Source organism: Schistocerca serialis, chromosome 11 (genome assembly GCF_023864345.2).
Source record: "Schistocerca serialis cubense isolate TAMUIC-IGC-003099 chromosome 11, iqSchSeri2.2, whole genome shotgun sequence".
Lineage (NCBI taxonomy): Eukaryota > Metazoa > Arthropoda > Insecta > Orthoptera > Acrididae > Schistocerca > Schistocerca serialis.
The window spans coordinates 144,049,526-144,112,121 of NC_064648.1; the positions used below are offsets into that span (position 1 = coordinate 144,049,526).

The following is a 62,596-nucleotide window of genomic DNA, read 5'->3' on the forward strand; positions in this document are numbered from 1 at the left end:
ACGGCGCTGCATCGGTTGTAATAAACACGTCACGAGTTGCGCGGATTCTGGGAGCAATGGCCGCCCAACGTCGATCTGTCGCCAAAGGACGAAAAACCAGATGCAGCTCTTAATAGACCAGTAGTCCAAAGATATTTCTCGCGCCGTCCCTGAGGACTAGAGTCCTCCGTTCCGAAATCATTGATACCTGGGAACCATGTCAATAGAAACGGCAGAATTTCAGCTCCGTTCTCGGTTGGTTCCTCAGTTACAGTAAGCCTAGCGTGAGAATGAACCTTGTCCACTACAGTTGTGAAGCAGCTTTTAGGAAAAGGAGGACAATGCAATTTCATATCTCAATACAGTGCAGCAGAACTGTACAAAAATTAAATTTTGATCGGAAGTATGTGAAGGATGCGCTCGGCACTTCTAATCGTAATGGGAACTGATACTTTGAGCTAAAACATGAGAAAGCTGTTAATTCTTGTGGGTGTAAAGCAAACTTTTTGATGAGACTACAACACATTCGCAACTGGAACAGGACAAGGCTGGAACACCTGTAGTACTCACAAGGGAACCTCCCCATCGCACCCCCCTCAAATTTAGTTATAAGTTGGCACAGTGGACAGGCCTTGAAAAACTGAACACAGATCAATCGAGAAAACAGGAAGAAGTTGTGTGGAACTATGAAAAAATACGCAAAATATACAAACTCAGTAGTCCATGCAAAAGATAGGCAACATAAAGGATAATGTGAGCTCGAGAGCGCCGTGGTCCCGTGGTTAGCATGAGGGGCTGCGGAACAAGAGGTCCTTGGTTCAAGTCTTCCACGGAGTGAAAAGTTTACTTTCTTTATTTTCGCAAAGTCATGATCTGTCCGTTCGTTCACTGACGTCTCTGTTCACTGTAATAAGTTTAGTGTCTGTGTTTTGAGACCGCACCGCAAAACCGTGCGATTAGAAGACGAGAGGACGTGCCTCTCCAATGGGAACCGAAAACATTTGATCGCAAGGTCATAGGTCAACCGATTCCTCCACAGGAAAACACGTCTGATATATTCTATACGACACTGGTGACGGCATGTGCGTCACATGACAGGAATATGTTGTCGACCCACCTAACTTACACACTTGGCGAATGGGTAAAAAGATTCTTCTACCTTGCCCGATTTAGGTTTTCTTGTGGATGTGATAATCACTCCCAAAAAAGTGATGAAAACATAAGAGTTTGTCACATAAACTGCAACAAATGAATGCATCAGTTTCACAGTCGCACAGTTTTCCTTGTGCTCTGTCAAAACATATGTTTTTTAACGTTTTCAAATTTTTCCGTGTGTAGACCGTCAAATCCTGCATATGTCCAAGCAAATCTGAATATGTCCTGGAATTTTGGAGAGCGAAGTTGATTGTGTGTGAGTGCCTGATCTTTGATAATTGACACAGGATCACGAAAACAATACTCCTCTGTGTACCAGTGCAGCTTCGCAAAATCATAGAATCTTTTCACGAAGTATTTCACTTGCCGAAAACCAAACACATCTAACGGTTGCACAAGAGGTGTACAACCTGGAGGAATGGTAATCACGTCTACTCCCACACTAAAATTGTACAATGCCTGATCCTTCTGTCCTGTATAGCTGTCAAGGAGCAAGGCAAAATCTTTGTCCGCGTAAGGAGCAATCACACGTTCATTAAAGTCTTTCACTAGTCTTTTCTCCATGTTTCCTGACGCTCTGCAATTCACAGTGACATTTGTTGTTTGCGCAAGAACCCTATTCACCTGTTGCTGAACTTGCGGTCCAAATACACCATTTCTTTCCTGCAAACGTAAATAAAATGTAGGTAAAAGAAATCCTGCTTTGTTCAGAGCATATTGTGTGGTATGACTATGCGAAGCGGCATGCAGCTGGTCTGCAGTACATTCCGTGTCGCCTTGTCCAACTAACAATAACGTGCGGGTCGGTTTCATTTCATAGATAAAACCGGACTGGTGTGTGTTGATAATATATGCGTCTTGGAATGTGACGTTAGTTTCTGTAACAAACGTCTTGGAACACTCTAAAAGTTCTTCCAGTTTATTCGCGTAGTTCTTGCTTACATATTTCGTAATCTTCCTGCTCATAATTTTGTATTTTCTTTTGAATGTGACAAGCCAATGAGATGAAGCCTTGAAGTCCAGGCCGATTTGTTTAGCGTAATGCAATCCCCAAATCTGTAGGTCCGTATCATGCACTGCACTTAATTCATTTCTGGCTTTAATAAATTGTCGGTATACATGGTTTTCTAGTTCACTGAACTTCTGTCTTCGGGAACCACCTCGTTCCACGACTTCTTTGCAATATTTAACTGTGCTTTTTTCCTCCATCCCTTTCAATTTCTTAAATTTATTTGTTACTTCACTCTATAATCTATATTTGCGTCTTTTAATTGGTTTGGACAGTAACCTGTATTGGAGCATTTCCATGTAACACAAAGAAATACGATCAGATTGAAGTCGCAGTATTTCCTCTTCGTGTCCTTCATACGGATCGTCAACAATCTCAATCATCAGGTACATACAGCCCCGCAGCAGTCAGTAAGCTATCGTCATCACAACACGTAGTGTTTATCAACAAATGTAGGAAATAATCATACAAATGTTCGACAATCGTTCGATCCATTAAGGAACTTTCCGATTCCTTACAGTTCGGAAAATATTCATTGACCTTGTTACTGAAGTCGCGAGCTATATTTGCTGGATTCATATTGCCCACGGAATACGTCTCACGTATTTAATGCACTCTCGTCCAAAGCAGCGAACAGTCAACTGTCAGCCCGGAGCCTCGTTAGCAGGAATACTCTCTCTTCCGTGCTCTGTAGTCGACTGACGTCGTGTGTTTCGATGTTTGTTTTGGTGTAGCGTCCCCATACTACGGCGCAGCTACCTCGCATCGGACGGACAGATAATAATTGTCTAAAAATAAAAAAAATTAAACTTTTCACTCGAGGGAAGACTTGTACCAAGGACCTCTCGTTTCACAGCTGTTCACACTAACCACGGGACCACAGCACTCCTGACCTCAGATTATCCTTGATGTTGCCTATTTTGCAAATTTTTTTCATAGTTCCACACAACTACTTCATGTTTTCTCGATTGATCTGTGTTCAGTTTTTCAAGACCTATCCACTGTACCAACTTCTAACTAAATCTGAGGGGGGTGCGATGGGGAGGTTCCCTTGTCAGAGTATCCTCCGTCACACACCAGAATGAATCTGTGAAGATATCATATCATTTCAGAAGTTTCAGATTGGTAAATTGTTCAGAAAGATGTTATCTTGTGAATTTTCAAACAGTTTTGACACAGACTCAGATGCGTTAAATTTTATGTTGATTTGCACTATAAATACAAAAGCAGTTCCGGTACAGTCATTGCTTGCAAGTGTTAAGATAGAGACTGACAGTATTCAGAGCCAACATTTTAATCTGAGTCATTTGTTTTGTAGACAAGTAGTGTATACAAATTATAGCCCGCATCTCGTGGTCGTGCGGTAGCGTTCTCGTTTCCCACGCCCGAGTTCCCGGGTTCGATTCCCGGCGGGGTCAGGGATTTTCTCTGCCTCGTGAAGGCTGGGTGTTGTGTGCTGTCCTTAGGTTAGTTAGGTTTAAGTAGTTCTAAGTTCAGGGGACTGATGACCATAGATGTTAAGTCCCATAGTGCTCCGAGCCATTTGAACCATTTTTGAACAAATTATATTGTAAAATAATTGCTTTCTCGCAGGCGAATTGTTTCACGTACTGGCTAGACAGGATTTCGCATCATGTAGCGTGTCCTTCACATACTTCGTTCAAAATATTATTTTTATACAGTTCTGCTGCACTGTATTGAGATTTACGTATTTCCATATCAAAACAAATTTCAACCATTTCTCAGGTACCAGCCATACACTTAAAACCAAGAGTTTAAATAAACACGGTTTCAAAAGATATGACGTTACTTTCGTCACCAGATGAATGCGGTGAATGCCGTTGTGTTTGGTGATTGGAAGAACGCAAGCCGGCAGCGGTGGCCGTGCGGTTCTGGGGCTGCACTCCGGAACCGCTGGACTGCTACGGTCGCAGGTTCGAATCCTGCCTCGGGCATGGGTGTGTGTGATGTCCTTAGGTTAGTTAGGATTAAGTAGTTCTAAGTTCTAGGGGACTTATGACCTAAGATGTTGAGTCCCATAGTGCTCAGAGCCATTTGAACCATTTTTTGGAAGAACGCAGATGGAGTTCTGGGCTGTTTTCCCTCTGCTGAAGCGTGCCGTACCGTTGCAGTGTGCCGGAATAGCAGAGAACAACAGACGAAGACTATTAAAGGAGCGTTCCGAATTTTCGGCAGGTCGCCGTTCTTCAGCGCTCTCTAGCGCCGTCACCGCTCGCTGTCAGAAAATCAGACCTGATTGGTGCGTTTTGTAGGAGAGTTTGGCTACTGTAATTTTGTGCTGGGTTTTCAACTCCGAGAAACGCATAGTCTTCGTGAAACGAACGAAAATCTGAGAAAAGGGTGAAAATTTGTGAAGCCGATCTCCTACAATGCACCAAACACGAAATTTGGATTTAGCATCACAAAACAATTATAGAATCGCTGAGAAATTGTGTTCCGCATTTTCGTTATGGGACAACCTCCAGTTGACTGGGCTACATTCAGCTGCAGAGGAGAAAACAGACATACACACAACGTTGTATTTTAAGAATCTGCCAAAGGAAAGAGGTCTAAAACTAAACTCTGGAACATTTGTAGTTATTTAGCTCCATTATTTTGTAGATTTTTCCATTTTCTTCGATGGCGGTGCGCTCAACACCGATTATGTTAATTATTTTTCCACTTCAGCTCTAAGACATTTTTTGCACAATTAGATATCCGTTGCGTCATTTGAATTACATTACAGTTACGAAATTACGGTTCAACCTTTCTTCACCTGATTGTTCTGTAGCCTCCTAGAGACTGTCGCAACCTGTAATAACTGTTCTATAACTGGCAATGGGAGAAAAACAGAATACTTTTCCGAATATCAGCCTTTACTGTGCAGCTGTCAGTAAACATATACAGGGCTGATAATATTTCGTAATTATTTTCTCATGTAGGGTGTGGGTCGTCCAGCACTGCATTCAGACTCAATTCTGGAGACATATTGTGCTGGAACAGCTGGAGTCTGTCAACCACAGACGTATCAGTAAAAACACCAAATGTAGAAATCACCCCGAAACTAATAACATACCACAAAATATTTCAAATATGAAACGATGTAACAATCATGGTGCCAAGGTGGACAATGTGTTTTGCATTATAGCACAGCACTGTAGCTACCAACGCAGCGCGCGAAATCACAATAAATTCTCCAGTTCCTGCATGGTGAGTCGTTTTAAGTATTTTACTTGTAGTATGTAAGCGCGTCGCACCAGGGAGTGTGCTGACATGTGTGGTTGTGAGTAATTCATGAAAGGGTGTATTGCTGCTGTGGCTTAGTGAAGCATAGTTATACTTGGAACCTTTTTCTCATTTGTCAGTCGTTAACTTCAGTTCCTCTTTTTTTGGTTTTTGACAGTTCTATCAATATGTTAATAATGAATAGGTTGCAGAACAAACGACCCTTCCGTTCGCAGAGGTAGGCCAACATATTTAATTACCATTGCCCATAGTCAGATAGTGTAATTGTCGGGATATATCTGTTAAAGTACATCATTTCAGAGGTTTCAAATCGGTAGATGATCTGAGACAGGTGTTACCTTGTGAAATTTGGAACAGTTTTAACACAAAGTTGGATGCGTAAAATTTTGTGTTCATTTGCTCTGTAATTACCGTAAAACTGCTGGTACAGTGATTCTTTGCGAGGTTGAAGATAAACATTAACAACATTCAGGGCCAACATTTTAACCTGAGTCATTTGTTTGCAATCAAATAGCACTTGTAAGTTTCACTGAAAACGCCATGCTCTCTCGCAGGCGAATTGTTTGACGTGGTGACTCGACTGGATTTCGCATCGTGTAGCGTGTGCTGCACATACTTCCGATCAAAATTTAATTTTAAAAGTTTTGCTGCCCTGCTCTGAGATTAACCTATTTACATATCAACATAAATTTTACCAGTTTCTCAGATACCAACCAGACATTTACATACACGAGTTTAAACAGGAACACGTTTCAGACTATTTGGCGTCCGGTTGTTGAGCGATATGAGCAGTGAATTGCGGCGTGTTTGACGATGCGAGGAAAGGGGATGGAGTTCTGGGCTGTTTCCCCTCTGCTGTAGCGTGCTGTGCCGTTCCAGTGAGCCGCAGTAGCAGGCAACACCAGGTGGAGGGCGTCAGGCGCGTCGCGAACTTTCGGCGAGATGCATAACATGGCTCTCTGTTACCTCCATAAAGAGCGTTTAATATCGCGGCGGAGGCGTGTAAGATTTTGTCTGATATGGAAGTTATAGTTGCACACAGAGCAACGAAACGTCAGTTTACATGTGCCACATGTGGGGAAGACGCGGCAAAAAGAAGCACTCGAGTTAACTGCGATACTTCCCCATGACATTTCTCCTCTGTCTCCAGTACAACTGCTGTTTCTAAGAAACTCATTTAAAATGAAAGTGGCAGCTACGGACAGTTTTAAAAGAACATATCGGCAACGAGAGGGTCTGTGTGGGTAGGTGCCATGCGTCCATTTGTCGAGAATTTGCCAGGATTACAATGGGCGGTTGAACTTGCTAATAACTTGGACTGCGGGAGCAACACATTGAACTAAGGAGCATTCAGAAGTATTTGAAATTATTGGCTGCAATAAACATACGTAAAGTTGTACTTCAAACCGGAGAAACATATGTTTGAAGTAGTATTAATAAGAGTCACGCTGAAGAATTAAATCAGCTGAGAAATGTTGGGATACTATTTACGCAGGAAGTTGCAAAGTAGCAGCAAATATTGGAATATCACATGAAGTGAATGTAATGATTGATGACGGAGAGAAACGGCAAGGCAGAAGGAAACGCTTTGTTGATGAAGCAGCAGGGGATGATTTAAACCATAGCTCGAGGAACAGTTTTCAGCTAAATGTTTGCCACGTTATTACACAGCTGTAGGGAACTTGACTGTACCGTGTGCAGCCACACGCAACACGGACACATTCCGTTTCCCGTGGAACTATGTAAGCGAACACGATTCTCCGGTCCAAGAGCTTGTGGGAAACGACGACTCTTGCTACAGTGTAGACGTTAATATCGAGGGTCTCGGAGGAGAAATTTTACTGTTGAAAAGATTCGTGAAGGCAATGTTGTGTCTGCGCCTTGTCAGTACTCTATGTGAGTGAAGTGTGAGTGACGGCCTCACGGACTGTTCTGCCGTTTTCCTGCTGGCGCCTCACAAGCAGAGAGGCCGCTGACAGTTGTGGCAGGAGCCACGGACTGGCAGGGAGCGGCGAGCTGCGTCAGCTGCGGCCGCAGGGAGTGAAGTGAGGTGACAGCAGCTGAGTTGACAGGCGTGCACTCTCCACTACACTTATTTACTCGATGTACGAGTCAAAGTAAGTGTAATTTTATTACCTGTAGCTCCACGACTTGCGTTACCGTCTCAGCTGTGCCGTTGTGACCGATGAGTGTGGAGACTCGTGTGCGTCGTTGCGAAATTGCTTTCGTCTTCTGAAACTCGGGCCTCGGTGTTCTGTCTCCAATACAACTAGAATTACTTTGCTTGTTGCAATCTTTTACGTCAAGTAGAGACAACAATACCAGATAGAGAGGATTTCCTTCACATTTTGTATGCGTGTGATGTTGTGGTCTGATTGTGTTTAGTTAAATGTAGACTGAAAGTATGGTTGCAGATGATGGTCGCATTATGTAGTGTGAATACTGCTACTAATATCTCATTGTTATTAAACACAACAGGTACGGTAGAGTAGAATGTTTGCTGAATATGGAGAAGTAAATTGAGTCTGATATCAGGAGCGAAAATTCTGGTGATAGAAGTGATATAGCGTTAATCTCGGTATGTTGCAAATTAGAATAGTCTGATGTAGCACCTTGCTGACTGCTGTGAAATACTTTTCAGCGATCCGATATTATAGAGCAGTTGTGTTTGTTCACAGTGAACTGTTGACTTTTGCCAAGTATAGTCTGGACGTATTACTCGAGACATTTTTCTTGAGAGAAGGATTGTCCATTGTTACCTGAATTATTTTGCTGTTATCTGGCGTTGTCTGGGTTTTGCTACAACGTTCCTTAGAGTATTTGTGTGCTGTATGTTACTTGAGGAGGCCTGCAATTAGTGAGTCACAATGGGATTGAGTTTTTTGGATCTTTATTAAAAAATTATGAATATTGCTCTCCTACAAATTCTTTCAGTTCCTGTTTTTTTGCACAGAGTTCGCTGGACTGTCTGCCTCATGACAGCATCTCCACCAGCCGCCTGTGGTTGCACCACCCGACGAAGTCCAGCGCTGTCCGCCCACCACGAGTTGTGGCCCCCCTGTCGGCCCCCGCGACGAGCAGCGCAGCCGCCACTTCTGCGTGGCCATGGGCTGCCGCGTGATGCAGCGGCGTCCACCCAAAGTCATCCCTGGCGTCCACCGCCGCCCCCGCCCCCACCAGCAGCCTCGCCGCCTCGACGTCTCCCCTGCTCGCTGCCCAGTGCAGGGCGGTCCACCCACCTTCGCCCCTCGCCCCCACGTCGGCCCCTGCGGCGATCAGCGCCCTCAGCTGCCCCACTGACCCCACCTCAGCCGCCTGGACCAGCCTCCTGCCCCTCTCCTTAGCAGAGAGGCTCCTGCACAAAACACACAAACTGCCACTCTCTGCTACAAACACACAACACACAGAATGGGGAAAACAGCCACACGAGGAAACAACTGTTGCGAATACAAATCTGTCCTGAAACAAACCTACCGTATTCCCCCTCCCACAGTACAAAACAGTGCGCAATTGTGTGGATGTATTAAATTGCAGTACATCTGTTCTACCCCCCTCATAAGAAAATCTTCATTCATCGTCCATTACAAATAGCATTATACAACCTCTGAAAGAATTTCATTACCACGTTTTGTCACACTCATTCCTGCAAGTCACTTCCTTCGCTCTCGGCACGCAACACCTAACCAGTCGCTCACCTCCACTACAGAACACGCTTCTTGCAGCTAATACTGGTCTCTGTCTGCAGCTTCACTGCCACATGTCACACACAAGAAGAATCCCATCTCCTGGTTTTCAAACAGACACTTTCCTGGAACGCAGGCAAAATAATTTCACTGCAGTTACCAGCAGTTTTCTTCATTCAGCCTTACCAAACACTGAAACTTTCTGACACACAGACAACAATTTATTCAAAACATGTGAGAGATAGCAAACACCAAATCGGCAACACCACCCCCATAAAAAAACTGTGTGTGTGTGTGTGTGTGTGTGTGTGTGTGTGTGTGTGTGTGTGTGTGTGACATTTTATGGCCTCATAGCATACGCACATGTATTTAACATGTGCTATCATGCTCAAAATCATCTGAACGATCTCAGTTGTCGTCCATCTTAATGTTCTTGCGGCGTAAGGACTGTTCCATAAAGTTTCTGCCGTGCAGCCGCATAAATTCAGTGGTTCGGTCCTCGGGTTTAAAAGGACGGACCAAGTGCGGCAGCGTCACTCACCTCGGCTCACTCTGGAGATGGCTGGACGGTGTTCGGCCGAAATATTAGGAGAAGAGGCTGAATTTATGCGGCTGCACGCCAGAAACTTTATGGAACGATTTGAATTGTGTTTCGCCTGATTTGTAATCAGTCCTCGTAACATTGTTCCTCTGCTCTGTTTTCGGTACAGTCTTTGCCTGTACAAAATGTTCACTGCAAGGGGGCACAAGAGAAAATTGCTCTGTGTGGTTATCGGTTTACATGCAAACTGACACTTTGGTAATGCAAATACCAGTAAAAGTGTTATTGGACATTACACCGCCATTATGCTTGCATATTCAAACTTATTGTAATAAATGAAACCTCAGAAAGCAGCATCCTCCTTTAAATGACACGACGAAAGTTTTCTTACTGCGCTACTATCCGGGAATGCAATCCAGCAAGTAAAGAAGAAATATCTCAAGTACGGTTACAGTCACAAGTAACAAAGAGTGTGCAACTTGAAACTCGAAATGATCTGCCATAAAGTTTTGTGTTTCGCGGAGATTCGAACGCAGCACTTAATCGGATGTTTAACTAAGCGCAATCAAACGTTAGAAACCGTCATTTTTAACAAGCAATGAGATGACAAACTGAAACCAGGAGACGAAGGTGTTTTGTGTAATGGGCATTCGAAACCAACACCTATCCACACTGACTTCTAGTCACGCGTAGACGTTGAGCAGCGAAATGTGGACATGTCATAATTTTAAATACATTGATGAAAATTTTCTGCCGACTAGGAATGGAACCCTAGACACATCCTTGTTGACTACATACAAAGATACGTTGACTGTACTATTCTGTTTCACCAGTAGCTAGGAGTGGCATGTTTGAAACTGACACGACAGTACGAAAAGCTGCCCGTCTGACTTGGGACTCGAAACCAGTACCACCATTATTGTTAACAAAGCCCAGAGAATCAGTAAAATCAGAATAATTTCTCACATATATTTTGCTGAGCTCATGCTGCAACTTAAAGTGACATGCCAGGATTCGAACCCAGGGATGTGTCTTTTGTGAACGTCTTTACGACTTTGCAGACAACCAGAGACAATGAAGCACTGGAAATGCATCATCTGAAAGTGATCAAACGTGGCGAAAAGGGAGATCTGAGTTCGAATTCCAGTCCATCGTCAATATTTTCCACGTCTCAGGCTCGAATACAGTAAGAGTCAAGTGCGCTGTGGCCTTGTACAGCAATTGGCTCAATGATTTAAAAAAATATCGCTTAAGAAAGGTGACTGGTGACAGAGCTTCGACCCGGCGTGACTTCCGCCTCTATCAGGACCCAACCTGTAGCGACTCTCCTCCAGGCTACCAGAGGTGAGAGAGATGCTGCTTATGCTTGTTAAAAATGATTGCCGGATGTGAGAAACGAACCCAGACCTTCAGCATTCGTATCAAGAATCATTTCAACTTTTTCTTAACTAGCAACTATTACCACGAATTAAAATTCATGCGAGTTGCGGTACTCGAATCGACTACATGCAGACCAGAAACTCCGCCCTTAACCCCTTTTCTTTCATTTAATTTTTTAACCATTCCGAGGTCTGGCCACGACGCCTCCCCCCATACCTGTCAGAGTCGCTGCGCTATTTTCGCGCATTATTTTTTTATTTTTTTTTATTTCTATTTTTTTTTTATTTTTAACACTTCATCTGAGAGACCATGTCTGCACACAAACTAACTCAGCTAAGAGCGACGCCTTCCAACTTCTGTGTTCACGATGGTTTGCTTTCCGATTTATTTCTCAACATCTTGTAACTCGGCCAATGCCTCGGTTCCCGAGGTTCGTTTGGCAAGTTGGTCTTGTGCCATCCCTGAGTACTGCACGCGCTGGAAGCTCCGTGCTGCGATTCCTGATACAGCGGGTGGCGATGAGTGTAACGCAGAACAGCAGAAATCAGTGCAGTCGCTTCTGGCTAAAAGGATTTTTGACATACGGAACGAAGTGAAATAAAGTGTACTAAAAAGTAGCATGTGTTCTGTCGTGAGGACCAGCTTTTCCTCCGAGATTCCTTTCACAAAATAGAGTGCTTCTGACCTATGTATTTCAAATTAGATTTCTGTTTCCTTAAAAATAAATAAGGCAGTAAGAAACACCGTTTAACACAAAAGAGCTTAAGGACGATACATTATGATGTTCTTGCGTTCACGCCTTCTTCTATTCACTTTGCACACTGCTCCACGTAACTGTATGCACTGAAACATGTTACGAGGTTCCTCTCGCAGTTTCCCGCCTGAGCGACGCACGCGCCGCCCCGTGGTCCGCTTGTGCCCGGCGTGCGTGCCGCGACCCACCCAGCGCCCGCCCGTCTCGCTTCCCTCTGCTGGCAGGTGGTGCGTTGTCTGTCCTCTTAGCCAGTTTACAGCATTCCTTTATTCACGCGGCACGTCGCTACGATTCAAAAAAATTGGAAGGCAAGGTATTGGGAGTAGAGTTCGTGTTATTGTGGCTAACAATTGTCTGATAACTCACCAGATGTCCTTCACTTGAGCGCGTACGAACCTCGCCCGCTATCAAGTGGTAATTCTCTCACGTGCTGCCGACCACCCAGGTGGACTGCCTCAAGTTTCGCTTTGGTTGCTACTTTCCTGTTTACTGCCCTCTACCGAGTAGTTTTCACACTCGTTGGTAGGTGAGGGGTGCCGACGTTTGTCCAGATGGCCCTCCAGCCGTAGTGCGGCTACTTTTGTACAGTCACATTTCCGCTTTTGCTTCTCATTAATTCCACGTACATGCTCTTGACTTTTACCATATTCGACGGTCAACTCTGGTTTGAGTATAACTGAGTTGGAATCAAAATTGTTCAAAATGATAAAAGCCATTGGCGACGTGCCGTACATCTGTGGGTAGATCCCAGACAGTGGGAGTAATTTCGTCTGGTAAGTGCGCCGTGAGGATCGTCTGTGTCTTCTTCCGCATGTCGTGTGTGGAACACACGAATATAGTTTCTCACTTTCTCCCAAAGTCGGTGAGATTTAATCCCCCCCCCCGTTTCCGCCTGAGATGGTCAACGTATCAAACTTTATCTTAAAAATATTACCACGAGTTAGAAAATCACTCAAAGGTGACAGAAATCTTGCTGCTGTTTCACGTGGTATGGGTTAAAATTGTGCTACGCAGTTCACTTTACAGATCATGTACATATCTGCAAAGTGTGGCCTTTGGGTGTCGTCAAGTCTTCTCCCGCTATGTTCTTTGACTCCAGCTGGCTCGCTGGCAAGCACTTTCTTAGAGTTTGCAGCTGCAGTACGATTTACGTTAGACCTGTAGTCCAGAGCCAGAACTTGGACTGAGGTCTCGCGTGTTTCGCATATCGACACCCTGCATTGAGGCAGGACGAAAAGCAACATAAGATCACGCATCTTATGTTGCTCGGCTTCGCAGCTGATGCAAGTTCGTATTTGCTGGTGACCTGAAATGCCTTCTGCGACTCGCTCTCGCCGCTGATCACGAGACCCAGATCACCTGTGTATGCCCTACACACGATATTCTGTCGATATGTGTGTGTCTGCATGTGTGCAGCCCTCGTAGCTGTTTCTGCAGAGTGTCTATAGTTCAAGTCTTGGCGGTTCGCGCATGCCCGCCCAGTATAGTATAGTTTACAAACTTACGTTTAGGGGGGAGCGCGAACTTCATGAAGTAAAGCCACCACGGTTGCATTAAGCCTTTCGCTGCTACAGAGACGTACTCCCCGCATTCCGCGCTGTGCGCCATTTTGTCATCACAGCATTGCCCGCCTGTGCTGACACATGGTGTTCCCACTGCTTTGACACACTTATCATTAGATTTCACAAAAACTATTGGGCCCAAAAATCTGATTTTTACACATCTTCTTGACTGATACCTTCCCCCCATAAATGACTTAATTTTGTTTCGAAGTTCAACGCAGTTATTGTGCAGCGTTAAATGGAGTAAACCATTGCACGAAATTTTGAAGAGTTTGCAGAGGTAAAAGTCCATAGCGTATACTTTCCGTATGGTCGATTTTAGTTGCCACAATGTTGAGAATGAAATGTGGACAATATACATAAATTTCATATAAAATTTACTGTATAACAATATCTCATTTAATTTAAGCACCAGATAGGTGCCGTATGTAATATTGAGAAATATTCCGTCTTTTGCGACTGTAATAAAAGTTTTATTTATACCAGACTCATTTCGCTTTTTTCTAAAAAGTTCTGATTAAAACAAAATTGGCGAAGTACACAAAACTGAATTGTGGGCGTAATGAAACATAGAAACTAAAATATTGTGAGGCGCAATGTGCAAACAATTTGTTATTGTCACAAGGGACAGCAAATACTTGCCAAAACATAGATCAGTCGATGAAAACATTGTATATGATGATGTTGCCAAAGCAGCGAAGCAAAGAATTGCGTCAGACAATCAAGTAGCTCGGGAACGTACGAGCCGAAATTCTGCTCTAAATAATACTTTTTATACTCTCGCAAAAGAATATATCTCAATATGAATAGTAAAAAAGTGACTGTGGAAGAGAAGGTATACAAACAAAACAGATAACATGAATGCTGTATGTGTGCCTTTTCATTGTTTTTAATTGCTGTGAAAAGAAATATTGGAGACAGAATTAGAATACCCGAAAACTTATTATGATTATAATGAAGAGACAAAGCACTAGAAATTTCAAAAAATTACATTCAAACGAATAAAATTCATGAAGTAACACACTTAGATATTGTTTTTAAATAAAGAAAATATAAGCATCGAAGAAGGTTTTAACTCAGAACCTTTTGCTTAGCAGCTAAACATCTTAACCATTATGCTAACACAGCCTATCTTTGAACAGAACTACTGGAGGACTCTATAATAACATGCAAAATATCGCCACACACTGTTGGTATGACTATGAATTACGTTTTGTCGAAGTACAATAGGAAATAAACAATTACCGCTGTTCTTTATTGCGAAAAAGCGGTTCGTGAGAATGATACAAACACCTTTCCTTGCTATCGCCTGAATTAGGAGGCTTACTGCTTGTTTGGTTTAATTAATTAATAGAGTATAAAGCAATTGGTAGAAAGAATGCTTTTTCCAAACTTGCTATGAAATAAAGTCTTCTATCAAGGCATTGCTTCTGTTCAATTACTTTATTAATGACTGAACGTTTCTAAAACTGAAGACACTCGTCCGTGCTCTGCACTGCAGTCGAGCTCTGGGAACGTCGTTCTCTGTTCATTGGCTGACTGTGTTTTGTGACGTCAGATGTGAAGAACGAACCTAAACTCGGCCGCCGTCGTAAATGACACGCACTGTAGTAGTTGTTTACTTTGTTTTGTACCTGCAATGTCTTCTCATAGTCGCTTTCGTCGGTGACCACGAGACCCATGTCACCTGCGTGTCCCCTACACACGATGTTCTGGCCGTGTGTGTGTGTGTGTGTGTGTGTGTGTGTGTGTGTGTGTGCGCGGCCCTCGTAGCTGTTTCTGCAGAGCGGCTAGCAGGGGCTCAGTGGCAGTGGCGAATGAGGCCGTCCACACAGGACCATGTTGTCACACCGAACCCGTGAACGCAAGTTGCCTGGTTAGCTGACCATTGATCATGATTTTCGAAGGGCAGTTCTTCGAAATTTTACCTGTGATGTCAGCAAAACACTGGGGAAAATCCATTGTTTTCAGAAGGCACTGGTGGCTCACTCTGTAGAAAGTCTTCTCGAAATCGAGCTGCATTACAGCCAGCTGAAGCCTGGGAACACGTGCCATGCATATTCACAGACAGTTTGGATCATTGATGTCTCTTTACACACACTAGTTTGATATGAGCCAGTTACTTCATGCCTTACCATTTTTACTCTGTGGGCAAGAACAAGCGCCATAAATGGAGAAAGAAATACAGCTAAGGAATTACTCACTGCCACACGTAATCAATGGAACTGTGTATTCAAAAAAATTGAGATGTGTGTGGTATAAGGAGGAAAACATAATTTCTAAAAGGGTACACATTCACAATTTCTTGAATTATTGACCTTTGGATCAACTGGGTAGTAAACTGAAATTGTGATGAGGCTTAAGGTGGTGGCGGTACGACGTGCTCGATGGTTTTCGATCTGGAAGCCTGTAACCCTGTAAGAAAAGGTGTAGGAAGGAGACAGAATGGCTACTTGGCTCCTAGCGTGACTAGAACCTACGGCTAATCCAGTACTGGGCTCCTAGCGCAACTAGAACCTATGGCTAATGCAGTACTGGGCTGACAGCGCGACTAGAACCTACGGCTAAGACAGTGCTGGGCTCCTAGCGTGATTAGAACCTACGGCTAGTGCAGTACTGGGGTGTTAGCGCGACTGGAACCTATGGCTAATGCAGCGCTCCCCGCACAGGGCAACCGAGCACCATTTTGCTGGCGAGTCGCAGCCACTACTAGTGCGTTCCCACTGCGGTATATTTTGTCAATAGAGAGGCTCAGTATCGTTAAAATATGAGATTAGTTACATGTTCTGTGTGGAAAGGTCTTTCTGGAATCAAGGAACCAATTTGACACCTCTATGTTCAACCTGAAGTGAGAATCAGTCATGTTATTTATCGGAAGTGACAACAAAATATCAACTGAATTGACCAAATCTCAACCACACCAAGAAGTAAATCAATGATCACGTGGTTGCCAAATGAATGCTGTGACGTTGCCAATTCTGGGTTAGATTAGCGAGACGGAGAATACGTTGGCTCAGCTGATGCTATGATCACTGGTGATTTTGCCTCGTGAAGACGCGAAGACACTGTCTGCTGCAGTACTGACCAGGGGCCGCAATGCATTAAGTTTTGCCAGAGTTTCATTTGCATTTCTCTAACATATTTTGATCCAAAGCACTGTTACGAATAATATCCAGACTCACCGACTGCAAATCTAACGTCTTAAATAGAGAGCAGAGGTAATTATTCAGATAGTTGTACTCTTCAGTAGCTATTGTATCTATTTCTTATTGTATCTATGTCTTACATGTGCTGTAGAGAAGAAGCTCATCCACGAGTAGTGATTCGCTTTTTTAGCACCACCTGACACTATTTACATTATGACTCAATAACTTTATTTTTAATATTATTCGCTTAAAGCGCTTTTCCTTACAGATACGTTCATTGGCATCACCAAAAGACAGCGTAACACCGATTAGAAAAGATGAACACCCACAAAGATTTTTCATAAGTCGCGAATAACACACTGCTTCCAACCAGAAAAGCAAACAGTACAAGAAAATCTTATCAACGACCAAAGAAAACGCATTCAAAAAGGTGTTAAGAAAATGAAATAATCGAATCAATACTATGCAAGTTCGAAAGCGTTAGATAATATGGGAGACTACATATCGAATGATATTCCTTACGTTTAGCTGTCGTGTTCAATCAACCAACAACAAAAAAAAAAAAAAAAAAAAAAAAAAACAATGACGCATACGCCGTACTAACACAAATGAATTGCAGCTTACCATGTTAACCTTACAAGAAAAACATTCTACAATAAAACAAAGTTTCCATAACACAAACGCCCATAAATCATCATGAGTTGGCGAGATATTGTGCCCTTCCTGCGTAAAAACAGGCTGTGATTAAGTGCAGCCCGCAGTCATAATGAAGATGCGTTGGAGAACTACCACGAAAGTATGTATGGAAAACTAGCAGTGTGTGCAGATACATAACGAAATCAAGTTAACAAGTTATTCAGTGCCCCAACTAAATCTCTACACTTTTTTCTGCATAAAAGAATAAAAATTATCTCTGTACAAGACGAAACAGCAGCAACTACGTTTTCAAATCCTTAAGTTTTTCACTTTTAGACCTACAGTGCACTGAATCAAGACAGGAAAAAAGCTTACGCGGGAGAAGTTTTCTAAGGACTTTTTAACTGCTTGTGGATCTACCTGAGGGTAACTCTGCCACAGAAGAAATAAAAAAATCTTTCCAGCGAGACTTCAGCCTACATCTACCACAGTCATACCTTTGGTGGGTTAACGCTTCACCCCCGAGCTATCAGACAACCGCTCTCATATAGCTCTCTCCTTGACCCTGTCATGGCCAAGTTGGATAATTTGCGATGTAATAAGTTAAAGTGGTTGTAGTTTAAGCTTGAACGAGCTTTCTGGACTCGTAAACATAAATCTTCTAATCTATACTATCCCTTATTTAACAACTATTCAGAATGTTTGATGAAAATGATAGGAAAATATGAAGTGGATCTGTCAGGACGAGTCCCTGGCACTCCAGGAACCAAGTCAGAGTTCACAGTGGTGAAATGAAATCAGTCGGAAATTTGAGGGATGTAGAAGTATGATGACTGCAGGAAGAACTAGAACAAATCGAAAAGGAAAGGATCATAGGAGGGATGCATTCAGCACGTAGATAAGTGGCAACAATCTAAAGTGAAATTAAATGCAAGTATGACTACACAAAGAGTTCGAAACGAATCCTTGTGTTAAACACGCAGGAGAGGGCAGACATAAGAACACAGTACGTTAAAGACCTCTATGTCTGGGAAGGACTATCAGATGACGTGGCAGGAGAAGAGATGGAAGCAGAATTGGGGAACGTGGGGACTGGCAATTAAACTCATAATTTCACAAAGCTCTGAAAAACTTGCATACAAAGAAGGTGGAATGGTTAGTTAACATTCCTTCAGAACTTACATGATTGTTAGGGAAGTTGAAATTCAAATGGCTCAAATGGTTCAAATGGCTCTGAGAACTATGCGACTTAATTTCTGAGGTCATCAGTCGCCTAGAACTTGGAACTAATTAAACCTAACTAACTTAAGGACGTCACACACATCCATCCCCGAGGCAGGACTCGAACCGGCGACCGTAGCGGTCACTAGGTTCCAGACTGTAGCGCCTAGAACCGCATGGCCACTCCGGCTGGCTTATTCAAATGACAATTCAAATCTGTCTGTAGAATCCATGAAACAGGAGTCATAACAACACACTGCGAGAAACACACCACCCAGACACTACAGAGGCGAGCAAGGGTCGATATTGCGACAGCTTTCTCACAGAGAGCTAAACAGGTCATGAGTACAAATTACTAACAAGAATAATTATAACATGCAGAAGAATGGAAGACAACTGAGGATATGTTCGAGGACGCTAAATTTGGAGTAAAGGATCCACAGAGACCGATCAGACCTTCGATCTGATAGTGGAAGGAATGTATAAGAAAAATCGAGATCTTTATTGGATTTGTATATCTCTAAATGATGTTTGACAACGTGTAACAGTGGAAATGAGCGAAACTTTAAAAAAATAGGTATAAGACACAGGGAACAGCAGATAAAACATAATACATACAGTAATCAGGAAGGATTGGTGCTCTCATTAAAGATGGTAAAAGACAGGGATGCAAGTAGTCTCCACAAATTTTCAGACTGCACACGAAGGAATCGCTGGTGGTACTGAAGAAACGTCTAGGATTTTATTAAAACTAAGGGTAAAAAGCATTTCATTGATAAGTTTTCCTGGCGATATTTCTGTGTTCACTGAAAGTGAGAAAGAATCACTGGAGTTGGTGAACGTAATAAACAGTCGAATGAGCACTGAAATAGGATTAATGAACAGAAGAAAGAGGAAAGTATTGGGAAGTGGCAGAAACAACATTGATGGCAGAGTTTACATCAGAATTAAGGACCACGAAGTAAACGAATTGCAGGGATTCTGCTACCTGCGAAGCCAATTTACACTGAGGGACAAAACGAGCTTATAAAAAGTTATCTAGCACACGAAAACAGGACATTCCTCACAAAACAAGGCTACCGGTACAAAAGATAGGCCTTAATTGGGGAAGAAACACCTGAATGCACGTTTGTAACTCAGTACTGTATGAAAATGAATGGTGGATTACGGGAAAAAAAAGAAGGAACAACCTAAATGCGGAGCTATAGGAGGATGTCGAAATTAGGTGAACTCATAACAGAGGAACCCTGAAACGTCCCTCCAGAATAGCTGAGGATAGCGATATGTGGAAAACCGTGACATGTACAAGGGTCAGCGTAACAGGTTGCATGTGAAGTCATCAGAGGTCAACTGCAATGGTACTAGAGGTAGCTGTAGAGGGTAAAAACTTTAGCGCAAGACAGAGATAGGAATGCATGACACAAGTGATTGTGGATTCTGGGCGGTCACAGCACTCTAAACTCTTTGGTCAGACAGACAGAAACATCGTCAACCGCAGGCAGAGTGTCTGCTTTGCATATATGCTGTTTCTGGGACTGGCTGTTGCACCATACTGCGGTGGGGCGACCAAAGAGGTCCACACCGTGAGAAGCTGAAGCTCTGCCGACATTTGCTTCTCTTCGGTGCTTGACGAGCATATTTGTTGTTATTAGCGGAAATTTTATGGCAAATTATTGGGTTTTTAGTCCTCTCTCATTCCTGCCAACCGCCCCAGATGGTCTCACAAACATGTCTTTATCTGACCGCTGCTAGACCATTCCAATATGCCAAGAGTACTGGACGTTTATCTCTTTTGACATAGAGAGATACACATTCAGTGCAGTCACAGTCGCTCCCTGCCACTAGATTTTCTGTGTGTGACGTTGGCGTATGTTCCTGAATTATCGCTGACATTCGTTGCATGAGAATAAATCACTGAACTGTTGACAATAACTCACTATTTTCCCTACCAACCTATTCTTAATTAACCTCTCTCTCATGATACAACCTCCTAAACCTGTGGATACATCCCCGTTATTCATCTGACTGTATTGTTCTGATTTCATTCCCAGTTCACTTTGCTGAGCCTCATTAAATCCATACTGAGCATTTACATTTCGCGTTTTGGTATTTATATCTTACCTACAATATAATAGTCATGTGTGTGTGTGTGTGTGTGTGTATATGTGTGTGTGTGAATGTGTGTGTGTGTGTTGAGGGAACTCACCGCAAGTGAGAGACAGTGGCGTGATCAGGCGCAGGAGTCGTGGGCGGTGCAGCAGCAGCAGTAGGAGTCTGGCGGGTTGTGCCGGCAGTGGTGGTGGTGGCAGCTGTGGCGGTGTTGGTGTTGGTGGTGGTGGAGGTGGTGGCGGCAGTGGCGACGGCGGTGGTGGTGGTGGTGGTGGGCCTCAGCCGTGTAGCGGCTGGTGGGCTGCACATACAGAGAGAGAGGCACAGTGTGAGCAGGCATGTCCTCGTGGTGTCCTGGGGACGGCTCACTGCAGCGTACACACACACTCAACACACACGCGGAACACACACCGACAACAGGAGTAGTGGTCCAGTAAATACAAATGAATTACCAGTGTGGTAATCACGTTCATTTGCACCACCTGAGTTCCCCACAGCACTTGCTCACCATACCACACAACAGATGGCTCAAAATCAAGCATGAAGAAAATGTACATACAGTGCCTGACACTTACACGAAACTTAATTACAGAGCCACTGTACAGGCCAGCTCTGGTACTATCGTTCTCAAAAGTACCCGAATGATCTGAACTGGATTGTGCCTCTTTGTACATGACCCAAATAACTTAACTGCCTCGCATTTCATGTGCACCCTTTTAGATATTGTCGTTTTACTATACATAATAAACGTCCTAGGACTGGTTGGGTACCAATCCATGATGTGTGGCATCTGAGATCAGTACAGACCAAAGTATGTGCTTCAGGTAGAGGCATTTGTACGTCTGTCTGTCTTTATAGCTGTTATATTGGTAACAGACAGTCAAATGTTAAGGACAAGTGGCCCTTCCAAACTTTGACAAATATCATGATTAACACTTTGAGCTACTTCTAAATTTCCTTATTTAACAACCACTTTTGAAATATGTATGACCTGTAGGACAGCAGCTCCAGAAAAAATTTCAAGACATTTGGCTTACCATGTGCAGTCATTACTGAACAGTCCTCTGTGGGACTTGCTCATCAGTTTGCAGCTGGTTCTGTCCACACTGCTCCCTGTGTGAGAGACCCCCTGCTCTGTGTGGCGGGATTACTGCAAGTCTACACTCTCTGTTCTGTGATTTTTGTATGATTGCTTCAGCGCCTCAGCGTCTCTGGCTATCAAGAAGGTTAAGGAGGAAGGTGGTGGTGTACACTTGGTGTATAAGACAGACCTGGAAGTATTGGAAGGTTCCAGATGTATTATATCATTACCAGACAGAAAATCCGATGAATTGTAAGATGTACCCAGGAGCAGACGTAGGGTCAGTTAGTTATGGTGGTGAACAGACTGAAACCTAAAAGAACTGTTAGGAGCAATCAATGTGTAGATAAATGGGATACTAAAGAGCTGGCGAATGGAATGGGTTTTTCAACTTCTGTGAGACTGTAGATAACACGATAATGAATGTCTCAGCTGGAATTTCAGGTGAACAGCAGCTGATGTGTCTGACAACGCGAAACACGAAAATTGAACAGACAAATGTTGGAGCAAGGAAGGCAACTCTGAAGAAATCTTAGCAAATGGAAAAAATACATAAAATGATTGATGAAAGGAAGAAGTACTACAATAGTCAGTGAAAGCCAGGAATAAAGTATTACAGGCCGCTAAGAAATGTAACTCTAATTTCGAGGGACGATGAAGTAGAATCACAGCAGTAAGTTTCAGGATAAATAAATAAAAATTGATCGTAGGATGCACACATTCAGCACATAGAAAAGCCTAAAGATCCTTCAGTGTAATTAAATGCAGGGATGACAACACTAACACCCACCCTTCCAGATGTCAGACTCTCAGATCGGTGCCAAAAGCTGTTATTTCGATGGAGTATGAACGAAAACAGGACGTGTAAAGGGTAGTTAAAAGTATCACGCGAGCTGCTGAGCACGGGAAGAGCGTATCAGTGAGTAATGCATCCTACATCTCGCGTGGATGAGAAGGTATAACGTTCAAATACCACTAGTGACAACTGTGTTGGCATGAAGCTGTTACATGGGACAACGTTTTCCTGACATGTACAAAGACTTTTTGGAATTTGTAGCAATGTTCTTTTGACAGTCTGCTTCTTTTGCTTCATTAGTTGAACATCGTGTACTTATCATTGATCTTGTTATGTTGTGTATTATTGATTATTGTTATTGTTGTTATTTCCACATGTGCGATGCAATTGTTTCTTTATTTTTCTGTTCTGGTTGTATATTCTGTGAAACTACTAAAGCACTCTACAGCTTTACTGCTTTCAGTGAAACGAACCGAAAGCGGACAACTCCAAACTGCCATTTTACATGTCATGAGCACGTCCAGTATTAGAATCAGAATATAAGAGAGCTTTGGAAGGCTTAAGATCTAATAAGGTAGAACATATAGATAAAATTCCATCATAACTTCTAAAATCATTGGGAGAAATGGCAACAAAACGACTATTCACGTCGGTGTGTAGAATGTATGTGTCTTAGGACTTCGGAAAAATACCATCAACCCAATACAAAGACTGTTAGAGCTGACAAGTGCGAGAATTACCGCAGAATCAGCTCAGCCGCTCATGCATCCAAGTTACTGACAAGAATAATATACAGAAGAATGGAAATAAAATTGAGGATGTGCTAGATGACAATTAGTTTGGCTTTAGAAAAGGTAGAGGCACTAGAGAGGCAATTTTGACATTGTGGTTGATAATGGAATAAAGACTAAAGAAAAATCAAGACACGTTCATAGGATTTGATTACCTGGACAAAGTGTTCGACAATGTAAAGTGGTGCAAGGTGTTCGAAATTCTGAGAAAAATAGGGCTAAGCTATAGTTAGAGATGTGTGGTATACAATATGTACAAGAGCCAAGAAGGAATAATAACAGTGAACGACCAAGAACGAAGTGCTTGGATTAAAAAGAGTGTAAGGTGGGGATGTAGTCTTCCACCCTACTGTTCAATCTGTACAAAGAAGAAGCAATGAAATAAAGGAAAGGATCAGGAGTGGAATTAAAATTCAAGATCAAAGGATATCAAGGATATGATATGCTGCTGACATTCCTATCCTGAGTGAAACTGAATTAGCATCAGGATTGATGGTCATGAAGTAGATGAAGTTAAAGAATTCTGCTACCTGGGCAGCAAAATACCCAAAGACGGATGGACGGAGGAGGACATCAAAAGCAGACTAGCTCTGACCAAGAGAATTCTACTGATATAAAACATAGGCCGTAATTAGCGAAAGAAATTTCTAAGAATATACATATGGAGTACAGGACTGTATGGTAGTGACACATGGACTGTGGGAAAACTGGAATAGAGAATCTAAGCATTTGAGCTGTGGTGCTACTGGCGAATGTTGAAAATTATGTGGACTGACGAGGTAAGGAATGAAGTCATTCTGTGTAGAATCGGAGAGGAAAGGAATATATGGAAAACACTGACAACGTGAAGGGGCAGAATGATAGCACATCTGCTAAGGAATCGGCGAATGACTTCCATGATAGCAGAGGGAATTACAGAGGCCAACGACTGCAAATAAAGACAGAGATTGGGATACATACAACGAATAATTGAGGACATAGGTTGCAAGTGCTACTCTGCCATGAAGAGGTTGTTGGCACAAGAGAGGAATTAGTGATGGATCGCATCAAACCAGTTAGAAGACTGATGACCCAAAAACAAAGCACGTCGTCCCATATAGCACTTTCGCACATAATACGGTAAAAAAATTAGGGTCGTTGGGTTGTGAATCCATGATCTTGGATACAGGAATCTTAGGCTCTATCAACTTCCACATGAAAGCAACATACGTTACCTACTCACAGTTACACTTGTGAAGTGCTCTGTAGTCCTGGTGTTACTTTTAATTAACGTTTATGTACTCTCTGCTGGCAAACAGCAGACAGCACGAACTAAATCGCAGTTTTTGTTGATAAGCTATCGACCTGCAACTTTTGGTACTGATCTGAGTGTCTGACATCTGCAGGTTTGGGTGTACGAGGTTAGAAAAGAATTCCGCTGCAAGGTGCAGGGGGGGAGGGGGGTTGAGAAAGAGATGGCTGACAAAAATACAGTGAGCACCTCCATGAGGGGAGGGACTATTGAATGACATGATGGAAGGAAAACTGAAAGTCGAGCTGGAAAACATAGCGGATTGGTCGTTAGACACAGAGTTTAACAAAGCTCTGGATGACTTGTGCAAAAACAAAGCGAATGGTTACATCACATTCCCTTGCAGTTTATATGATGCTTGCAGAAGGCTGCAATGAAACAACTATTCAACTTCATCTGTAGAATCTATGGGACTATAGACATAGCAACAAATTTCCAGAAAAATATCATCTACACAATCCACATGCGAGTAAGGGCCACCAAATACGAACGATTTCGCACAATGAGCCAAATAGCTTATGAATCCTAATTGCCGACAAGATTAATATGTACAAGAAAGTGAGTTTGGATTTAACAAAGGTAAAAGCTCCAGAGAGGCAGATCTAATCTTACACTTCAAAAGGGAAGCAAAGTTTAAAGAAAATCACGTAGCCTTCATTGCATTAGGCCACCTTTAAAAAGATTGACAATGTAAAGTAGTGCGACACGTGTGAAATCTCAAAAAATACGAGTGAGATGTACAATACAGGCAGATTATATAAAGTACTGTATGTACAATAATCAACATGGAACAGCAAAAACTGAAGCAAGAAATACTGTCATTAAAAAGGTGCAAAACAGGGACCGAGTTAGTATCGCCAATGGTTCAGTTTAACATTAAGGAATCGTTCGCAGAATTGAATAAACTTCCAGGAATTTAATTAAAATTGAGGGTGAAGGTACTTAATTGATAAAATTCACTGGTGTTATTACCATGTTCACTGAAAGTGAGAAAGAAGTACCCGAGTGGTTGAATGCAATAAACAGTTGGATGAGCACAGAATTATGATTTAAACTAAAGAAAGACGGAAGTATTGGGGAGTAACAGAAATGAGATCAGTGTCAAACATAGTGTAAACATTAGGGACTACAAAGTAAATGAATTTAAGTGATTCTGCTACCTGGGAAGCCAATTTACACTGAGGGGCAGAGCCAGATTGTTATATGAAGTAATGTAACAGAGGAAAACAGATCATTCCAGGCAAAACAAGGCTACTGCTGCCAAAGATAGGCCTCAATTTTGTGATGGAATTTCTGAAAATGTACATTTGGAGCACAGTATTGTATGAAAATGAATAATGGATTATGGGAGATACAGGAAGAGAAGTGACTTGGAGCATTCAAATTGGGATGCAATAAAAAGATGCTGAGAATCAGGTGAATTGATAAGAAAGGAACTGTGCAAAGTGGGGTACATCTGAAGACATCAGGGAATAACTGCCATGGTACTGGTGGAAGGAGCAGAGTAAAAACTGTAGACAAAGACAAAGATTGTACTACATCCAACAAATAACTGAAGACTTTGAATACTAATGCTGCTCTGTGGTGAAGAGGCCGACCCTGCACCCCCCTCTTCTCAGAAATAAATGATGGGATCTCAGCCCTCTAAGTGTGTTGACAGACAGAAATATGTTCTACAGTTGGCAGAGTTTCTGCTTTGCATGTCTGTTGTTACTTTGGCTACCTGTTATAGCAAAATAAAGTGGTACAATCATGTTGGTCCAAACCCTGAGGAGCTTAGGCTTAAGAGACCACCTCTGCCAACTACTGCTTTTGTTTTGACTCTTGAACAGAGTAATTCTTGTTACTTGCACAAGTTTAATCCAGCGGTCTAGGATCCTTTCTCCTCTTTTGTTTGTACCAACGACCCTAAATTGTCTCATAAATAAATCTGTCTTTACTCGTCCCCTGCTACAGCATTCCAATACACCATGTTTTTTAGATCTTTATGTCTCTTTAAATACAGTGTTACGCATCAAGTGCTCTCATAATCCCTCTCTGTGACTGGATTTTCCGTGTGTGACGTCGCCTTACATGCCAGAGTTATTGTTGGATTGGTTTACTGGTTCTGATGGGAATGTATCACTGAAATCTTCACAACAGATCACTGCTTTCCCTACCAAACCATTTTTAATTGACCTTTCTCTCATAATACATCTTCCTCATTCTGTGGATACTGCCCCATTATTCATCTGACCATATGTTATGATTTTCTTTTCATTTCATTTTGCTGACCCTCACTGTATGTAGACTGATCCTTTACATTTCCTTTCTCAGTTTTTCTACCTTCTGTACAATGTAGTGCTAATAAGTGCGTGCATGTGTGTGTATAGTGAGGGAACTCACCGCATGCGAGAGACAGTGGCTTCTCCAGGTGGAGGAGATGTGGGAAGTGCAGCTGCAGCAGGTGTCTGGCGGGGTGCGTTGGCAGTGGTGGTGGTGGCGGTGGTGGTGGTGGCGTCAGTGGTGGTGGTGGCAGTGGCAGTAGTGGCGGTGACGGCTGGTGTGCTGCACATACAGAGAGAGCAGAGTGTGAGCTGGCTGGCGTATCCATGTGAGGATGTGGGGGTGGCTCACTACAGCCAGCCCTGCTGAGGGGCCGTGCACACACTGACAACTGGCAGACGACAGGTGCCGAATGCTGCAATAGCGGTCCAGTTAATACAAATTAATTGCTGTTGAGTTAATGACATTCAGATGCACGCCTGGGCTCCCTACACCAGTTGATGACAACACCATACAACAGGTAGTTCAAAATCAAGTGCAGGATTAAGATACATACAGAATTACTGGACAGGTCAGCTCAGGTACTATCACCCTCCAAATTATCCAAACGGCCTGAATTCCACTCCACCAGACTTGTATTCACCCACTTAGTGTTACTGTCTTGCCGTCCCTCTGCTCTCTTTTCTGGTATGGGCGTTTCACTGTTCAAAATTGTTACTGCAAGAGACCACTTGAGAAAACTGATCTGTAAGGCTGTCAGTCCACAATCAGACTAATATCTCAATAATGTCAATACCAGAAAAAGTGTTATTATTAGATGACAGTCTTTAGCACCTGTAAACTCAAGTTTACTGCAGTAAATGACATTTTAGAAACTAACTTTCACCTTGAAATTACGTGACGAAAACGTTTGTTCACACTGACATCCAGGACTCAAATCGAACAACCGTTGTCTCTGTTAACTAAATACCAAAGGTCTTAGATATCGTTTCAGTCACAGGTAAGCTAGCGTTCACGTATCTAAACGCTGAAATCTTGAAGTTTCACTAAGTTTTGGGTTGGATGTCAATTTGAACCCAGCACTTAATACGATTGTTAACTAGGCACAATAACACGTTATATATCCAAATTTTTCGTTGTTAGCGAGATGAAAACCTGAAACGGTGAAGCAAATAATTTTGTTCCTTTACTGGGATTTGAATCAAGTACGTATCATTTTTTTCTAGCCACAAACACACGTTAAACATCTGCTCAGTTGACCTGTAGCGACATGTGCACATCTCTGAACTGGAAATAACGCGACGAAAAGTTCCGTGAGGGGCGGGAATGTAAGCCTGCTCGCAGCATCGTTGCTTACTGCAAACAAGGAGACGTTGGTTGTCGAATTCTGTTTCGACAGTTGCTAGGAGTGACATGTTTTAACCTGAAATGATGCCTTGAAAACTTTCGTATGTGGTCAAGTCGAAACCAACACCAACCATCTTTGATGACAAGATATACGCAGAGGATAAAATCACAATTACTTTTCTCTTTTGGTTTGATGTGCACGTACTAGCAGTTGAAATGACTCGATGAAAATCTTTGCAGCCAGCCACGATTACGAAAGATGCTAATTACTATGGGCATACTGCTTGGAAGGATTTCTTACTACAGAACACTTTCGTCACACCAGATGCGTGATGTTACATTCCGAGGACACACATTAACCTTTGATCGTACATTTTTTCTCAGGGCCACAAAATTTCCTTTTATGAAGTTAAAGCCCAGTGGTTGAAATGTCCACCTGACCATCCTGATTTCCGTTCTGCTTTATTTCCTTAAATCCATGAACGCAAATGCTGAGATCTTTCCTTTGAAAGGGAACTGTAGATTTCCTTCCCCACATTTGGGAGCTGTAGATTCTGCTTTGACTCTAATGGTCTTGCAGTCGATGTGACGTTTGACCCTAAGTTAATCCTTTTTTTCTTCCTCAACATTTCCTATTGAATTCAAGTATTGCACGAACGTTAAACGGTCGTATTTCAATACATTTGCCAGTAATCGATTCGGCCGTACTGGTAAACTGTCACATCAAAGGAATACCATTCGAAATGAGAAAACTGTTTTCTGATGTGAATTCTTCGCTGCACTTACCACATACACTCACAAAATGTTTAATGCACCGTTTTTGAATGTTGAAACAATCATCCTTGTAACCTTCAAATGTAAAACATTCAATACATCACCGCAAAAACGATTTGTAACTTTAAATAAGAAATGATGACTGATAAATGTACTTATAGCGGCCTGTATGACAACACATCAAACAAAATCTCTATGACCTTATACATGAACCTACTTGTTTCAGTTAATTATGACCTTTCAGGCTATGTGCATCAATGTCGAATGCAACACGAGGAAAAAGTATGCACTTCCCTTATGCAGTTGCGTGATATTTTTTTTAGGCCTCCTGCCACTTAACTACAGGCTTTGGTAAATTTTTCCACACGGAATTTATCCAGGGGGATCCCCTGTGCTGCATTTACTGAAGACATGCCTCGTCTTTTCCAAGATCAATGGTGTGAATAATAACAGAATAATAACGAATGACCTCCTCAAAAAACTATTGTATTGGATAAACAAAGCTGCTTTGTAGCTTAATACCACCTCATGGTAAAAATACATTACTTTTGAAATTGCAGTAAAAGAACGATACTTCCAGCATAAAAATGGGCCCAGTGTCTGAACATAATAATGACTGTCTATGAATGACTGTTTATGAATGACAGCAAAGGACTTGGAAGAGCATTTGAACGGAATGGACAGTGTCTTGAAAGGAGGGTATGAGATGAACACCGACAAAAGCAAAACGAGGATAATGGAACGTAGTCGATTTAAGTCGGGTGATGCTGAGGGAATTAGATTAGAAAATGAGACACTTAAAGTAGTAGAGGAGTTTTGCTATTTGGGTAGCAAAATAACTGATGATGGTCGAAGTAGAGAGGATATAAAATGCAGACTGGCAATGGCAAGGAAAGCGTTTCTGAAGAAGAGAAATTTGTTAACATCGAGTATAGATTTAAGTGTCAGGAAGTCATTTCTGAAAGTAATTGTACGGAGTGTAGCCATGTATGGAAGTGAAACATGGACGATAAATAGTTTGGACAAGAAGAGAATAGAAGCTTTCGAAATGTGGTGCTACAGAAGAATGCTGAAGATTAGATGGGTAGATCACATAACTAATGAGGAGGTGTTGAATAGAATTGGAGAGAAAAGGAGCTTGTGGCACAACTTGAGTAGAAGAAGGGAACGGTTGGTGGGAGATGTTCTGAGACATCGAGGGATCACCAATTTAGTATTGGAGGGCAGCGTGGAGGGTAAAAATCGTAGAGGGAGACCAAGAGATGAATACACCAAGCAGATTCAGAAGGATGTAGGCTGCAATAGGTACTGACAGATGAAGAAGCTTGCACAGGATAGAGTAGCATGGAGAGCTGCATCAAGCCAGTCTCAGGACTGAAGACCACAACAAACAACATGAATGACATCCTTATAAACCAAATAATCTCTTCTTTTAGTAAAAATATAAACATCTAGCACAAAAATTAAGCAGTACAAAATAATTAACTGGTCTTGACACAATGACACACTACTGCAGCAATAAATGCGACAACACTATCCGGAGAAGTTTCTGGAAATGTGCTTGATACCTGTCGCCGAGTTTGTTTATTTTGTATGATCCAGTGTTAGTGTAACCATAGACTCGCACAAAGTCACAGCTGCTCAGCTAGGGTCCAACACTTCCTGCAGAAATTTCTGCATCATTCCATAATGTCAATAGTGTAGCTGACTGTTATGTGATTTCATTTCAGCGATTACAAAATCAAGTCGAAAGTACGCATTCCACTACTGGACCAATCGCCATGTAACGTCACAGCGTACGTATTTCAGCTTGAGATGTTGGAGAGTGTTGGTGATGAGCAGGGAGTTCAACTCAGGTATCCCTTTCCGCTGTTTTTCACCCTTTCCGGACTATACAGTTCCGTCCTTTTGTTGTTTCCCCAGCAATACAAATTCTTCAGCGTTTCCAAGAAAGGCGCCGGTGTGGTTTTAAATAGTGGGTGGGTGCAAAAATTTTCATCAGGTGACTTGAAGTCGTTGCATTTGGGCTGCAAATCATCGGTGAAAGGCAATAATAATTTTTTTACATTTCTACGTTCATTGTCAACAATAACGATTCGTGCCGGTTTCGACTCTCAATCAGGAACAGTAGTTTTTATCACATCATTTGAGGTTTATAAATTCAACTTCTAATTACTGGTGAAAAACTATTTGACAGTGAACGTCTCTTCATGTGTCGTCATCGGCGGTGACAGTATGTACGGGTTTAGAATCCCAGTCAGCACAGAACTTTTCCTCGCGTAACTTCTAGTTCAGGCACGAGCATATCTCGCTAGTGGTGCAACAAACCAACTGGACAGCCATGGCACTCTTCTGGTTGTGAAGGATATCTTAATTTAATTAACAGGATACTTCGATCATCAGTCTTCAAAGTATGTGTTAAAGACTGGGTTTTGGGAGGTACATATAATGAAAAGGTCGACAGCGCGTTTCGAATGAGTACAAGGGGAGGAGGATAAACATGAGGTAATGAGACATCCTCCCCAAAAAATGCAAAAGGACTGTATTATTGAAGTAAAAAAATTATTCTGCTCATATGCAACACTTTTATACATCTTATTTTAATTCTTATTAAAATCCTAGGCATCTGTGATCTATAAAATTTGAGTGTGAGAGTAAGTATCATTTTTGAGGGGCAGTGGGGCGAGAAGAGGGGAATCATACAGTAAAAGACCGTGGTAGACCCAGAAAGGAACAGCATATCTCTGTCTGCAACTGACGCCCATAGCGTGTTCAGTATGTGGCAGTGAACTAGGTGAAGATCAGGAATTACAAGGATGTAATATAAATCATCAAGAGAATTTGTAAAATGTACACAAGGATTACTGTCAGTAAAAAGATTACTGTTAACAAAAACTTTCTGAAACTTAAGACCTTGTGTCATTTCTCATAGTGTGAAAAAGGAGTTTGGAGTAATGTGGGAAAATGTATTTAGGTGCGATGTATTAATTTTTTTTTTCAAGAACGTAACTAATGACTGTAGCATGATCGATGTTTCAAACATGAATTTTCATGTTGATGTCTATTGAACAAAAGATAAACACACTGAATGGTTTACAATACAGGCTATAAGTTCATTGCAGTTGGTTGAGGGAATGCAAGTAGCGTCATCTCAAACACAAGGTTACCAGTATGTCAAATACCACACAAAATATTACCTAAGTATTAGAATCTAGCTGAAAAATAAATGACGGTTTATCAGTGTTAATGGCTACTAGACTTGTATGGACATATGTAACTGTAAGATGGTGCAGAAAAAAGGGAATGTTGGTCTCAGAAACTGTTTCATGTTCAGACTATGAGAGGTGGAATAGCAACAGTAATAGATGGGGTAGATAATATCATAGCTAGTGCCACAGTGGAATGCAAGTCTGTGGTGTTCACTGGGTGGCTATAGAAATCCATAGAGCAACTGAAACAGGCAGAGAGGCGTGGGGTACCGGTTCATCAAAGACACAGTAAAGCATGGCACAGAAGGGAATGTATCCAAGTACTGTGTGAGCTTCATATAGCGGCTGAATAGAGAGGAGAAGGAAGTGAGGTGGGAAGACTCAATCATATGGGACCAGCCAGAACCACCACGAGGACTGTTTTGTGTTCCTGTGAGGTGGTCCCAGGCAGCAAGAGATGTGAGCAGCCATACACTGGAGCACCGATGCTTACTTCAACAGGTTTTCTGATCATCTTCCATACAAGACCTGACAGCGAACCATTATTCTGTCATATAATGTTCCTTTAGAGAAATTCAAAATCTTCCATGTACTGCCTGGATTTGGAGAGAACAAAGAATTATGTTGGGGAGGTTACTGGCATATGGATTGCATGAAGAAAGAAAGTGACAGAGAACGAAGCTGTAGTAGTGGGTGTGAACAGCGATTACTCTCATGGTCTGCTTTACTACACGAAGAAAATTCCGCAGATCAACATCAGCTGTCGAAAACTGTAAACATGCTGCCGCCCTCCTCGAACCGTTGTGCAGTACGCTTCCTTGCTCGAGGTGTCGGCCAGAAGTGACGTACTTGGTCGTCGTCTCCATGCAGCGTGACACTATTCAGAGGTGTCTCATTGTCATCAGCCAGAGAGGCACTGAACAACTTTAAACGCTGCTCTATACGAACAGGCTTACAGCGACCCGTAAGGGCTGCCGGCTGCAAACTACACACATCACTGTGTTTGAGGCCGGGTTGGGCAGTACAGCTTTGTGTGCACAGCAGACTGCGTGATGCTGCATTCACACAGTTAATGTATCCTATTCTCCTGACACTTGATGCCAAAACCTAAAGAACCACTTTTCCTACACGTGTAGTTCGACAGATAAATGTCTAGAAATTGGTTGTTTGATGATTTTTGCTAGAAAACATACCTGTTAATGAAGTGGACTCAGCTTAGGGATTCAGCTATCCTGCTACAAGAGGACAATGATAGCATCGTGAGCTAGCAGGAAATGACAGTCTATGATGGTGTATCTTACAGCAGTGACACATGTAAGGAAATTCAACGGCAAAAATTATAGTCATGGAAATAGACACACACACACACACACACACACACACACACACACACACACACACACATCGAGAACTGAGGGACACGAATGAGTGGGTTGTCTCGCACTTACCTGCTTTTTAGTGGTGGATCGTACAGCAACCGGCTCACTTCGATCAAGTCTTCCGGCTGCTTCCGCATCGCATCTGCCCACCCCTGAGTGGCCATCACCTCGTGGGTACGTGCCTTAATAAATTCGATGGCGGCTCGCCTGAGGTCACTGCAGGAGTGGCGGACTGCGAGGACGGCTGCGGCCGCCGCCGTCTCGACGGTCAGCTGAGCGGCCACCTGCCGCTCGCACTCCGCCTTCAGCCGCGACACCCCGTACTTATCCGCTGCGGCCAGCAGCTGGGGGGCCGCGCCGGGCAGCTGGGGGGCCCGCAGGGTGTACAGGTAGGAGACCAGCTGCCTCAGCACCGGGCCCCCCACGTCCAGGATGCTCACCGCGCCGCTGCTGGCCTCGAGGGTGTCGTGGGCGAACATGGCGGCGAACACAGGGCTCCTGTCCGCCAGGACGGCCCTGTGCGCCAACAGCCGCGTGTCGCCCGCCGTCAGCGTCACCACAGCGCAGTCCCCGGCGTCCAGCAGGTCCCCCAGGTCCACGGCCGCCGTCTCCGTGATGTCCTTAACCACTTCCATTGCGGACGATTCTGAAACACTGCATCACCGGGCAGCCCTTTCAGCTTACAGGTGAGTACTGATACGTCTGCAACTAACAGGCAGACCAGTCTCGAGTGACAGTTCATAAAAGTGGTCCTTCACCAGCCAGTGGCAGTATCGTCACATCTTTGCTGTGTTAGACTGATGCCATTGGTGAATACCTGCATATCATTAATAATACGTTTTTAAATAGTTACGGTTTTCTTTCAGCACATTTTATTTGCGCGACAAGCACCAGAAGGGGGGGAGACTTCATTTCCTGAATTTTTTCTACAGGGCGATTTTACTTGAACCAGCAATCGTTTGAAGTGGACATCTACCCAGATGTTAAGAAGGTTGCGAAGAACTGTGAGCAGTACATTATTCAACTAGATATTCTCTTCACTTCTTTCCTTCAAGGAAACAACATTATTTTATGGCTGGAATCTATATTATTCGTCATTTAACCAATAATTGTGCATGTAGCCTTGCTGGAGTTGTTTCACACAGGTCTACTAAAACCTGGAGGGTGCTTCTGGGAAACATTGCCTATGGGAAGCAGGCCTACTCAGCCTGCAACTCATTCTCAACACTTCTCAAATAGTCCAATAGGACAACATCTGAAGACCACAGAGCCTGCCACAGACAATACACTTTCCTTCAACTAACAGCCGGTCGCGGTGGCCGAGCGGTTCTAGGCGCTACAGTCCGGAACCGTGCGACTGCTACAGTCGCAGGTTCGAATCCTGCCTCGTGCATGGATGTGTGTGATGTCTTTATGTTTAAGTAGTTTTCAGTTCTAGGGGACTGATGACCTCAGATGTTAAGTCCCATTGTGCTCAGAGCCATTTGAAGCATTTGTTTTCAACTAACACATTTACTATCATTTTGTAGCAGAAGTCACTGAACCTCTGCATTGCAGATGGTGCTGATAATAGTAGATAACCACTCGATGATACAGTTTCTGGACAACGAGGTCTAATTTTCGCTGAAGAATTTCTCAGTTCGTCCTTACACTGACTGTGTAGACTGTGCGCATTAGATGCCGAGACTGGACATTTGAATAAAATGGGAAATCACTATTTGCTTATTGGATTTACGTTGTTTCATTAGTAACAGTCGCTGAAGAATCCATTTTAAAACAGCAATTCGAAATAGTTCTGTAGAAGTGGAGAATCAACATAAGCCAGGTACCGACAATGTTCCTGCTCATCTTCTCGGTGTGGGAGCAATGAATGTGAAAAGGTTGGCTCTGTACTCTTATGTGTTATATAAATGAACGAGCAAAACTGTCCACGAATCTCCAAAAGAGACATTTGAATTTTCATCCATAGAAAGAAGAATGATTTAAAAAGAGAGAAAGTACTGAACATTTAAGGTAGTTGTCCAGCGGATGCCCGGATCTCGTGGTCGTGCGGTAGCGTTCTCGCTTCCCACGCTCGGGTTCCCGGGTTCGATTCCCGGCGGGGTCAGGGATTTTCTCTGCCTCGTGATGGCTGGGTGTTGTGTGATGTCCTTAGGTTAGTTAGGTTTAAGTAGTTCTAAGTTCTAGGGGACTGATGACCATAGATGTTAAGTCCCATAGTGCTCAGAGCCATTTTTTTGTCCAGCGGAAATAGTAACTTTATTTCCTCAAAAAGGTCAAGCCACATTTTAAGAAACTCAGTCTGGATTTATAAAAAAGTGCGGGGCTGGTGGTGGTTACATGGACCACACACACACACACACACACACACACACACACACACACACACACACCTCACTGCCATCACACTGCTCCAGTGACAGCCGAGTACCTCCAGACTGGAGAACAGCAGCCGCCACGTACACAAGCAGGGATCGCCAGAAGCGGCCATGCCCTTAACACAGCCGAAAGTGTTCATCCGTGACTGTTTAAACGTCGACGGACGCGGAAAACTAGACAGAGGAGGTGCGACCAATACAGGAAGACTGCCGACGAAGCCTCACAGAGGCACCACACCATCAGGGTACAAGAAGCTATGAGGCTGTCAATCTGCAGATTTGTTCAGGTAGATGAACAAATGTCAACTTGACAGGGGATGATGATAAATACCTTACGTCGGTAGTTCTGCCAACTTGACTACACGATCACTGGAAAGAAAAGTGTGTGAATTTTAACCACGCAACTGCATGTCTTTGTGCCTTTGGTTTAAAATGTCGACCTGGTAACCACCTCCTATAGCTGCAGACAAAAGAGAATCTCAGGAGGAATGTTAGTTCTCTTATGTGTTGAGACATAAAGGGCTCCTGGAAACCATAACTGGCGAATCTGTCCATGGGGAAAGGACCAGAGAAACACAGCGCTTGGAATGAGAGAGACATGGAGACTGGAGATCCACTGTCAAACAATCTCTGGACTGCACATTACACAGACACACACACACACAAAACACACACACACACACTCACACACACACACACACACACACACACACACACACACACACACATATATATATATATATATATATATATATATATATATATATATATATATATATTAAATGGACGCTGCTTTCATCTTGGAAAATTTTACTCCTTGTTCTGCATGTGGGTAATTAACATAACAGCAAAAAATTATAAACATAGGAAACTGTTTCTGTCTCAGTGTCAGATCACATGCTCTTCAAGACACTCATAAGGAACTCGCAAACTTGCGACCGATGATAGTTTTCTGACTCAGTATCTCACAGTTTCCAGTGACGGGCTATGCCTGTTCAGGAACACCACTGCTGTACCGCAGGACCCAGAACGTGTGGTTCATCGACTGGACGTCAGAACGTGTGGTTTAGTTTACTGGAGGTACCATTAGCTCTATTAGCACGGGACCTTGGCGTTTAATGCCATGTTGCACTAATTTCCAATTAAAATAATTGCGTCACATAGACATAATACACAAACGAAACTAGTTCTGAGAGATGACTAGCTGGTATTGTTCCAGTTTATAACTTTGCTGTCCATCTCGTGTGACTTCCTTCACAGAGCCAAAGTCATGCTACCTAAGGGGTTTGTTTATGTCCGACATTTTCTTTTTTTTCCACACTTGCGCAGTTAATGCTTCGATCTAGGATTGTGATTACACCAAGACAACCTACACATGTATCTGGAACACTGGAATGTTTGCAAGTGGGTAAACTGACAGAGTGATTGTGAGCTGTCTTATCGATTTGGTGTCACTTTTCGACTGTTCTACAGTGTGAGTCATTCTACAGTCCAGACTTATTTCGACAATGTGTGTAAGGCACAGTATCTAAATCAAGCTTGTTTTTCTCGGGAATCCTTAAAACAATTATGCAATTGAAAAAGTTCTGTGTTTGCAGCATACGTAAGACGCTGAGACTATCACTGATTAATATCACCCCAGCCCGTATAAATCATCAACTGTAAAATGATAAAGGTATCTAATTTTATATACAAATTTCTCACGCATGCCTTACAATCAATTCTAGGAAATTTATGAGACCGTGCTGAAAAACAACACCTCTGAATTTTTTCATCTGTTCTCAACATCGGCTGAGGTATGACACGACAAAGATGTGCCTCGCCCGACTTTCCCGCCTCGCTGAAGAACGTGACAACTTTCCAACTTTTAACACTGCAGTGCGTCTGCAATCGTGAATAATTTAATGATTATAAAGAATGCGCCTCGAAGGCAAATAGAATCTGATTTCTGTTTGCAATCGAGGCGGATTCTTTATAATGACTGAATGTTACAGGCCTGTGGCGCTAGAGGGCTCTGACATGGCGCAGTGCAACCTAGCTATGTTAGTGCGTGAGAGGCGGTGTGCTGTGGTTCAGTGTCTGACTGCAGAAGAGCCTGTGCACACGCGGAGCGAGCTCTCCTTCAGAGTGGCGACCCCACACCTCACACGGGCGCTGCGACATTTGCGACCAGCCGACGCCATCAGTTCACTCCGTTACAGACCCGACTTGGCGCCATCCGATTTTCAGCTGGTGGCGAAATTTAAAGAAACGGCGTCAAGATCTTTGCTCTGATAGTGGTGTTTGGTGTTGAGGTTGGGTTGTGTTGGGCCCTCAACTGCTCGGTCATCAACGCCCTTGCAACGTCCCAATATTTCACACAGTCCAATTCCTGTACTCAGCCACTGTCACGACTGATGTTGATTATGAAGTGACGAGGACAACACGAACACAAAGTCCCCAGGCAGAGGAAATTCCCAACCCGGTCGGGAATCGAGTCCGGGTCCCCGTGATCCAGAGGCAGCAACGCTAGCCACTAGACCACAAGGTGCGGACTCTGGTAGTGGTGAAGCAGTGCGTGGAGAGGTGAGGTTGTGGGTTTGTCAAGAAAGTCAAACATTCAACAGTGACGGCATCGAGAAACTGGTCTCTTGTTGGGAGAAATGTATTCGTCACAAGGGTGGACGTGTTGACTAATAGATACGTAGACATGTATGTAGATATGTAGAATGTTAATAAAGTTTTGATTTACTTAAAGCGCTTTAAGAGTTTTCAGATAAAAAAATTCAGAGGCATTACCTTTTGGCTAGCACTAATATTTCCAACCTCAAATTTTACTTTCCCATTCGTTATCATGCGTTTTATTAAGGTATTAATAAATACAATGTCTGGAGTATTATCCCGGTCTATTTGCAGTGTAAGTGACATACAAAATGAAAAAAACTAAAAAGATTGGACGTAGAGACTCGACAACAGGACCTTCGGATTATCTCTCTGGTCTCTTTCTGCTGCGCCAATTGCTTTCTGGGAATTTTGCTGACATAAATGACTCACTCCTCGTCTGACCCGCGCCATAAAACCTAACGTTTGCTAAACGCTTGACGTTCTGCACCCCCTATCTACGTCACTTTCACTTGCGGCCGAGCCCGGCACAGACTATACATGTGGAGGGAGTCGGTGTCAACGGGCAGGTGAGGCCCCCTCGTGAGCATGGGGTAGAGCCCTGTACGCGAGTGTTTTTTTTTTCCTTTATTGTTATTTTGACACCTGATACAGGTAGGCCAGCAGCGGCATACTACGCCGCTCTTCGGCCACACATATGACTAATGATACAAAAGGAGACAATTGTAGAACAGACATGGTGGATATAAAAATCGTAGGCATTCAAAATTAAAACACACGGAGCCGTACACGCCCACAGTGTCCAAAATAAAAACGTTCAGAAATGTGGACACGCACAGAGAAGACAGAGATGACACACGCGAGCTATGGAGCACAAACGATGAAACACTGGAACACGAACACGACAGCACGCACAAACACTAGGCGACGATCTCCGGCCCGCGAAAGTTCTCTATACGTTTACGGGTCTGGGGAGCTGCCAAAAAGGGAAAAAGGCGGGGGACGAGGGAGAGGGGAGGGTGTAGATGCCAGTGTCAGAGGAGATGGAATGGGGAGGAAACAAGGTAGGGGGGCAGGGGAGGCCCGGGGGAGAGGAGGGAGGAAGGGAGTACGGAGAGAAGGGAGAGAGTGTGCCCTTGGGGAAAAAGCACAGGGCAGGGGGGGGGGATGGGCTCTATGGGACTTAACATCTGAGGTCATCAGTCACCTAGATCTTAGAACTACTTAAACCTAACTAACCTAAGGACATCACACACATCCATGCCTGAGGGAGGATTCGAACCTGCGACCGTAACAGTAATGGGGTTCTGGACTGAAGCGCCTAGAACCGCTCGGCCACCCCGGAGGGCGGGGGTCGGGGGAGGATGGGGATTTTCAAAGTTGGTAGGAGGGGTAGATGGAGGGGAGGAAGGCATCATCAGGGAGGGGGAGTCGGTGGAAGCCACCTTGAATATGCGAGAGAGCGCCACCAACCTTTTATGTGCGGATTGCCGACAATCGGCGGCTGCTATTGGTCGGCTGAGGCGAGCGGAGGGAGGCAGCCATTTTGAGCCTAAGCAATACGTGAGCGTAAGTGGCAAATCTGAATTAACTAGCCGATATTTTAGTATTTACAGGTGTTGGAAATATATATACTCTTTGTGTCTTAAATTAAGATCTTAACGTGGCATTTTCCACTGTTCTATAGTGAAAATGCCGCAATCCTGTGCTGTAAATTGTTATACGAAACCTGTCCGAGGTAGCAAGCTTTTCCGCATTCCACAGGGCGTGAAAGGAATGCGGAAAGACGCGAACTGTGGCTACACCTTATTGGAAGAAAACATACGTTTCCATAAGAAACAGCTAAATTGTGTGAGATAAGGAAACTTATCTTTGCAGCAGATAATTATGTGAATTACGTATTACAAAGCACAATGGGAGAGTGCAAGTATACCTCAGTCGCCGGCATGGTAACTCAGTGTGTTCGGTGAGAGGGTTAGCTCCCCTCTGTAATAAGAAAAAACTGAGTTAATGGGTCAACGACGAACATGAACTGTTGTTTTATGACGTCCGCCCCGAACAGATGCACCAAACGAAGACGAACAAAAGAAAAAAGAGATTTAATAAGAAAAAGTCGGTATAGCATTTGATTTATGATATGTGGGTCCTGGGTTCAGTTCCACCTGAAAACCAAAAAATTTTTTTTTTCACTTTATACATTTTTGTAGTAATATTAATGTAGAAATAGCTCTAAATGCATTATCAAAGTTATTGATGGTATTAAGAAAGCTACATCCACATCATTTTTACAATAATGCCTACGATCACCATTGAATAAGAGACGGAACCTGAAAATCAAATCTTCAAATACGGATGTACTTCATGTATATGAAATTTGAAATGGTTTATTTTGTTAGTTATTCATAGCGCCATCTTTACTTCTTTACAGGTATTAGTTTTGCACTTTATTTAACAGTGTAATTTGGATTGTCATTTTTAGCTTCAATTCATATCTGATCAGTTTGAAGAAAATCGTAAGGATGGTGTTAAAAAACTGAAATGTAATGAAGTACCCACTATATTTAGCCATCGTCCTCAAATTAAGGGACGAAAGCCACCAAAGGACAGGGGTGTGCAAAGGGAACCTGAGTGCACTTACACTACACAGACAGAGCCAGGTACTGTTCAAATATATATATATATATAACTAAAGACAGACTTATCTATCTTATTCACTACTAACTTTTATGAAACTTAAATTTCTCGCATTGTCGTTCAACAAAACATTTCTTTGTTATTATTATTAATACTATTTCTTTTCAGGCAATGAGCAAGTTTGCATACTTCCTCAAGAAGTTTTGCCGGATGTTCACAGTTCTGACGTCGGATTACCCCCTGAGAATGACACTGAAACGGAACTAGAAAGTTTGAAAAGGAAAATCCACTTATTACAGAAGCAACTACACAGTGCGAATGTTAAAATTGGTACAATGGCAGCATCTGTGAAACCTTTTTTAAACGACGATCATATCTCGGCACTGCAGAAAAAAAAAACTATGCGAGGGACAAAGTGGTCACCGGAAGATATTAAGAAGGCTTTCATAATTCGATTAGCTTGTGGAATCGTTGGATATAATGCGGTAAGAGAACTGGGACAACCATTACCAAGCGAACGAACTCTACAAAGGAAACTTGAGTCTCTGGCATTCAGTCCAGGTATTTTGGAGGATTTTGTATCCGCTCTTAAAGTGAAGGTAGACACCACGAATCCTTTTGAAAGACATGTTGCAATAATGATGGATGAGATGAGTCTCACTCCAGGCCTAAATTACGACATTTCATCGAAGTGCAGAAAAAGTATTGGCTTCGCGAATCGTACCGCGAATCACTTTCACCAAAGGAGAAGTCTGAATGTGAAACAGTACGAAGACTCACTGAACTAAAAAATTACACAGCTCAAGACAGCTTGGAATGCATTTCCCAAGAAATATTTCGCATTATTGAGATGACAGATAAAGTCTTTCGTGTGGATGAAAAACTGTTCCTGGGAGCTAAGTTGTCCCTCCAAGCGCTGGAGGGAGTTGCACAGAAGTCATTCGAGGAACTCATTCAGAACAGTCCTTCTTCTCACAGTGTTGTGGACAGAGTTTTAGATGAATTTTTGAAGACTCGATTTACGTTCTTGTGAGGAAATATAACTGCCAGGTACTGAAGGAAGCCACCGCAATGGGCGGTAGAAGAAGTATTGGTATGAAAAATGCAGTAAAGGTATTTTAAGAAGATGAAATTTATTGTCTTTCACATGTTTTAGCTAAATTGTTGCACCAGTAATTTGTAATTTTGTGTTTTTTTTAATTTTTAATTACAAATAACTACCATCATTTGTATCAAACAAGCATTAATAAAGGAATTATGCAAATCGAAGTATGCATTTGTAATTTAATATGTACTGTAAGTCATGTATGTACCTCAGAAGACCTTGACTGGAGTCTATCATTAGAGCATGTAATACTTATCACAAAGGTCAGCGTCAGAAAAAAGTTACTGCTAGTTATAAGTGTGTATATCTCACTGAAAGAGTAGGGAATTTTCACTAATTTTCTCAGTAGACGCCGAGTTATCAAGGATGTAACAATTAATAACGATAGTTATTTGTTCACTTGACGCACTGTCGTATTCAGGCCGGTTCCCTCCTTCATAAAGGCGAATTTTACAGTTCTGTCCACAGGGCTGCCCTTGCCCAGTAGACCTAAAATGGCGGCGGCCACCAGGTTGGCCGTACTCTCCCGTGTACAGTAGAGATGGGCAAAACTGTTCTTTTCAGAGATCGGATCTGAACTGTTCACTCCCTGAAATGAACTAGCTCTTTTTCATGACTCACCACTCATTCACAATAGAAAATAAATGGAAGGCACATCGCCCTTTAAACTTGGTGTATTCCAGTACTATACCTGTATTTTGATCTTATTTGATCCTATTTTGAAGTAACACAGATAATTTGTAAGAATTTTGTATTGTTTATTGAAATTTCCACGCTATGACAAAGCTTTTGACTATCGATTTATTTTGCACTATCGTGGTTTTTTGGGTGATCGGAAAATGTTGTAACTTGAGATTTACATTAACAATGTATTTGGCTATAATGTATTAAAATTTCATTAACCTCGTACAAATACATCCCAAGCGATATATTTTTAAAGTGAACATTTCCTTCCGAAGACGCCCAAAATCGCAAAATCCGTACTACAATTAGAAAAAAAATAGAAATTCGACTGTAAGACTAAAGTGCTGCATATAGCCTTATGCAGAATAAAACAAGGAAAATATTGGTGTATCACATTTTGCGATACGTTTATTGGTTCGCTCGTAATTAAAGCGTAAATTCGAGTGTCCATAATAAAAAATCCTATAGTAAGAGGAGTCGTCAGGAACCTAATCCGATCAGTTTAAACAAATAAAAATAAAATAAAAACAAATGATGTATACATAACATAATTATGTAATATACACATCGGTATTAGTACGAAGAACAATATCCAGAATAGATGAACTCCGATGCAGAGGTGCTGAGTCAAGCTGGTCGAGCCGCGAGCTGTATTACTGCGTGAGCTAAGACCGCAGAGACCGGAGTGACACCTGAGTTGCTTTGCTCAACACTCTGGCTAGAGTCGAGAACGGTGGGGTGAGCGTTGACCGGGCGAGTTCCGAGGGTGGGGGGAGCTGTGAACGGCCACCAGTCACCTGCTCCGAGACAAATCGTCCGTTCTCTTGCGAGCAGGTTGTTGCAAGTAGTTCTTATGTTCTCCGCTAGGAGGCTCTCTGTCCTGTTGCTCGCATCAACTGCCCAGAGGGCAGGACGTGCGACTGAAACGATCGCCGACGGAGTGCGATGCTAAGTTAAGCTGCGCCAGACACTGCACGCGGCAGAGGAAGCACAGAGACGGCACGGCATATGTGAAACACAAAATCCAATGGGGCACTGCACAATGCAGGCAGCCAAGGCAGAAGCAGGGCAGAGGCCGGCGCCGGCTGTGTTGTGTGGCGTGCAGTGTGCTCTGACCAGCAGAGGCCCCGCTGATATGCTCCGACTCTCTCTCTCTGTCTCTCTCTCTCTCTCTCTCTCTCTCTCTCTCTCTGCTGTGTGAAACGTTTGGAGCTACCGTTCTTTTTTTTCTGAATCACTGATTGCTCACTCCTTTGAAAGATTCAACTCTATAAAACAGTTCAGGAGCGGATCCCCCATCTCAAGTGTACAGGGCTCCAGCGTGGCGCTGTCAGGCGCGAATGCGGGACATTTGCCACACTTGCCCCTTCGCCAGGTAGCGATCCCTCAGGTAAGGGACGCCCTTCCTCGTACTTCTTCTGTCCGCTTTCAAACCGCCGCCTCCGCATCTTACTCGATACAACCAGTACGTAAGGGACCTTCTTCTTCGACATCTCGGCCAAATACAGAGCTTCTTTTCCGAAATCGAAATATTTATAACTTTTGGGAAACGAAAGCAATACCGACGATAATGTGAGTACGTAATTAGTTCTGCCAAGTATAAATATAGATCCCTCTGCCTGTACGGTAGCTTCCTTTCACGCTTAGTGATTGCGATGGAAACACTCCATCGCCATGGGAGCAAAAAGAAAGAAACGATGTAAAGAGGATGCGAATTTATGCTAATCATTTCTTTTTGATCACTGCATTTGTGCCTACCTTAATTACTACAACTGCATACCCAAAAGACAACAAGGAAAGAAGAAATGGGTATGTGAATGTTTGAAAAGAAGAACGAAATACTTCGTATTAATTTACTCTCTAAAATGCGATATCCCTTGCGGCGAAACATTAGTTAATAAAGTGTAGCGGGACAATATTCAAAACATGACTGAAAGTACGTTCATAAACAGGGATAAGAACATCTATGATTGACATGTCATGTAAAGTTGACATACAATTTTAAAATGTTAGAAACAAGGAAATGAAGTAATACAGAATGTTATGCTAGTACTGTATGTTGTTGTTCTACATTGTTTAGCTCTGGTATTTACAGGGTCACAGAGAAAGCATCCAATAATTTAGGTTGTGTCTAAGCTTAGGGACTTATGACCTTAGCAGTTAAGTCCCATAAGATTTCACACATGTTTGAAGAAAGCATGCTAGGTTTTGGATGGAAAAGCCGTAATTGTAATGATCTGCACTACAACAGAAACAAGAAGCACAACTTAAGGAAAAATAATGTAATGTGTGTTCCAGCTCACAAGCGAAATTGAAGCAGGTAGTTCCTGTGACTTAGTATGGACAGAGGTTATATTCGACAACCGGAATAAATTAATAACTGGCTCCTTTTACTGACCGCCGGTCTCAGATGAAACAGTTGCTGAACAGTTCAAATAAAACTTGAGCCTCATCACAAATAGGTACGCCACTCATACAATTATAGTTGGCAGTGACTTCAATCTACCTTGCGTATGTTGACAAAAATACATTTCCAGACCACATTGTAGATATAAAACAACTTCCGTAATTGTTCTAAATGCTTTTTATAAAATTATTTTGAACAATTAGTTCACGAGGCCATTCAAATTGTAAATGGTTACGAAAACACACTTGACCTCTTAGCCACAAATAATCCTGAGCATCACGACGGGTACAGTGAACACACAGTGGTAGCGAGGCTCAATTACGTAAGAAAGAAATTCACCAAAACTAAACGCGAGATATATCTATTTATAAAAGCAACTAAACATTCGGTTGACTTATTAGGGACAGTCTCCAGTCCTTCCAAACTATCTAAGTGAAGACCATACGTGGTTTAAGTTGAAAAAAATAGTATCAACAGCACTCGAGATATTCATACCAAATAAATTAATAAGAGACGGAATTGATCCCACATGGTACACAAAACACGACAGAATGCTGCTCCAGGAGCACCGAAAAATGCAAGTTTAATTTAGACGAACGGAAAATCTACAAGATTGGCGAAGTTTTACTGAGGCTCGAAATTCGGTGTCCATTTCAATGCGAGATGCATTTAATAGTTTGCACAACGAAACTCTCTCTAGAAATGTGGCGGAAATTCCCAACAGATTCTGGTTCTATGTTAAGTAAACCAGCGGAAAGGGTCAGTAAGCGATGGGGAGGAGGAGGAGGGGGAGACAAGAGACCAAAACCTTCGGAGCAGGTAAACTCGTGGCAAATGTCCGCCGTGGCAAACGTCCGCACACCGGCAGGCGCACCGCCGCGCGGGATTAGCCGAGCGGTCTTAGACGCTGCAGTCGTGGACTGTGCGGCTGGTCCCGGCGGATGTTCGAATTCTTCCTCGGGCGTGGGTGTGTGTGTTTGTCCTTAGGATAATTTAGGTAAAGGAGAGTGTAAGCTTATGGACCGACGACCTTAGCCGTTAAGTCCCGTAAGATTTGACACACATTTGGACATTTCTGCAGACGCGCGACCGGCTGGCAGGCGGCAGCAGCGCCGCTACTCACCCTGCAGGCGGAGCGGAGCAGAGCGACGCGGAGCGAGGCGAGGCAGCGCAGCTGGCGGCAGCCGCTCTTATACACCTGCCGCGTGACGTCACGCCGGCCGGCTTATCTGCCGCGGGAGCACGCTTGCGCAATCCGCCCTTCGGATTCCAGAGGCACGTTCCATTCCCACGGGGTGTGATATGTCGCAATACACCCGATAACAGGATTAAACTCGACACGCTTGAGATTGAAAATTTTGTTTCTGTTTCAGTTTGAACGACGTCAAACAGAACCTTTCGGCACTCGATGTAGAAAATGGTTCAAATGGCTCTGAGCACTATGGGAGTTAGCTTCTGAGGTGATCAGTCCCCTAGAACTTGGAACTACTTAAACCCAACTAACCTAAGGACATCACACACATCCGTGCCCGAGGCAGGATTCGAACCTGCGACCGGAGGAGTCGCGCAGTTCCTGACTGTAGCGTCTAGAACCGCTCAGCCATTCCGGCCGGAGACCAGCTGTAGCATGGCCGCGATTGTATCACAAATGATTGTCAGTCCGTTCTGCCTCATTCCAGTGAGTATCATGCCACGAAACGGACTCCCGAAATCTATTATAGTTTTTTTGACATAAGATTGAATACTTTGCCTGCTGATGGAATTTCTGCAGCTGGAAGAACAGCGATTAAGGACTGTTCTTGTGGATCTACTGCGTAATAACGAGGATACACCATTAAAGTTTGTAGGTGATTTGGGGTGTACAGGGCGCCACATTCAGTACACGGAGCTGCCACCTCTGCCGTCAGCAGTCGCTCTGCTGTGGCTGGCCGGCAAGCTGAACCCAGCTGAGGCGACAGGTGCGGCACGTGCCTCCACGGTGCTGCAGCTGTGAGCCAGAGGCCGCCGCAGTGGCTGCCAGGTGGTGGCGTCCCAGCCTCACAGCAACCTTATGGTACCTGGTGGGCGATACTTTGTGAAACACCGACCCTTCCCCTCTTGCTGTTCCACTCGAGAATGCTTCAAGGGAGCAATGGCTGTGAGTACGCCTCCATGCGTGTTCGACTCTCTCCAATTCTGCCTTCACAGTCTTTTGCGAGATGACTCTTTGTACATTCTAGGGACTTCGACAGTAAACCACACAGTGCTGTGGAGTGCGTCTCTTGCAGCGTCTGCCAGCACACCTGCCTGAGCGTCTCCGTGATGCTTGCGTAATGACACGCGCTGCTCTTCTTTGGATCTCCGTTAATTCCTCTATCGAACCTACCTGCTACGGATGCCAGACTGACGAGCAATAGTCAAGTATTGGTCGAACGGGTGTTTTGTGAGCTGCCTCCTTTGTGGGTGGACTACACTTCCAGACAGTCCTTCCAATTACCTTGTATGGCTTTTACCTGCCATTAGTTTCAGATCGCTCTGTACACACACATGTAGATATTTTGTGGATGTAATTGCTTCCACTGGTTGTTCTGCAATCCTACAATCATTCAGTAGTCAGTCATTATGCCTATTTATGCGTAATAAATTACACCTGCTTATCTTGAGGGTCAATGGCCACTCCCTGCAAGCAAGTGTCGATCCTCTGTCTCTTGAACAGAACACAACAGAAATTACAACCCAAAGTATCAGAATATCAAGCAGGATTTAGATCAAACAGATCATGTCTGGAGCAAATTTTCAACCTCAAAACCATACTCAAAAAGCGAGGTCTCAGACAAAAAGTGTAGTAAGCACATTTGTACATTTCAAAAAGTATACAATTCAGAAGACACGCCCTCACTACTCCAGATTTTACAAGAGAGGCGATTAGATCCCAAAACACAAGAAATCATAAAACAAACACTAATTGGCACGAAATCTAAAGTAATGTATAAGGGGGAGATCTCAGAACCCTTCGACGTTCAGACAGGTGTGAGACAAGGTGATGGACTCTCTCCTATTCTGTTCTAGTTCCCGACAAAGTTATGAAAGAATGGGAGAAAGAATTCAAGAAATGCGGGGTTTGGAAACCAATATGAGTCGGCGTTGCCAAAGAATCTCTACATACCACATCTTGCATTTGCAGATGACCTGGCAATACTAAAAGAGGATGAGCAGAGTGCAGTCAAACAGCCGGAAATACCCAAAGAATGTGCAGAAAAAGTAGGTTTACAAATTTCATTTGAGGAAACTGAATTCTTTTGTTCAAGAAGAGAAATCGCAGGGTTGAAAACAAAATTTGGTAAAATTAACACGGCCCGACACTTTAAATAACTTAGAGAATTATCAGGCCAAGCGGTATTGAAAGAATCACACATCAACATCGAATCTAAAAAATTAAAAAAAGGATTAGAGTTCAGGCAAAACCTCTACAACTAAAAATTAATGTCAAGAGGGGCAAAAATTCGACACTGCAATACTGTCACACAACCAGCAATCGAAAGCATGCGAAACACTAACTCTTAACAGAAAACAACAACTTGAAGACATCAAAAGAGAAAAGAGAAAGATCATCAGGAAAATTCTAGCAGGATGACATAACAAAGACGGTTACATGCTACAACCGATTAATACAACAGAAAAGTTTTCAAACCTCGAAAATGATATCAGCAAAAGGAGAGTGAAAGTTTTTGTTCATCTCAGCCGACTACCACAAAATCGATTGACGAGGAGAATAATAGATTATGCAGCCACACTTAGGTATTCCGCAGCTTGGCTGGACGAAATTCGAAAGGACCTAAATAATGCAAACATAAGACTAGCTGACTTCAAGAAAGAGACACTTTCAGACTCAAAGAAGACAAATAGGAAGTTATATCAGAGAAACAAAAAGAAAAATAATACAGACCAAAGGGATCGGATGTGCGTAAACACGTCTTTTCGGAAAGAATGAATGCGTATTGGAAGAACAAGAAGAACTCAAAGAATAATTGACCGAGTTATTTGCTCAACGTTTTCCATTTCTGAAGAGAATTCTGCAACAATAACAACACTATATATATATATATATATATATATATATATATATATATATATATATATACTGTGATAAAAAAATTGGGCGTATAATACTCCATAGTGGCCAGGGTGGTCGATCGGTTCTACGCGCTACAGTCTGGAACCGCGCGACCGCTACGGTCGCAGGTTCGAATCCTACCTCGGGCACGGATGTGTGTGATGTCCTTAGGTTACTTAGGTTTAAGTAGTTCTAAGTTCTAGGGGACTGATGACCTCAGCAGTTAAGTCCCATAGTGCTCAGAGCCATGTGAACCAATGCACAGTGCTACTCCCAAGCTTGTCCTGTCCTTCCGTCAGCTCCACAGCACTGTAGGCAACGGGGCTGAGGTTGGTGCAGCGTTCCTCGACTTAAGGAAGCCATCTGACACTGTCCCGCACTGCAGCCTAGTGGAAAAAATACCGGATTGTCGAGTATCGGACTACATTTGCGAGTGAATTCAAGAGTTTCTCAGAGATAGAGCTCAAGTTGTCACTCTCAATGGAACAGAATCCTGAGATGTATAGGTAATGTAAGCAATACACTGAGGAAGAGTGTTAGTTTCGTTACTGTTTGCAGTGTATATGAATGATCTAGCAGAAAGCGTCGGAAGCTCTTTGACACTGTTCGCAGGTAGTGCAGTTGTCTGTAAGAAAGTAGCAAAGCAGTGTCTATTTCCACAACGACCTGCAGAGCACTGACGAATGGTGCAGGTTCTGGCAGTTGACCCTGAACGTAAATAAATGTACGACATCGCGCGTACGTAGAACATGTGCACTACTGTACAGCTACTGTGAGCAGCATGTAGGCGTAACTATTCAGAACGGCCTTGAGTGGAACGACCTCAGGCCCGGGTTCCCGGGTTCGATTCCAGGCGGGGTCAGGATTTTCTCTACCTCGTGATGACTGGGTGTTGTGTGATGGCCTTAGGTTAGTTAGGTTTAAGTTGTTCTAAGTTCTAGGGGACTGATGACCATACATGTTAAGTCCCATAGTGCTCAGAGCCAATTGGAACGACCTCACGAAACAAATAGCAGGAAAAGCAGACGCCGAGCCGCGCGGGATTAGCCGAGCGGTCTGAGGCGTTGCAGTCAAGGACTGTGCCGCTGGCCCCGGCGGAGGTTCGAGTCCTCCCTCGGGCATGGGTGTGTGTGTTTGGCCTTAGGATAATTTAGGTTAAGTAGAGTGTAAGCTTAGCGGCTGATGACTTTAGCAGCTAAGTCACATACGATTTCACACACATTTGAACATTTTTTGAACAGCAGACGGCAGATTGAGAGGAAGAATCTTAAGGAAGTGTAACTCATACACGAAGAACCAGGCTTATAAGGCGCTTGTTTGGCCCATTGTTGAGTGCTGTTAGTCTGCTACGCTTACGAGGTAGGTCTGAGAGACGAGAGAGAGAGTATGCAACGAACAGCGGTGTGTTTCGTCAGGTGATGGTTTAGTCGGCGCAAGAGAGCTACAGATATCATCAACAGACTCCAGGGGCAGACGCTACAGGAGAGGTGTTGTCTATCTCGCAGAGGTTTACTACTGACATGTCGAGAGAGTACTTTCTGGGAAGAGTCGGACAACGCCTCACTGCCTGTCACGTACATCTCGCGATATCAGCGCGCGCGAAAATTCTGGAAATCAGAGCCAGTGCATGTCTTAGCCACGACCGCTCTTCCCATGCGGCATCCGCGACTGGTGAGGGGAGGGGCGGGTCAGTTCGTGCGTCCAGAAGTACTCTCCAGCGCACGGAGTCACGTGGCTTGCCAACTAGTTATGTACGCGGAGTTTTATCGCTTCTCATGCAAACGTGGAATTAATCAACAGGCTAACATGACACTCTTTATCTAATTACTAGATATTATTATTGCATTGATACCTATGTAAAGAGAGGTTTCTGTTTGCAAATGAAGCAAAAAAATACCGTCAGATTTGTTCCAGGTTTCCTTGCAGTCATCCTGAAGTTGCCCTTTCCTGTAGGTCACTTCATCGTCTGAGAATGCAGCCGGTGTTCTCCGCTAGAGTGTTTAGTGTGTCGAGAATATCAGCGACCTATTGTGCCTTCTCGGGGAGGACACGTGGATACTGTAGTTTCTATAGAGTTTTCGCCTTCAGCGCATCATGCTGTGTTCAGCAAATCGAAAATTCTCTGAGCCAGGCCCATGCCTGAGAAGATACGCCGTATTACTTTCTGATAATAAACAACCTACAATGAGCTACCCTAGCTAATACATTTCTGTAGTGTAACAAGGTGTACACGTTGGCCTGCGTGTGTTATTAGCCACCCGTCGTGTGTGGTACAAGGGGACGACGTCTCACGTGAGTGTTACTCTGTTGACGTTTGCCATGTCTCAGAGAGGGATTTAGTCCCACTGGAGGGTCTCCACGTCAGACTGCAGACCCCTGCAGAGCCTCGCCCCCCCCCGCCCCCAGTCCCCCGGCCCCCGCATCCCACCCCCTGCCGCCCCCCAAAGCCAGGCTCCTCCACACGCAGCCCTCCTGCACCCACGCACCTCTCAGCTGCTCCGTCTCCCAAACCGTCCGATATGGAGCCGTTTCTCTCCAGTTGGGCCCTCACTATTTCCGAACGGCGCAGAATCGCAAATCACTGGCCCCACTGGGCAGGTGTCGACACCTGATAACGGCGACTCGCTTATCAGCTTATCACAGGTCTGGAGTGGTGACTGCCAGGTGCCAACTCACGTTTCCAGATAAGTGCCGACCGCTCAGCTTGAGATCAAGGTCTCTGCGGCCTGCAAAGAATGCGTCTCTCTTTATGTATAAACAATGTAGAACGTTTCCACACTAAGTTCGAAATCTTAAGTATTTACCAATTTATTGTCGCATGTCATCCCACCCACGTATCGCAGCCCTAGAGCACCTCTCGTTTCTAGGAATGCGAAATGTCGGAAGGCTTCCACTGGCCGTTCCCACGTTGCAGGTGCGAGACTGAACACGTGCCGGCCGGACTGGCCGAGCGGTTCTAGGCGCTACGGTCTGGAACCGCGAGACCGCTAAGGTCGCAGGTTCGAATCCTACCTCCGGCATGGACGTGTGTGATGTCCTTAAGTTAGTTAGGTTTAAGCAGTTTTAAGTTCTAGGGGACTGATGACCTCAGAAGTTAAGTCCCACGGTGCTCACAGCCATTTGAGCCATTTTTTCTAATAACTTTATACTTGCTCCTCGAAGTGATCGAGAGGCAAAATTCGGAATGAAAAATGCTTGAAAGTGCTATGGTTTCCCGTGTCTATCCGCTATGTAGCTCACAGCATACACCTACATCTACACAGATACTCCGCAAGCCAACGTGCGGTGCGTGGCGGAGGGTACTATGAACCACTACTTGTCGTTTCCTTTCCAGTTCCACTCGCAAAGAGAGCGAGGGAAACGCGACTGCCTGTATGCCTCCGTGTGAGTCCTGACTTCTCGTAATTTATCTTTGTGGTCCTTACGTGCAGTGTGTACTGCTGGCTCTAGAATCGATAGGCAGGCAGCTTCAAATACCGGTTCTCCAAATAGTATTTCTCGAAAATAACGTCGCTTTCCCTCCTGGGATTCCCATTTGTGTCCCCGGAGCATCTCCGTAACACGTGTAGTTCGAACCTAGCGGTAACAAACCTAGCAGCCCGCCTCTGAATTGCTTCGTTGTCTTCTTTCAGTCCGACCTGGTACGGATCCCAAACCCTCCAGCAGTACACAAGTGTAGGTCGCACCAGCGTCCTATTTACGACATTGACTGTGGGTACTCAAGTCTTCACGTCTCAAAATCCAGTCGCGAAAATCCAGACAGAGGGTTTTTGTCTTGCTTCCTGACGTCTTCACAGTAACTGCACAGGCCGCGAGTCTGGGTTTCGATGTTTTCGACACGGCACGCCGAATGAAACAGACGTGCGAGGTAGGACACATTTGTATATATCATGCAAGAATTGTCAAATATAAACGTACCTCAGCGGGCCGTACATTTATTACAAATTAGACCATTTCGAGAAATTTCGCGTAAGTATACAGGATGGTCCAATGATAGTGACCGCGCCAAATATCTCACGAAATACGCATCAAACGGAAAAACTACAATGAAGGAAACTCGTCTACCTTGAAGGGGGAAACCAGATGGTGCTATCGTTGGCCCGCTAGATGGTGCGTTTTTTTTAAATAACAACCCCCATTTTTTATTACATCTTCGTGTAGTACGCAAAGAAATATGAATGTTTTAGTTGGACCACTTTTTTCGCTCTGTGATAGGTGGCGCTCTAACAGTCACAAACGTATAAGTACGTGGAATCACGTAACATTCCGCCAGTGCGGACGGTATTTGCTTCGTCATACATTACACTAGTTAAAATGGACCGTTTACCAATTGCGGAAAAGGTCGATATCGTGTTGATGTATGGCTATTGTGATCGAAATACCCAACGGGCGTGTGCTATTAATGCTGCTCGGTATCCTGGACGACATCATCCAAGTGTCCGGACCGTTCGCCGGATAGTTACGTTATTTAAGGAAACAGGAAGTGTTCAGCCACATGTGAAACGTCAACCATGACCTGCAGCAAGTGATGATGCACAAGTAGCTATTTTAGCTCCTGTCGCGGCTAATCCGCACATCAGTAGCAGAGAAATTGCGCGAGAATCGCGAATCTCAAAAACGTTGGTGTTGAGAATGCTACATTAACATCGATTGCACCCGTACCATATTTCTGTGCACCAGGAGTTGCATGGCGACGACTTTGAACGTCGTGTACAGTTCTGCCACTGGGCACAAGAGATGTTACGGGACGATGACAGATTTTTTGCACGCGTTCTGTTTAGCGGCGAAGCGTCGTTCACCAACAGCGGTAACGTAACCCGGCATAATATGCACTATTAGACAACGGAAAATCCGCGATGGCTGCGACAAGTGGAACATCAGCGACCTTGGCAGGTTAATGTATGGTGCGGCATTATGGGAGGAAGGATAATTGGACCCCATTTTATCGATGGCAATCTAAACGGTGCAGTGTATGCTGATTTCCTACGTAATGTTCTACCGATGTTACTACAAGATGTTTCACTGTGTGACAGAATGGCGATGTACTTCCAACATGATGGATGTCCGGCACATAGCTCGAGTGTGGTTGAAGCGGTATTGAATAGCATATTTCGTGACAGGTGGATTGGTCGTCGAAGCACCATACCATGGCCCGCACGCTCACCGCATCTGACGTCCCCGGAGTTCTTTCTATGGGGGAAGTTGAAGGATATTTGCTATCGTGATACACCGAAAACGTCTGAAAACATGTGTCAGGGCATTGTCAGTGCATGTGCGAACATTACGGAAGGCGAACTACTCGCTGTTGAGAGGAATGTCGTTACATGTATTGAGGTTGACGGACATCATTTTGAGAATCTATTGCATTAATGTGGTATTTAAAAGTAATCAAGCTGTAACATCATGCGTTCTCAGAAATGATCACAAAGGTACATGTATCACATTGGAACAATCGAAATAAAATGTTCAAACGTACCTACGTTCGGTATTTTAATTTAAAAAGCCTACCTGTTACCAACTGTTCGTCTAAAATTGCGAGCCGTATGTTTGTGACTATTACAGCGCCACCTATCACAAACCGAAGAAAGTGGTCCAACTAAAACATTCATATTTGTGTACGTACTACACGAATATGTAATAAAAATGGGGGGTTCCTATTTTAAAAAACGCAGTTGATATCCGTTTGACCTATGGCAGCGCCATCTGGCGGGCCAACGATAGCGCTATCTGGTTTCCTCCTTCAAGGTAGACGAGTTTCGTTCTTTGTAGTTTTTTCGTCTGATGCTTATTTCATGGGGTATTTGGCCCACTCACTATCAATGAACCACTCTCTCTCTCTCTCTCTCTCTCTCTCTCTCTCTCTCTATATATATATATATATATATATATATATATATATATATAGGGTGTTACAAAAAGGTACGGCCAAACTTTCAGGAAACATTCCTCACACACAAATAAAGAAAAGATGTTATGTGGACATGTGTCCGGAAACGCTTAATTTCCATGTTAGAGCTCATTTGAGTTTCGTCAGTATGTACTGTACTTCCTCGATTCACCGCCAGTTGGCCCAATTGAAGGAAGGTAATGTTGACTTCGGTGCTTGTGTTGACATGCGACTCATTGCTCTACAGTACTAGCATCAAGCACATCAGTACGTAGCATCAACAGGTTAGTGTTCATCACGAACGTGGTTTTGCAGTCAGTGCAATGTTTACAAATGCGGAGTTGGCAGATGCCCATTTGATGTATGGATTAGCACGGGGCAATAGCTGTGGCGCGGTACGTTTGTATCGAGACAGATTTCCAGAACGGAGGTGTCCCGACAGGAAGACGTTCGAAGCAATTGATCGTGGTCTTAGGGAGCACGGAACATTCCAGCCTATGACTCGCGACTGGGGAAGACCTAGAACGACGAGGACACCTGCAATGGACGAGGCAATTCTTCGTGCAGTTGACGATAACCCTAATGTCAGCGTCAGAGAAGTTGCTGCAATACGAGGTAACGTTGACCACGTCACTGTATGGAGAGTGCTAGGGGAGAACCAGTTGTTTCCGTACCATGTAGACTTGTAGAGCGTGTGCAGGCACTATCAGCAGCTGATTGGCCTCCACGGGTACACTTTTGCGAATGGTTCATCCGATATTGTGTCAATCCTCATTTCAGTGCAAATTTTCTCTGTAAGGATGAGGCTTCATTCCAACGTGATCAAATTGTGAAAATTTACAATCAACATGTGCGGGCTGACGAGAATCCGCACGCAATTGTGCAATCACGTCATCAACACAGATTTTCTGTGAACGTTTGGGCAGGCATTGTTGGTGATGTCTCGATTGGGCCCCACGTTCTTCCACCTACGCTCAATGGAGCACGTTATCATGATTTCATACGGGATACTCTACCTGTGCTGCTAGAACATGTGCCTTTACAAGTACGACACAACATGTGGTTCGTGCACGATGGAGCCCCTGCACATTTCAGTCGAAGTGTTCGTACGCTTCTCGACAACAGATTCGGTGACCGACGGATTGGCAGAGGCGGACTAATTCCGTGGCCTCCACGCTCTCCTGACCTCAACCCTCTTGACTTTCATTTATGGGGGCACTTGAAAACTCTCGTCTACGCAACCCAGGTACCAAATGTAGAGACTCTTCGTGCTCGTATTGTGGACGGCTGTGATACAATACGCCATTCTCCAGAGCTGCATCAGCGCATCAGGGATTCCGTGCGCCGGCCGCGGTGGTCTAGCGGTTCTAGGCGCTCTGTCCGGAACCGCGCGGCTGCTACGGTCGCAGGTTCGAATCCTGCCTCGGGCATGGATGTGTGTGATGTCCTTAGGTTAGTTAGGTTTAAGTAGTTCTAAGTTCTAGGGGACTGATGACCACAGATGTTAAGTCCCATAGTGCTCAGAGCCATTTGAACCATTTGATTCCGTGCGACGGAGGGTGGATGCGCGTATCCTCGCTAACGGAGGACATTTTGAACATTTCCTGTAACAAAGTGTTTGAAGTCACGCTGGTACGTTCTGTTGCCGTGTGTTTCCATTCCACGATTAATGTAATTTGAAGAGAGGTAATAAAATGAGCTCTAACGTGGAAAGTAAGCGTTTCCGGACACATGTCCACATAACATATTTTCTTTCTTTGTGTGTGAGGAATGTTTCCTGAAAGTTTGGCCGTACCTTTTCGTAACACCCTGTATATATATATATATATATATATATATATATATATATATATATATATATACCCGTCCTAGTGTGTGCGTACCGCGTGCAACGGAGAAGAGCGTTCGGCGCGTGGGAACTGTGAGCGGCCCAGCTGAGAGCTGGCGGGTGGCGGCTACTGGCCAGGAGAGTCCCCCCGTGTCGCTCAGCTGCACCCTGTGTGCCAGGCTGTCTGCGGCTCGGCAGCCGCTGCCCAGGCTGCAAAGTAAGCGCAGCGACCAATTATACGGCGAGTGCCATTTGGAAACACTCGAGTGAAGGTCACGGCAACACTGAGAAAGGGTAAAATTCTCCAAAAAATGTATCCAGCTACAGGAAGTACAACTACCACTTTGACACGCCACGTAAAATCTGTAGACACTGCTGGATATGGAGAACCAGACAGCTCAAGCATGAAGTCACTCTTCCGCGTCCTCCAGCTCAGCTACGCTACGGGGAACTAAAGAACTGGTAATTTGATTACATTTTTCGGTAAGGAACGAACAGCAGTATACGATGAACGTAAATCAAAAGATATTGACTACCTTATTGCTGAACTGACTGCCATTAATTTTGCGAAAGATGTCGGATTGTAACGCTTAAAAGAATTAAAGACGCCATGCTATCACTTTGCAGTATGCCATTCGTTTATGTTTTTCATTATACCTTACAGTCGTTAGTTACATAAATAGCTTAGAATAAAACCAAATTTTTATTTAAATAAATAACCAGAGTATTTCATATACTGGGCTTCGTTAATCATAAGTGATAATTGCGTAAACTGCTTTCCATCAGAATTCTTAAGCAACCTCCGACCCCGACTTTCGTTCCGATAAAACCACCTGCGCCATTTATCAGCAGGGACCTGCCAGCTGCTGGTTACAGAAGCGGCAAACGGCCAGTGGCTGTGAGGTGCGGTCGCTTCTCAGGGAGTGGTCCCCGGTTTGAATCCCACTGTGGCCACTTGTTACCTCATTATTCTTTTTTCCGTTTCTTCCAGTTACACGTAGGAGGCATATAACTTCAAAGAGCTAGTACTGACACTTCAGCGACTTAATTCACGACGTTAAAAATTTTAGTTTTTCGTTTGATTTTGATTTGTTTAAAATCGCGCCTCATACTCATTCAACGTCATTTGCTACACAAAAAAAATTTACAATCAAACACGCTTACACAGCTAAAGAGTTTACAGCGCACAGAAGCTTCGGCAAACTTTTCCACGTACTGCTGTCCTTGTGGCGCGACCAAAGGTCCCGTAAGATAAAATTCCACCTTCCTGGTACTCGACATACTTGATCGATGGCCCGATAAAGTTAGCGAGCACTTGTTCTGATTGCCACAGAGAGCTGACACAAGTCACGTACAAACACTCCAGAGATGTGACGTGTACTAGGTAGATGCGTGGGAAGTCCTGGGAATAGCGTCGTATTTGTTGTACTTTAAACGAGCCGAGTGTTGAACACAGGCAACAACGCAACACTTGGTTGAGCTACGGGCCACTCATGACAATATTTCGAGCTTGCGTGAGTTACACGATTTCTTCTGTTTATTGTGACCTGCAACAGAGTTGACGAAAAGGAAACGAGAAATGGCAGAAAATGTTTTGGCGAACTCGCAGCAGTTCGATTTGTTGTCGAGCAATTTGTGAATAACTGCAAAGAATCGTATCGTCCAAGTGATGTTCAGAGAAAACTGCGGGTTCATTCAGTACCGGTCGAACTCGCCTGCCAAGTGTGCCTTGAAGGTGTTTGCTTTCCGTGACGCAAAATCCTTTTACACAGGTAACGTGCGAAGGTATTGCGTATGCAGTCGGGACAGTACATTAAGCCAGGTACACCGACATAAACTGTACATGCATAGTTGGAAAATGTAATACGAAAAACAGATATTTCGCTTGTGAAAACTTTTACTCTAGTGCTGATTGTTTGCTGAAGCAGAAACTGACATTCAAAGGATCTGTGAATAAGAGCAAGGAAAGCCGTCCGGTTCTCTGCTTTTGGATTTCGAAATGTTATTGTTGTTGCGTCCTATTTACCAAAGAATGGGTAGTGGGTTTTGCTGCTATCAACAATGTAGAGTGATGTATTTTGGATCGAGAAACATGCAGAAGTCGGACTTAATAAACATTTTTAATACCGCCAAAGGTGCCGTGGACACAGTTGTCCAGAAGCCAGTAATTATTCAATTTCCAGAAGAACCAGAAGATGGCCCTCATTGTTTTTTCCAGATATTGAACACAGCAGGAATCAGTGGCCAGATCACACACAGTTTTCCACGTCCAGGTGTCACTGAGAATTCTGAAAACGTCTGAGTTTGGAATTACTGGAGCTCCGTCTACTCTCAAGAGCCAAAATCACGTGCCTACCTAGGAATGTAACGGAATCCTTAAGGTTTTTCGGATACAAAAGAAATGCTATTATGTCCGTTGAAGGAACACCACGAAAAGTCAAGGCCCGGTGCTACCTTTGTGGAAGGATGAAGATTAGGGTAACGACCGTTACAGGTATTGAACGCTGGCGCAAATAAGAAGCACATTCGTTTGAAAGATTCACTTGCTGGTGAGAAGCTCGTAGCCGGTTCGTATATGGGTAGAAGTTGTTGAAGGTTTTATTCGTACGTGTGCTTATTATGTGAAATTTTACTGAAATCAATCCTATGGATTCTTTCACCATAGATGGGGGTGGCACTTGATATCATGGTGTGGTGTGGAAATGTGCGTCGAATTCAACTGAATCGATGAACGACTACGAATTGTGGAGTACTGCAAAAGTCTACTTCAATCTGAGACGCGAACTTCAGTCTATTTATTACGTCTTTAATTCGTGAATATGTTGTTCGACGTAGTTTTAAGATATTTCTCTGACATATTTGTGCATGTTATGTTTAGGATGCCAAATACGCACCGCATATACTGACCCTGCCAACGCACAGAATGTTACACTTTTTATTTTGTTATATTTTGCTGATTACTATGTGGCTGTATTCGCTAAGCTGTTGTAATTCGCGGTGCTGCTTCGATTACCTCGTTCACTTCCTGAAACACAAGGTTCGACACGGCAGTGCTGTTGAGACGTGTGACGCGACGTTCCTTCGGAGATGCGCGCCACTCCAGAGGAACGGCCACAGCGGAGGCGCAATGGAATGCACGGAGGGTACTCGCAGCTGCCGGTACGGAACACTCGTCAGCTGTGTAGTAGACTGACGACAGTGAAAATATCTGTTGCACCGGGACTCGAACCCGGGTCCCCAGCTTTACACCAGCGCCGCCACTTTGGCCGCCCGTGCGCTGCCCACGGCCACACCCGATCTTCCGTATCATACGTCGGCGTTCCTGCGACACAACCTGTGCTGGTAGACACGTTGCGTAAGTTTCCCATACAGCAGGGGAGAGGCACGTTTCAATCGAAAGTCGCTGCCTGGTGTTGGCGTGTGAATGCGATCCTGCAGCGGCTGTGTTTCCGAGGAGAGCGGTGCAACGTTGTTTTGGACGTACGTGCATCTCCGAAGGAACATTCGCTCTTCTTAACTGCATAGGTGGTGCAGTATTGTATATATCTCCAATTCTTGTAAAATTTGTCGGCACGAAGAGGATGAGAATGATGCAGTCAGAATTGCAGTGTTATTTAAGTATCAAAAGATGTAAATTAGGCTGGCGAGACTGCGAAACTCGTTACGTGATGTACAAGTTGAACTTTTCACCGAGGATCGAAGCGGGACTATAAAAGGGCGGCAGCCGTCCTGCTGAAGGGCAGTGTTAGACAGTGCAGGGCAGCGCTGGTCAAAAACAGTTTCAGCCTCGAGAAGTAATTATTTCAGCAGCAGTTATTTCGTAGGATGTAATTATCGCCGACTTGACCAGGAATATCTCTGGTTAAAGGACTTACACTGTTTAAAATAAACTTTGTTGTATTTTTAATACTTTCTTTACACAGCACAAATAAATAAAACTTTAACTGCAGTTTCAGTGAAAACGGCAGAAATCAAATCAGTAAGCGTAAATTAGCAACAAAAGCAGCAACCAGCAAGCGAGCAACAAAAGAGATCTAACAATGTCGTGTAGTAGACTACATAGACCGAAACAATCAACAGCACAACATTCGTTTATTTCTTTACTTGCTACTCTTAGAGACTACTTTCTGTTTAAATAATATTGAACCTAAAAAATAATAAAGGCACATTAAAATATGTCACCTACAACTGACGGAAAACGAGACGGACTACACATCTTGCAGGTTCCCGTAAGAGTTCCAGCCTGGTGTGTATTCGGACTGAAGACATCACTGGCCGTTTCGCCTTAACTTCGTATTGTGGTGTCTGTTCTTTCGGAAAACGTGTCCTGGCAAGCAGGAGACTTTGGTTCGAATATCTGCCCGGCAAAAATTTTGAACATTCTACATTGATTTAAATCAATGCCCTCTCGCAGACAATACTTGCAGTTCATTTGTTTCTAAATGTAGTTGTCCTATTATTGAAGTAAGATCCAGTTGCTAAAAGCAATTATTCAAAGTAAAAAGAAAAAAAGGAAAAGTATTACCTTTTGGTCAAAACTCGTTATAAATAAACTAATAAATATATATGCACTTCAAATTAAAGTAGATATCGTGAAATATATCCAGACGGCGAAATCTTTCAGCTTCACTGCGGATTCTTGCCAAGATGCTGGCGTTGTTGATCAGGCTGTAATTTCCGTGCGCTATCTTACCAATGGAATCCCACAAGAACGAGCGATCAGTATGTTCCCTGTTCGGAAATCGATAGCAGAAGCTTACCGAGCTGTTGTAACTTACGAATTTGCCCAATGATGCTTAAATTTTCCAAATCTAATTAGCGTATCTTTCGATGGCGCTGGAGGTATGGCAGCAAGTATACTGGTATTCAGCGGCACTGAAGGAAGAAGTATCAGAATTAATTTTCGCACCTTGTTGGGCGCATGTATGTTTTAAATTTAGTGCTGGGAGGCGTGACTCCAAGCCGCGCTGAACCAAAGAGTTTGTTTGGGTCCTTGGAGTCTACCAGTGTATTTATGCACGAATTATTTGAGGCGCACATCTGTATGGGTGGACAAAATTTTGGAATTAACAACTGGTCAACAAAAACTGAGACGATTACAGAGCATCGGAAAACGGGATTGTGGGCCCAATACAGAGCCTTGACCACTATTATGGCGAAAACTCGACATTGATAAAAAGAAAAAGCTTTATGTATCGCATCTCCCAGAATGGAGTACGAGTTAAAGACTTCGTTGCAAGCGTAGGCACTGATGGATTCATTTTTGAAATCGGAAACCATCCTGACAACCTTTACATTCAACAAAATTTTTGGCATACTAACTGCGGTAAGCCAGTATCCCCAAACCGCAACAGTAGACTAACGTAAAGCTTGGGGTCTTATCAAATGTTTGGAGATAAGTTTAACGAAACCAATTAGATAATTTTTAGGACGTTTCCAGAGCTCCAACACTGTTTAGATCCCAAGTTCAAGGATTAATGCAAGCCAAAAATGTTGATACCGACAAGCGGCGCACGCTGCCATTACGAAGAATATCTTAAAAAATCAAAAACCACGGTGAGTTATGCCAGGACGAAGTGGCATTACTGTCTGCGGATCCAAAGAGATTCTATTCTGTTTGCGTCT

The 62,596-nt window shown here is 43.6% G+C and overlaps 1 protein-coding gene across 1 annotated transcript; it reads right to left on the minus strand.

Annotated features, from left to right (window-relative positions):
• Positions 1–8,362: 8,362 nt before the first annotated feature.
• Positions 8,363–33,989, minus strand: LOC126426555 (integumentary mucin C.1-like). The gene is made up of 5 exons (XM_050088456.1): positions 33,424–33,989; positions 26,766–26,927; positions 20,519–20,722; positions 8,629–8,744; positions 8,363–8,499 (listed from the first exon to the last, which is right to left on the minus strand). Exons 1-5 carry the CDS (start codon positions 33,987–33,989, stop codon positions 8,363–8,365), a joined length of 1,185 nt encoding a protein of 394 aa, XP_049944413.1.
• Between the last annotated feature and the right edge of the window lie 28,607 nt (positions 33,990–62,596).

Excerpts from the sequence above, each read along its gene's own strand:
- LOC126426555 (XM_050088456.1), bottom strand. The coding sequence starts at position 33,989 with ATGGAAGTGGTTAAGGACATCACGGAGACGGCGGCCGTGGACCTGGGG. Across the intron at positions 20,723-26,765 it reads GCCACTGTCTCTCGCATGCG|CCCACCAGCCGCTACACGGC; the intron begins GTGAGTTCCCTC and ends CTGTATGTGCAG. Across the intron at positions 8,745-20,518 it reads GCCACTGTCTCTCACTTGCG|GAGCCTCTCTGCTAAGGAGA; the intron begins GTGAGTTCCCTC and ends TGTTTTGTGCAG.